The following is a 51501-nucleotide window of genomic DNA, read 5'->3' as shown; positions in this document are numbered from 1 at the left end:
TTTATGGCATGGGCAGTCTAGGGGAAAGGACTGAGATAATTTGGTTGTGGTCAATCAACATGAACATAAAGTAAAGTTCCAAAAAATTTCAATCCACTTGAGCCCATCATTATTAGTTCAAAGTACAGACAGGACTGGTATATCTATTACTTTATATTAGTAATTTCCAACAGATATGTTAATCATAATACTTACTAGCTGCGGAGAAGGAAAAGACTCTATTTTATACCTTTCACTCAAATAATTTTTCAATCGTGTTCTCCTTCACTACACTGTAAAAAATGGAAGGCAGATATTAGACATCAGAATTCATAAGAAACATGTATAATTAATTGCTTCGTTAAGGCCCCTAGGTGCCAGCGTATTTAATTTCCATATCCAATATGTTTCTCTCTGGAGAGGTTTCTGATCCACATTGCCTGATTTTAATACCACCTCCTCTAACACCATCCACCGCAATTGGGAAATCGTATGATTATACTCGGCCCAATGTCGACTTACAGATGTTGGTTTAGCTTTAACATTACGTATGGCACTTCTATGCTCGTTGAGTCTTACTCTAACCATCCTATTGGTTTTGCCCACATACGCTGAACCGCAGGGGCACTTCAACAGGTATATAACATTAGTTGACATGCATGTATGATACATCCTAATTTTAATCTGTGCCCCTGAAGTAGGATGCGAAACAGTGGCCCCTTTGATGATACCATTGCAATTTTGGCATGACAAACAAGGAAAAGTTCACATTAACGGTTTTCCTATAAATCTTTGGGTAGTCTTTGAATGACTGGGTTTCACGTCACTATGCACCAAGTGGTCCCCTAGGTTTTTGCCCCGTCTATAGGCAAACAAAGGGTATTCTTTGAATACCTTTGAGGTACCTGGGTCATTCATTACAATCGGCCAATATTTCCTAATGACCTTATGTACCTCCTTTGAATGGCAATCATAGGTTGTTACAAAATGAATTCTTTTAGTTGTATTTTCATTTCTATTACATTTCAATAATTCAGTTTGTGGGATCGTCAATTTGACTCTTGGCCCCTTGGCCCAATAATTGGGCACCAGTGGTTCTTTCACTTAACCATAGAACTGATTTATTAACACAAATCCACATGGGACAATATAGCAACAATACAAAGAATAATCATTGATCAGTATTCAGTGTATACTCAACAATAGTGACCTCTAGTAGTGCTTGAGAGGGGAATATCAGTCTACTCAGAGTTTCTCCTGTTTCCTCTGAGGAGACCTCTTATATGAAACCCAGGTGGGATCTATCTGAGTCCCTATTACCTATATCTGGATCCCTGAGTAGGCAACAATGCCTTGGGATCTAATCCCTTCAATCACTTCTCGGTGGAGCCTAGAGCTGCTCAATATAGGTAGCACTAAACCTGGCTGGCTCTCCTAGAGAGATTATTACAGGATCTAGCTACTCCTTACTAGTCTTGACTAATGAAGTTCCAAAAGTGACTGCAATTCACTTAGGAAAGTCACTGCCAGAAGCCCCTGGCAAAAAGCCCTAAGAGCGCATGTCTTTATATATTATTACACAGTGCCACCTAGTGGCCAAGGGATAGCTGGGGGTCATACTGTGACACAGAAAAAAGGAAATTACCCCCCGTTTTTGGACTAAGGGTCCCCTTTGTGCCCAATTCTTAGGGGAATGCAAGGTAAATAGGCACACATTTATCAGCCCCTACACACTCATGTAAGCATCCTACTATGTCTGTGATAACTGGATCCCTGCAGTTTTCATTAAGGTGACCAAGAAGTATTGTAGCTCCCACAATTTATGAAATACTCAGATATGCAGAGTTAAAATTAAATCTATGTACATGAAACACTTTTCTGGGCTATCCTGCCAATTAGGAGTTAAGGGTGACCAGCTAGGTAGTGAGCATGGGTTACATTGCGAATCTTCACCCAGGGCAGAGCCTTTGCCAAATGGAAGCTTCCCCTTTAAAATTTTGTAGAACTACAACTCACAGGCATATAAGTGTAAAAATAGATAAATGGACGCCAGGAGGTTCTTAGGTGGTAAAACAGGTGAACAGATTTATTATGCCAAAGGCAAATGACCACAGGTTTACTTACAGAATGTATAGGACACAGCAGATGGAATCACTTTGGACATAGTAAGTATCACAGTCAGACAGAAGCGACTCCCTTTAGGATATTGCAGATAGGTGTACATCAATTCCCAGTTAACCGACGTTGCCAGTGAGGGGAACGGGATCGATCAGGTAGGGTACAGGTAGTCCTTTGCTAACCTAGATGCTTATCAACTGAGTTCCCTGCTCTAAAGGCAAACAGGCCTTGTGGGAAGCTACTTCCTCCTACAATCCTCGTTGGAGCGACAACTGCTCTTTCTGCTACACCTCTCTGTCTTTCTCTCCTAGAGAGACTATAACAAGATCTTACTATATTAGCTGTTCCTCGTTCACGGGGTTACCTGGTCCCCGACTTAGCACCAAAGGTGTCAGGTCCCTCTGGGATAATTGATTTACTGGTGCCTATGGTGATCCCAGGCTCAATGGGGATTCACCTCTCAGCAGCACCAGGAGCCAAAGAGGAAGGGGCCACTCCCTGCACAAAACTATATAGCAGTGTGGCAGGGGAGTGTCATTACACTCTTTGTCCAATAGGTGTGGGTGTTACCTACATACATAAAAATCTTTTATGTGTATTATATGTGTGTATATACCTTCCATTATAGATGAGAGTTCCATCATTTGTGATTGATCCAGAGAGACCTGAGGTGTAATTCACACCTCATTTATTTGCTGCTCACCTGCATTCTTATCAGGTAGTTACCTAAAGCTGGGCAACTGAAAACACTAAATGGAGTATGGAATGGAGGACCCACGATGCTCTCCACCATTCACCACAAGGCCCCATTTATCTGACTTTTCCTAAGTAGGGATGTAGCGAACTGTTCGCCGGCGAACTTGTTCGCGCGAACTTCGACCGTTCGCGTCCGCCGAATGTTCGCGAATGTCGCGCGACGTTCGCATTTTGCGTTCGCGTTCGATTCGAATACAAATCGTTCGACCATTCGACCATTCGAATTCCTTCGACCGCTAAAAATCGAACGAACGATTGTAAGCATTCGATCGAATGAAAAGCATTTGATCGAATGCTTCGATCGTTCGATTCGAATGAAAATCGTTCGATCGAACGATTAAAATCCTTTGATCGTTCGAATCGAACGATTTTAGCGGGTGTTCGAAGTTCGCAAACTGTTCGCGAACGTTCGCATTTTTTGCCGGTGTTCGCGAACGGCGTTCGCGAACACCAAATCGGCAGTTCGCTACATCCCTATTCCTAAGTCGGCAAAAGCATTGCTTGCTGCAACAACAGACATTCTCCCTGGAGATAATTATGTACCAGGTTTTACACCGTTGAAAAATACACCTAACAATGATCATGTCCAGCTCATCTCTTACACTACATTTCCCCACAGAGCTGGAAATAATAACAAACAGCAAAACAAAACAGCAATACGACCTGCAACATTTGCCTACTAACCAACAACAATCAATTAAATGTTTAGAGCAATTCATTTGAATGAAAAACACCTTAAAGGGATTCTGTCATGATTTTTATGGTTTACTTTTTATTTCTAAATTACACTGTTTACAATGCAAATAATTCACTCTACCATTTAAAATGTTGTTCTTCAGCCAACAAATTAATTTTTTTAGCTGTAATATTGGTGTGGAGTCAACATCTCAGTGCATTGTACCTGATTCTGAGCTTTGAGAAGGAGCCAACACTTCAAGATGGACTTCAATATGACCCTAGTCGTGCTTCCTAGCAGGGGTTTTCCTCATGTCTACCACTAGGATTATAGCCCTTATAGCAATGCAAACTATTTCTGACTTCATTTCAATCTCTACAATGCTAAAATCTTCTCCATCCATAAGGCTATTAGCCAATTGAGGCACTTTCAGTTCAGGCAGATGAATCTTTCAGCAAAGTTGTCAGGATGCTACTATTTAGTTAGCAGCCCATTGTTCTGTTGATAGGCTGCTGATGGGCTGCCGGGGATGGAAGGGAGGGGGTGATATCACTCCAACTTGCAGTGTAGCAGTAAAGAGTAACTGAAGATTATCATAGCACAAGTCACATGGTTGGGGGCACCTGGGAATTGGATATCATGCCAAATTTCAAAATTAAACATAAAAAAATCAGTATGCTACGGATTTTAGTGCAGAATTCTGCTGGAGCAGCACTATTTTGATGCATTTTGAGAAAACCATGTTTTCCAGCAACAGTATCCCTTGCCTAAGGTTCTGCCCATTACATTACCTAATGACACTCACACCCATAGATGCAATAACTGTATGTAGCAGGTATGGGGTCCCTTATTTGGGATCTTGGATATTACAAAATTAGCCAACAGTGCTTACTGCACAAATCAAAGTAGTAGTTGCTCACGCACACCTGTCTGTGTAGATAATTCCAATTTCCTTGGTGCACAGTGATAGAGGTAACCGGCAACCTCAAATCTGATACTAAGAAAAGGCACACTGGCACACAAGCTGTGAATGCAGGTGAACACCTTGCAAAGTTTTATTACCGGAAGTGCAACGTTTCGGGGCAAGCCCCTTTGTCAAGCTTGACAAAGGGGCTTGCCCCGAAACGTTGCTCTTCCGGTTATAAAACTTTGCAAGGTGTTCACCTGCATTCACAGCTTGTGTGCCAGTGTGCCTTTTCTTACTGCACAAATCCCCATTGCCCATATTATATTGCATGTTCCTCACTGCCCAATAAACATTTCCTATTACCTTTCAAAGCCTTCTGTTGTACATGCTGCACTGTATATCTCATCTACAATATACAGTATACTGTGCTACATTGTGCAGCCCACTAGCGTCTATATATTGTTGTATAGATTCTAGAGGCACTGTTTATGTTATTGCTATTCTTTAATATATGTAAGGTTGCACTAATACTACTCTTTCTCTCTCTCTTTCGAAAACACAATTCAAGAAGACCCGGAATGACTCCTAGGTCGACCCCCACCAATCTCACAATATTGAGCCATATAATTCTAGTGTTGACAGCTGCCTCATGGACCCTCTTCCTCACCTACCACAAACTCTAATGGCCTTCCCTCATTTAGGTAAATATCTAATGTTGTAAGTGAAGGATACATTCAATTATGCAGAAAATTTCACTGGTTTCTGAAAAGATACCGGATTTAATATAAACCTTATCAAACTGAAAGGTTCCTCCTTTCAAAAATGAGCTGTGGTCCAAGCATAGTTCCATAACTTAGCATCTACCCACCCTAATTTTAACAAGCATTCTACCTTGTTTTTTATTTATTATTTTGACTATTCTCTTCTCCTAGTCTTTGCTTGAATACTCAGTGAGTCACCGTCTCCAATACAACCATTTCCTCCAATTGGAGAAACTCAGATAAAAGGAGAATTTCTTCCCTCTTTTATCAATATCTATTCACCTTTTCTTTGAATCCTTTGGCTTACTACCATCATCTTCCTCTTTTTTATCAAGCTGTTTTCTTTGCTTTTTTCTTCCTCCTCTGTCCCACCCAGCATTTCTTCCTCCTCAGTATTAACTTTGAGACAAACCTATTTATGGTTTCAATTTGTTTTACATGTGGTGCATTAATCCCCCTAACATCCCTTCCATTTTGCATTTTCTCTCTGTTCCCCTTTTACAACCATATTCAGCTTTACATGAACTCTCTAGCTACTTACCCAAAACCCCTCTTTGTCATTTATTTCCATTACTGGAGAGTGGAGACAAAACTTTCTGTGCCATCAAGAATTCTTCTTCTGGATAGAGCTTTCTTTCACTTTTTGTGAAAAGGAGGGTCCCTCTCCCTTTTTTTCTTTTCCTGTTAATACATTGGCTCACCACTATCCTCTTTCTTTTATAAAGTTTTTAATAAAAATGTATTTGATTGAACAACGGTCTTTCACACTTTCTCCTTCCATGCCAGTTTTTTTTTACATTCTTAGGTCCCAAAACCTCCTGCTCACTTTTTTAATAGCCATTCCCACCTTCTCTCTACAGGTAAATGTATCACTAACATGTTTCCTGGGGTCTGGTGTTGCTTCTCTAGCATGTATTCAGACATTTCCATGGCCAGTATGGTCTTTTGTTCCCAACCCCACCTGCAGCCAATTCCTCACCAGCCTGGGACAGACCTACTGCCTCCTCTGTACCTATCCATTGCTATAACCACCCTTTACAGAAACTTTATTTGTTCCTCTGATGCAAAATCAACTATTTGTGCTTGCCCTGTGTGCTTTGTTTTTAGGGAGATAAAATAGGTAACAGCAGCTACTGTAGAATTACAATCCAAGCATCCACTAGTAACTTAGCTGTAATGTAGGGTAGTGTAGGGTATTCAAAAGTGTGTGCTCTAGCCCAAACACAATGTTTGGGCTAGAGTTATGAAAACTTATGAAAATTGTTTTACTTTCCTTTTTAGTACCAGAAGCCTCCAGACTGCCAATGTGCAAATTAAGCTTTTCAGCAACAAAACACAAGTACGTTTTCGATTAAAGTTTAGTGTATTGACCCAGGTGATCAGTTATGTCAACTTCCCTTTAGGGAATGACTTAAACGATTAAGTTGAGAGATGCTCCCTTAAGCCTGTTCAGTAATTACACTGATTTAGCATTATCCCCCTAGGTCTGTTCACGTATATAATATATAAAGCTGATCCAGGAAGCCCATCTCAGTTCTTCTCATACAACTGTTACAGACACCTCACGTCAGTCAGTCGCACATTGGAGATGTATCTATGTAATTGGCAAATATGGCACAGAATCATCTGCTTTAGTTTCTCTATAGTGTGGACTTTCTGTATTTTAGATACTGGAATGGGCACAAGTCTTCCATCAAGAATCACCTGCAACCTTCCTGCTGAAAACATTACTGGCTATTTGAGCCGCCCAGGAGACATTATTATAGGTGGAACCTTTATGGTCCATTTGGACAGAGTCTTCATTGACCTTGATTTTACGAGGCAACCTCCTGAGATACAGTGTCAGATGTAAGTATCACTGTGATATTGCTCTGTATCTGTTTCATCGAAGAGTTGCTGATGCTAGGAAATGAATATAACACACAGGGCAATGTATTTCTTTAAAGCCGTAACTATTTTAGCACCATCATTTTCTTTTATGCTTTCATACCAGGTTTATTATTGAGTACTTCCAGAACATGCAGGCCTTAATATTTGCTGTTGAGGAGATTAACTCAGACCCTGAACTCCTTCCCAACATTACACTGGGTTATCAGGTTTTTGACACGTGTTTTACATTACGAGAAGCAGCAAAAGGAACTCTCTTAATGCTGTCAGGAGGAAAGGAAATGACCCCAAATTATAACTGTCATAAAGGGGCACCTCTTGCTGGGATTGTTGGTGACTCGTGGACTACAGCATCTATCATAATGGCCCAAATATTGGGACTGTACAGATACCCACAGGTAAGAGCAATTTCAAAAGTGGCTTACAAATTCCCCTTTCTTCACAAATTAGTTTTTTAATCACAAGGAAAGAAGTAGCAATGACCACTGAGGGCCTGTAAAGACCAGAAAACAAATACTGGAGATGCCCATGTTGTGACCCTAGGATGTGAATGCAACATTAATATGGATCTATCACTCTTATCACTCTTGGGAAACTCAGGCTCTATTTGAAAGAAGTCTTGTGAACCAGTCTGTAAAATTAAGAAGGGAGCAACACAAATTCAAAGTGCTATGATCGGCTTACTAATTTTATTGTTCTTGAGTTAAAAATAAGATGCCCAAGGCATCTACTAAAGGGGTTCTTTAAGGATGTTGTGATGTGTGTAATTAAATTAAGCTGAAAAAACATATACATAGTTACATAGTTACATAGTTAAATCAGGTTGAAAGTCCATCAAGTTCAACCCCTGTAAATAAAAACCCAGCATCCATACACACACCCCTCCCTACTTTCACATAAATTCTATATACCCATATCTATACTAACTATAGAGTTTAGTATCACAATAGCCTTTGATATTATGTCTGTCCAAGAAATAATCCAAGTCCCTCTTATAGTCACTGAGCTCACTGTAAAGAACCCCCAACGTTGCTTCAAATGAAAGTTCTTTTCTTCTAGTCTGAAGGGGAGGCCTCTGGTACGGTGATCCACTTTATGGGTAAAAAGGTCCCCTGCTATTTGTCTATAATGTCCTCTAATGTACTTGTAAAGTGTAATCATGTCCCCTCACAAGCGCCTTTTTTCCAGGGAAAACAACCCCAACCTTGTCAGTCTCCCCTCATAATTTAACTCTTCCCTCCCTCTAACCAGTTTAGTTGCACTTAGTCTCTGCACTCTCTCCAGCTCATTTATATCCCTCTTAAGGACTGGAGTCCAAAACTGCCCCCCATACTCCAGATGAGGCCTTACCAGGGACCTATAAAGAGACACAATTATGTTTCATCCCTTGAGTTAATGCCCTTTTTTTATACAAGACAGAACTTTATTTGCTTTAGTAGCCACAGAATGACACTGCCCAGAATGAGACAACTTGTTATCTACAAAAACCCAAAGATCCTTCTCATTTAAGGAAACTCCCAACACTCTGCCATTTAGTGTATAACTTGCATTTATATTATTTTTGCCAAAGTGCATAACCTGCATTTATCAACATTGAACCTCATTTTCCAGTTTGCTGCCCAGTTTTCCAATTTAGACAAATCACTCTGCAAAGTGGCAGCATCCTGCATGGAACCTATAGTTCTGCACAATTTAGTCTCATCTGCAAAAATAGAAACAGTACTTTCAATGGCCACCTCCAGGTCATTAATAAACAAGTTGAAAAGCAAGGGACCTAGTACAGAGCCCTGCGGTACTCCACTAACAACACTGGTCCAATTAGAAAATGTTCCATTTACCACCACTCTTTGTAGTCTATCTTTTAGCCAGTTCTCTATCCAGGTACAAATACTATGTTCCAGGCCAACATTCCTTCATTTAACCAGTAACCTTCTGTGTGCCATTGTATCAAATGCTTTACCAAAGTCTAAGTAAATCACATCCACTGCCATCCCAGAATCGAGGTCTCTACTTACCTTCTCATAAAAAGAAATTAAGTTAGTCTGACAAGATCTATTACACATAAAACCATGCTGGCACAAACTCATAGTATTATGATTTGCTATAAAGTCCAGTATCTTATCCTTTATTAACCCCTCGAAAAGCTTTCCTACCACTGACGTCAGACTAACTGGCCTATAGTTTTGAGGCTGAGAACGGGATCCTTTATTGAATAGAGGCACCACATTAGCAATTCGCCAGTCTCTCTGCACTATGCCAGATCTCAATGAATCCTGAAAAATTAAGTAAAGAGGTTTGGCAATCACAGAGCTAAGCTCGCTAAGTACACTGGGATGAATACCATCTGGCCCTGGACCTTTGTTAATCTTAACATGTTCTAGACAAGTATATTTATTAAGCAGCATTTTAAAGACTTTCTATTTTTGTTCCGTGTTTAACCCTGGGAAAAGCATTTCCCACTTAATATGTTGCAGAGATGCCCTTATACTGTCAAAATTTGCACATCTGAAATTTAGTGTTTTATTTCCTCCCTTATAGAATTACTTCTGCAACAGAATCTCAAAGGAGACCATGTTATGATCACTATTCCCTAAATAGTGATCTGTTTTAGCAACCCCATTACCCCAGACTAATCCCACTGCCCCATCTACCCTAGCTTCACTATAGGTTCACGTTCCCCAGTGTCCACCTTCCCAGACTTTTCCAAGACCTGATGTTTAGAACAGCACCATTAATTTATAGCTTAAAAAGCCTTACAACAATGTTTCAGGCCATTTGGTCTTTTATCAAGCTTTTATCATGCTTGATAAAAGGTCACATGACCTGAAACGTTGTTGTAGTGCCCTACTAAGTGCTGAATAAAAGCTTTTAAAGTGAGAAATTAATGGTGCTGTTCTAGATATCGGGTCTAGGATCCATTGCTTGAAACAGAACTCCTTTGTTTTGCTGATGTCTTGGTCTGCAGTATAAAATATTTTAGTTACTGAATTACTGTTTTTGAGATCATAGAGGATCATGCAATTATATTTAGCAATACTTTATTGTATTTGAGAACCATTTTGCCAATTGTATTGTGCATTTTAGGATTTGATAATTTTCAATTACTAAAGTTACAGTCTACATTATGGGCAAAACTTATCAGATACAAAATTACATCATTTGCAGTAGTTTTGTATTTGTGTATCTTATATGTGATAAACAGTATACAATACAAGCTTGTAATGCGAGAAGAAATTTATTTCATGAGAACTTTAAGGTTTAGGAACAGTAGCAATGCTCTTTCAGATCCATAAACTATGGTTAAAGTGCTGTGTGCTTGGTGACAACATTGCTAATCTCTCTGTATCTCGTTGAATCTGCTATAGGTAGAGCTAATCCTAATGGGAATATGGAGAAATTAAAATTAGGTTTATTTGGACAGTTATTAGAATCTTGAGTAAATAGAGAGCATGAACATCTGCTCTGTAGCATCTTGAGAAGGCATCTATAATTGTGTGGGTTTTACAAAGACAGGGGCAGAGCAAAATATGGGGAGCATTAAATACAGCCCCCTCTGAAAATTATGGATCAGCGACTTGATTTTACAGAGGGAATGGCAACCAATAAAGTTCTAGAACCTTCTTACTTGTGCTCCCTAAAAGATCTAATATTTTGGTGCTGACAAGAAGGAAGATGAGGAGCTTGTGGAAGAGCTTCAGGCAACAGAAGCAGCGTTTACAGCAATTTATCGAGTGGGCAAAGAAATAACTAGTATTGTATCATGCAGGACAAAGTCGGACAAAGAGTTGTGTGATTTAGAACTGTTTGGGAATTTCATGTAATTTGACTATTTGATTTTCTAGAACTAGGATCGAGGATCATTGATTACTCAGCAGGTCCAGTTTTCTAGAATTACTTATACTAGATATACCATGACCTGAATGAATGAAAATCTTCATAGTCATATTGGATCAAGGAAGGATCATGATATTCCCCCTCAGCAATCTGTAATAGTTTGTTGAGTTGAGAAGAAAGGACAAGGCATGTTGATGCAGAGTTGTCTATGTGTGTTCAGCAAACAGACAAATCAATGTACAGATCTTACCAAATATTCATGAAGACAAGATTTATTAATATTATTTATTAAATCACAGGGTTGTGGTTCTTTCTAGCAAATCTTCTCTTATTTAGTTTGCTTAAATTTTTTATTTGCCTGTTGGTAATAGAAGACTAAATTAATTTAGATAGACTACTATTTCTCTCTTATTATGTTTTCAGATCAGTTATTTTGCAACCAGTCCTATTCTCAACGACCGTGATCTGTTTCCTTCTTTTTTCCGTACCATACCCAGTGATGAATATCAAATGAAAGGTCTGGCACAATTGGTCTTGTATTTTGGTTGGACTTGGGTTGGGATTTTAGCAGATGATGACGATTATGGACAATATGGACTTCAGATGGTCAAGCAAGAAATAATTAATGGTGGAGCATGTGTGGCTTTTACTGAATATATCCTTACTGGTCAAGCCAACAGAGATGCACCGCGCCTTGTTCAAATACTTAGAGAGTCAACTGCAAAAGTTGTTATTGTGATATCTTCTAATTTTGTAATTGTGGTAGAAGAGCTTTTGAAGCAGAATGTGACTGGTAATATCTGGATAGCCAGTGAGGCTTGGGCAACGTCAGATTTACTTTCCAAGCAGCGATATCAAGGGATATTATTGGGGACCATCGGACTTGCCATACACAATGGGCAGATGCCAATGTTCACTAAATATCTAAGCAGCCTTCGTCCATCAAAACATCTTAACAATCAATTCATATTGGATTTTTGGGAGCAAGCCTTTTCATGTAAGTGGCTCGGTGATAAAAATGTAGCCTGGATCGATAATGTCACAGTAAATGCGTGTACAGGAGATGAAAACCTGGAAAGTCTTATAACTGAAGATTATCACCGAGTCTCTCTCAGTGTGTACACGGCTGTGTATGCCATTGTGTGGGCTGTACAAAGTATGTTGAATTGTACACCTGGGGCTGGGCCATTCCCTGGGGCCTCTTGTTCCAACATCTCTTCATTTCAAGCTTGGCAGGTGCGGAAAAACATTTTTTACTGAAGTTTACTTACCTGCTTATTATGATATTTTTTATCGATGGCATGTTTTTTTAAATTTCAGCTTCTACACTATATTAAAAGTGTGAATTTTAAGACAAAAGATGGGAGTCAGGTGTTTTTTGATAAAAAGGGGAACCCTCCAGCCATCTATGATGTGGTGAATTGGCATCTGCGTGACAGGGGCACAGTGGAGCAGGTGACAGTTGGAAGTTATGACCTTCGTGCCCCTGATGGGAAAATCTTAAATGTAGATAGTACAAAAATTCTATGGAGCAACAGCAACACCCAGGTATGGACGAGAAAGGAATCTCAAAATAAAAATCTCTTTTCCTTTGTGTTCTATCAAAATACAACTGATCTTTATGAATGGCAAGAGTGGGGGAAAGAAACTTTTATGTGGCACCCATAATAATAATATATTCTCTAAACTGCTGGAAAGAGTCAGAAGAAGAAGAAGAAGGCAAATCATTCAAAAACCATAAAAAATAAATAATGAAGGCCAAAAGATGCGTTGTAGTATGTTACTGAATGGCTAATTCTAAACAACTTTTCAATTGGTCTTTATTATTTATTTTTTGAATTATTTGCCTTCTTCTTCTTCCAAACTTTCAAACGGGGGTCACTGACCCCCTCTAAAAACAAATGCTCTGTACAACTACAGATTTGTTGTTATTGCTACTTTTTATTCCTCATCTTTCTATTCAGGCCTCTCCTATTCACATTCCAGTCTCTTATTCAAATCAATGCATGGTTGCTAAGGGAATTTGGACCCTAGCAACCAGATTACTGAAATTCCAAACTGAAGAGCTGCTGAATAGAAAGCTAAATGACTGCAAATAGTAAAATATTAAAACCAATTTCTAAATGCCTTAAAATATCACTCTCTACATCATACTAACAGTTAAAGGAACAGTAACAATAAAACATTAACATATATTAAAATAATGAAAATATAATTTACTGATGTACAACTGGTGTGTTTGCTTCAGAAACATAATTATAGTTTATATAAACAAGCTGCTGTGTAGCCATGGGGGCAGCCATTCAAGCACAGGATACACAGTAGATAACAGATAAGTACTACTATAGTTTATATAAACAAGCTGCTGTGTAGCCATGGGGGCAGCCATTCAAGCACAGGATACACAGTAGATAACAGATAAGTACTACTATAGTTTATATAAACAAGCTGCTGTGTAGTCATGGGGGCAGCCATTCAAGCACAGGATACACAGTAGATAACAGATAAGTACTACTATAGTTTATATAAACAAGCTGCTGTGTAGCCATGGGGGCAGCTATTCAAGCACAGGATACACAGTAGATAACAGATAAGTACTACTATAGTTTATATAAACAAGCTGCTGTGTAGCCATGGGGGCAGCCATTCAAGCACAGGATACACAGTAGATAACAGATAAGTACTACTATAGTTTATATAAACAAGCTGCTGTGTAGCCATGGGGGCAGCTATTCAAGCACAGGATACACAGTAGATAACAGATAAGTACTACTATAGTTTATATAAACAAGCTGCTGTGTAGCCATGGGGGCAGCCATTCAAGCACAGGATACACAGTAGATGACAGATAAGTACTACTATAGTTTATATAAACAAGCTGCTGTGTAGCCATGGGGGCAGCCATTCAAGCACAGGATACACAGTAGATAACAGATAAGTACTACTATAGTTTATATAAACAAGCTGCTGTGTAGCCATGGGGGCAGTCATAATAAATGTGTTTTTGTTTTTTGTTTTTAAATCAAATTCCTTTGTAAGCAAGCAAATACAAATATTTACAAGTTGGATTGCAGATAAATACTATGAAACCCCCATGTGCACACAATTTGTAGTTTTTATTACTGCATTTTCAAGGAGTCAAGTCAATGTGACCATGCAGGGATCAGTGGCAGCAAGTCCACTCATTCCATATCTGCTAATGCCCCATTCATATGCCAGGAAGGGGAATCATCAGATGATCTCTGCTCTTTGAAGTGCTGCCATAGGCATGTGGTAAGTACAGGGCATTCCTGCACCCTGTATGGATGGTACTATCTAGTTTGCAAGACTAAATGACTCAGAAGCTATGGAGGAATAAATGGGTATGTTCCAATGGGGCATTTGCTTGTGGGCTGAAGAGCACAAACTGCTTACAAATTATTCCTAGTCTAGTCAGTACTACTTACTGCACAGTGATTTGCTGCCCATTGCCCATCTCTTATAATGCAAGCAGTGTAACACACAGAGGAAGGCTTAGCTCTTTCAACTCCATTCTGAGAACACCAACAGCTTTGTCTTTGGGTTTTATCTACAGGGCAGGGTACAAAGTGCAAAAAACATGATATTTTGCACTTGGTATCCTGCCACCTGGTAATTGTCAACTGTACAGTGGTATGTAATGCTATAAGTCATGTATAGTAGCATTAGGGGGTTTTAAGGGGATTTTTAAAAAATCACGTATTTTTTAATTTATTTTCTCAGACCTGTCGAGGTTGCATATAAGTCAATCAGAGAATTCCAAATGATTTTTTGAAGTGCCCTAGGATTCATGCAATACCCCCCAAAGTTTTTGGAATTTTCAGGCAAAAAAGCGGGAGTTTTTGTGTGGAAAATCCCCAAAAATCGCGAAAATTTTTCCTGCAAAGCAAATTTTCGGGAAAATGAAATAATAAAGTGTAAAAAACCCGAGCGGATTTGATCATAGTTTGTAGCAGAAAATGTTGAGATAAAATCGACTTTCATAAATAACCCCCTAAGTGTAATGGTCATAATTTATTACTAATCAATTGAAATGTTTTTAGATTCCTATTTCAATGTGCAGTGCAAGTTGTTCCCCTGGATTTAGGAAGGTGATTGTACCAGGAAAACCCCTTTGCTGCTATGAATGTGGTCGTTGCCCCCAGGGACAGATTTCAAACCAAACAGGTAGTACAAAAATTATGTTTATGCTCTTCTACAAAAACATCACTTAAGTAAGGAAGCTAATTTCTTCATGTTCATTATTGTTCTCCAGATGCAGTGGAATGTCATCCATGTTCCTGGGACATGTGGCCCAATCTTCAACAAGAAAGATGCTTACCAAGAACTACAGAGTTCCTGTCTTATGGAGATCCTTTGGGTTTCTCTTTAACATGCACAACCATCTTCTCTTCTCTCATCCCACTTGTTATTTTAAGAGTTTTTATTTATTATAAAAATACACCAATTGTCAAAGCCAACAACTATTCCCTTAGTTGTCTTCTCCTGCTCTCCCTGTTCCTCTGTTTCCTTTGCTCTTTAGGGTTCATTGGTTACCCACAACCTACACAGTGTCTTCTACGCCAGGTGGCATTTGGGACAGTTTTTGCTCTCTGCATCTCCTGTGTTCTGGCCAAAACCGTGACTGTAGTTATTGCCTTTAATGCAACCAAACCAGGCAGCAGGTTAAGAAAGTGGACAGGGGTAAAACTGACTTACCCTCTAATACTTACATGTGTCTTTATTCAGCTATTTGTGTGTACAATATGGCTGGTCATCAACCCTCCCTTTCCTGAACTTGACACTGACATAAAACCTGGTGTTGTCATCATTAATTGCAATGAAGGATCCCCCACTGCTTTCTGGTGCATGCTGGGATATCTTGGCCTCTTGGCCTTCCTCAGTTTCATTGTTGCTTTCCTGGCCAGACGTCTCCCTGACAGTTTCAATGAAGCCAAATTTATCACATTCAGTATGTTGGCTTTCCTCAGTGTCTGGGTGTCCTTTATCCCAGCCTATCTCAGTGCACGGGGCATGTATACTGTGGCAATGGAGGTCTTTGCCATTCTGTCTTCCAGTTGGGCTTTGGTGGGCTGTATCTTTGTGCCAAAATGTTACATAGTATTATTCAGGCCAAACATGAACTCCAGAGAACATCTCATGGGGAAAGACAGAGGTCAAAAATAACAAAAATACAAAAAAAAGTACAAAGAATCTTGCATAATTTTTTTAATCATCAGTCATCATCACCGTCATTATCACAACCACAACTGTTATTATTATGCATTAATTGTTGTTGGTTTATTATTCTAATTTCTCTGTAAAGGGGTTACTCAACTTTAAGTTTAACAACTTAACAGACCCTTATTATGCTGTTTATGATGATATTAGATATTTATATAAGAGTAGTGATGGGCGTATTTATTCGCCAGGCGCAAATTTGCGTTGAATTTGCGAAAACGGCCGCGAAAATTTGCTGATAAAAATGAGCCGCGTCCAAAAAATCGGACGTCAAAAACGGATGCCAGCGTCCAAAAAACAAGACGCCAGCGCAAATTCGCCATCACTATATAAGAGGATTCTGATCATAAATCTTAAACTCATATCCCAGTAGTTTTCATTCTGTAATTTAATGTAATTTAATAATCTAAGGTACTTAAAGCAGCTGTCATGGTTGTCTCTATTATTGTAAAATTCTTCCACCAACTGTGGATTTTGAGTAGAATCATAATGAAGTGCCAAGAATTGGGTGATTCTATTTGCTTTCTTTCCACCCTACTTTTTCTTTGAGTGCCCTGCTGCCATATTGTTCTGCTAGTACCATACAGATATAGGCAAATAAGTTCTCTCTCACAGTGGATGTTTGGGACACCACAACAATATGGTGATGTGGCACTGAGAGGTGCACCCCAGTGATTTAAGCTTTTGAGATATATGGAATAAGCGCTGTAACATGGAATAGGGTTGGGCTTTCATGGCATGGGCCCACTGTGGGTATAATTGTTATAATCTGACTGTGGCCATTTGGGAGGTCGATAAGAATCTTTCATTCTACAAAAAAATAATAAAATAAATTCATAAAGAGATTATTGGCTGCAAAATGTTTGGTATGAACTAGAATACATGATACAAATGGAATGGTAAGGTAATTTAAAGTTTACATTTAAATTATACATTTAGATTAAATTAAAATTATTATGTAGTTCTAATTTATTTCTATTGATTGTCACTAATTCACATAGCGGTAACATGTTTTACACAACACTTTAAGCAGGTTACTTATCATATACATACATATCATACATTAGTCCCTATCACAGCGTTGTTACAAACTAAGGTCTCTTTTACATTCACACAGCAGAGAAGGTTCATTTTCATCAACTTGACTATATGTAAACAATAAAAGTACCATCTCAAAATCCATCATACAGAATGTTTGAAGTGTCTACAGATATAAAACTCATGCATTGATCCCCCATCTTTCACATATTCACCCACCAGCTCCATGCTCGGTGTCAGAGTAGAGCTTTTCTCAAGGATAAAAAGAATTTCTTCCTGGTTAAAGAGAAAGTGGATCAGTACCATAATCAGCATCTCCTGTAATAAAAATGCAGGAATTGGATCTGTTATCCACACTTGTTGGGACCTAGAGTTACTGTAATTTGAAGAACTGTGACTTAAAGGGATTCTGTCTGAATTTTTATGGTGCCGTTTTTATTCCTAAATTACACAGTTTAAACTGCAAATAATTCACTCTAACAAAAAATTTCATTTCTAACCCAACATGTGTATTTTTTTAGCTGTATTATTGGTGTGTAGGTGCATCTCAGGTCACTTTGCCTGGTCGTGTGATTTCAGAAAGAGCCAGCTCTTTAAGATGGAACTGCTTTCTGGCAGGCTGTTGTTTCTCCTACTCAATATAGCTGAATGTGTCTCAGTGGGACATGGATTTTTACTATTGAGTGTTGTTCTTATATGTACCAGGAAGCTGCTATCTGGTTACCTTCCTATTGTTCTGCCGATGGGCTGCTGGGGGGTAGAGATGTCGCGAACTGTTCGCCGGCGAACTTGTTCGCGCGAACATCGGGTGTTCGCGCTCGCCGGAAGTTCGCGAACGTCGCGCGACGTTCGCCATTTTGGGTTCGCCATTGTTGGCGCTTTTTTTTGCCCTCTCACCCCAGACCAGCAGGTACATGGCAGCCAATCAGGAAGCTCTCCCCTGGACCACTCCCCTTCCCTATAAAAACCGAAGCCCTGCAGCGTTTTTTCACTCTGCCTGTGTGTGCTGAAGAGATAGTGTAGGGAGAGAGCTGCTGCCTGTTAGTGATTTCAGGGACAGTTGAAAGTTTGCTGGCTAGTAATCGTTTTGATACTGCTCTGTTATTGGAGGGACAGAAGTCTGCAGGGGTTTGAGGGACATTTAAGCTTAGGTAGCTTTGCTGGCTAGTAATCTACCTTCTACTGCAGTGCTCTGTATGTAGCTGCAGTGGGCAGCTGTCCTGCTTCATCTGCTGACTGCTGCAATAACAGTAGTCCTTGTAAGGACTGCTTTTATTTATTTTTTTTGTTGTTTTACTACTACTACTACTACTACTATAAGAGCCCAGTGCTATTAGTCTAGCAGTGTTGGGAGTGGGACTGGTGTGCTAATCTGCTGCTCCTAGTAGTTCAGCAGCACCAATTTAATTTTTTTTTTTATATTCATTTTTTTTTAATTTTACTTTTTTTATTTTACTACCGCTGTAGTAGTGTATAAGTTGACCTTTTAGGCATTATTTGCCCTGTAGGCTTTTATTTGCACGTGTTTTCTTCACCCGCCATTAGCTGTGTGACCTTGTTCACATTCTGTCTAAAATATCCATAATATTACCCGTCTCCAGAAAAAACACCGGAGTGGACTTTTTTTCAAGCAGCCATAATATATTTTACGTAATCCGTATCCACCGCTGTAGTAGTGTATACGTTGACCTTGTAGGCATTATTTGCACATGGTTTTTCTTCAACCCGCCATCTAGCTGTGTGACCTTGTTCACATTCTGTCTAAATATCCATAATATTACCGTCCCCCAGAAAAAAACACCGGAGTGACTTTTTTTCAAGCAGCCATAAATATATTTACGTAATCCGTATCCACCGCTGTATAGTGTATACGTTGACCTTGTAGGCATTATTTGCACAGTGTTTTCTTCAACCCGCCATCTAGCTGTGTGACCTTGTTCACATTCTGTCTAAATATCCATAATATTACGTCTCCAGAAAAAACACCGGAGTGGACTTTTTTTCAAGCAGCCATAATATATTTTACGTAATCCGTATCCACCGCTGTAGTAGTGTATACGTTGACCTTGTAGGCTTATTTGCACAGTGTTTTCTTCAACCCGCCATCTAGCTGTGTGACCTTGTTCACATTCTGTCTAAATATCCATAATATTACCGTCTCCAGAAAAAACACCGGAGTGACTTTTTTCAAGCAGCCATAATATTTTACGTAATCCGTATCCACCGGCTGTAGTAGTGTATACGTTGACCTTGTAGGCATTATTTGCACAGTGTTTTCTTCAACCCGCCATCTAGCTGTATGACCTTGTTCACATTCTGTCTAAATATCCATAATATTACCGTCTCCAGAAAAAACACCGGAGTGACTTTTTTCAAGCAGCCATAATATATTTTACGTAATCCGTATCCACCGCTGTAGTAGTGTATACGTTGACCTTGTAGGCATTATTTGCACAGTGTTTTCTTCAACCCGCCATCTAGCTGTGTGACTTGTTCACATCTGTCTAAATATCCATAATATTACCGTCTCCAGAAAAAACACCGGAGTGACTTTTTTCAAGCAGCCAAAATATATTTTACGTAATCCGTATCCACCGCTGTAGTAGTGTATACGTTGACCTTGTAGGCATTATTTGCACAGTGTTTTTCTTCAACCCGCCATCTAGCTGTGTGACCTTGTTCACATTCTGTCTAAATATCCATAAAAATTACCGTCTCCAGAAAAAACACCGGAGTGACTTTTTTCAAGCAGCCATAATATATTTTACGTAATCCGTATCCACCGCTGTAGTAAGTGTATACGTTGACCTTGTAGGCATTATTTGCACAGTGTTTTCTTCAACCCGCCATCTAGCTGTGTGACCTTGTTCACATTCTGTCTAAATATCCATAATATTACCGTCTCCAGAAAAAACACCGGAGTGACTTTTTTCAAGCAGCCATAATATATTTTACGTAATCCGTACCACCGCTGTAGTAGTGTATACGTTAAACCTTGTAGGCATTATTTGCACACTGTTTTCTTCAACCCGCCATCTAGCTGTGTGTATTATCGTTTCCAAAAAACAAGAGTTTTTGTTGTTGTTGTTGTTTTTTAAAAATAAATGCCAGGCAAAGGCAGGCGCCACGCAGAGGCCTGCTAGGGGCCGTGCTGCTTGCAATCCTGTGGCCCTAGCAAATTGCCCCATTTTAAAAAGCCTGACACCTGAACTCCCAAATGCTGAGAGGTAGTTGACTGGCTTACACAGCACACCCCATCCTCTACCGTTTCTAACTTTACCACAACATCCTCCTCATCCTCCACTGCTATGGCCACCCACGTAACACTTCCTCCACCACCGGTGCCCCTTCTTCACTGGGGTCAGAGGAGTTATTTTCCCATGAGTTTTCTTGAACTGAGTAATTTCGCAACCATTATTGCCAGAAGAAGATGAAGGAGATGAGGACCTTACACCAGATTTAATTCTGGCAGAGAACACGAAAGAGATGGACATAATGAGTGATGAGGAGGAGGTCCCCGCTGCTGCTTCCTTTCTGTGATGTGTCAGAAGAAATTGATGCATCTGAGGAGAATGATGATGAGGAGATTGATGTTTTGTGGTGCCTTAGTAGAAGAGAGCAAGAGGAGGGTAGTTCAGATGGAGAGACGGAGAGTCAGAGGGCAGTAGGAGAATAAGACTTAGAAGAAGCAGGGAGGACAGCCCGCAGGGATTCAGTAGGCAACAACAATGTATCGGGCACCTTGTGTTCAGCCGGCCAACGCACCCGCCATTGCCCGGCCAATTGGCCAGCAACTTCTACTGTTACCTTGCCAGATCGCACACTTCCAAAAAGTCAGCAGGGGTGGGATTTTTTTAATGTGTGTGCCTCTGACAAAAGCATTGTAATTTGCAATGAGTGCAGTCAGAAACTGAGCCTTGGTAAGCCCAACAGCCACATAGGTACAACTTCTATGCGAAGGCACATGAGCGGCAAAGCACAAAGCACTTTGGGAGCAACACCTCAAAGGCAACAGGCAAACTAAAAGCCACACTCCTTCTGGTCCAGCATCTTACTGCTCTACCTCTGCTCTCCTTGACCCGTCTGAACCACCCTCCACTCCGCCTTCCACCTTGACCACCTGTTCCCATTCCCAGTCATCTGCCACCAGCCAAGTTTCTGTGAAGGCCATGTTTGAGCGTAAGAAGCCAATGTCTGACTGTCACCCCCTTGCCCGGCGTCTGACAGCTGGCTTGTCTGCACTCTTAGCCCGCCAGCTTTTACCATACCAGCTGGTGGACTCTGAGGCCTTCCGCAAATTTGTAGCAATTGGGACACCGCAGTGGAAGGTACCCAGCCGCAATTTTTTTTTCTAAAAAGGGAATACCACACCTGTACCAACATGTGGCAGAGCCAAGTTACCGCATCTCTGTCACTTAGTGTTGGGCCAAAGGTCCATATGACTACTGACGCATGGTCCTCCAAGCATGGTCAGGGCAGGTATGTCACCTACACTGCCCACTGGGTGAACTTGGTAATGGCTGGGAAGCAGGGAATGGGTAGCTCAACAACAACAGTGGAGTTGGTGTCACCGCCACGGATTGCACGCGGTTCTGCCACCACCTCTACTCCTCCATCGCTCTCTACCTCGTCTTCTTCTTCTTCTTACTCTGCTGCTGGGTCCTCCTTCTCCTCCTCCACACCTGTGCACCCCCAGCTCCCCCTAGGCTATTCGACGTGCCAGGTACGCCGTTGTCACGCTGTCTTGGGGATGACGTGCCTGGAAAGCAAAAACCATACCGGATCTGTACTCCTGTCATCTCTGCAGTCACAGGCCGATCGGTGGCTGACCCCACACCAACTGCAGATCGGAAAAGTGGTGTGTGACAATGGAAGCAATCTGTTGGCAGCGTTGAGACTAGGCAATTTAACACATGTGCCCTGCATGGCACATGTGTTAAATTTAATAGTCCAACGTTTTGTCTCCAAGTACCCAGGATTCCAGGACGTTCTCACCCAGTCCAGAAAGGTGTCGGCCCATTTCAGACGTTCCTACACAGCCATGGCACGCCTTGCTGACATTCAAGCAGCGCTACAACATGCCAGTCAGGCGTTTGATTTCTGACAGCCAGACTCGCTGGAATTCAACGCTCCTTATGTTGGAACGTCTGCTGCAACAACAAAGGGCCGTCAACGAGTACCTTTTTGAACTGGGTGGTAGGACTGGATCTGCACAGCTGGGGATTTTTTTCCCCCGTTACTGGGTGCTTATGCGCGATGCCTGCAGGCTCATGCGACCTTTTGAAGAGGGTGACAAATATGGTCAGTCGCACCGAAGGCACCATCAGCGACCTAATACCCTTCGCTTTATTCCTGGAGCGTGCCGTGCGACGAGTGACAGATGAGGCTGTAGACCAGCGTGACGAGGAGCTGGAAGCGCACGATTTCTGGTCGGAATCACCAGAACGAACCCAGGCACCTGCTGCAACGCAGGGAGAGGTGCCAGAAGTGGAGTCAGAGGAGGAAGGTGGCTTTGTGGAGGAGGAGGAGGAGGACCAACAGGAGCAGGCTTCCCAGGGGGCTAGTGGTGACCTTTTGGGGACCCCTGGTCTTGTACGTGGCTGGGGGAGGAGACCGTGGATGATGCAGTCCTTGATAATGAGGAAGCGGAGATGGATAGCTCTGCATCCAACCTTGTGAGAATGGGGTCTTTCATGCTGTCATGCCTGTTGAAGGACCCCCGTATCAAGAGGCTTAAGGAGAAGGACCTGTACTGGGTCGCAACGCTACTAGACCCTCGGTACAAGCATAAAGTGTCAGAAATGTTACCAACATACCACAAGTCCGAAAAGATGCGGCATTTACAAACCAGCCTGCAAAACATGTTGTACAATGCTTTTAAGGGTGATGTCACTTCAGGAACTCATCAACATTCCAGGGGCAGAGGTGCCAGTAATCCTGCCACGAGCACACCTGCAAGGACAAAGCCCTTTGGCCAGTCTGTAACGTCAGACATGCAAATTGTTTTTCTGTCCAAGGCAGCGCCACAACCCTTCTGGATCCACCCTCAAGAACGCCTCGACCGGCAGGTAGCGGACTACCTGGCATTAACTGCAGATATCGACACTCTGAGGAGCGATGAACCCCTGGACTACTGGGTGCGCAGGCTTGATCTGTGGCCAGAGCTGTCACAATTGCCATGAACCTCTTGTCTTGCCCAGCCTCAAGTGTGCTCTCAGAAAGGACCTTCAGTGCAGCAGGAGGGATTGTAACTGAGAAGAGAACTCGCCTAGGTCACAAAAGTGTCGATTACCTGACCTTTATTAAAATGAATGAGGGGTGGATCTCGGAGGGTTACTGCACGCCGGAAGACTTGTTCTGACTTCTATGCAGCTGTCCTTCTCTTCAAGCCTCATGACTCCACACACAGCTGTCCTTTAGCGTCCTCCTCCTCCCTCCGCCACCGTTACAAACTAGGGTGCAAACCCTACTGGTTTAATTTTTTCTGGCCTCTGTGCTTCAGTGGCTGCAACCAAAAAAACTGGGCAAACAATGTCTACAAGGTCAACGTATGGCAAAAAATGACTATTTTCAGCATTTATATGGCATATTTTTTCTGGCAACTGTGCTTCAGTGGCTGCGTCCAAAAAATGCATATTTTCTGCATTTATATGGCATAATTTTTTCTGGCCTCTGTGCTTCAGTGGCTGCAACCAAAAAAATGCATATTTTCAGCATTTATATGGCATAATTTTTCTGGCCTCTGTGCTTCAGTGGCTGCAACCAAAAAAATTTATATTTTCAGCATTTATATGGCATAATTTTTCTGGCCTCTGTGCTTCAGTGGCTGCAACCAAAAAAATGCATATTTTCAGCATTTATATGGCATAATTTTTCTGGCCTCTGTGCTTCAGTGGCTGCAACCAAAAAAAAATGCATATTTCAGCATTTATATGGCATAATTTTCTGGCAACTGTGCTTCAGTGGCTGCGACCAAAAAATGACTATTTTCAGCATTTATATGGCATATTTTTTCTGGCCTCTGTGCTTCAGTGGCTGCGGCCAAAAAAACTGGGCAAACAATGCCCTACAAGGTCAACGACGTTGACCTTGTAGGCATTGTTTGCCCAGTTTTTTGGCCGCAGCCACTGAAGCACAGAGGCCAGAAAAAATATGCCATATAAATGCTGAAAATAGTCATTTTTTGCCATATACGTTGAGTCAACGTATGGCAAAAAATGACTATTTTCAGCATTTATATGGCATATTTTTCTGGCCTCTTGTGCTTCAGTGGCCGCGGCCAAAAAAACTGGGCAAACAATGCCTACAAGGTCAACGACGTTGACCTTGTAGGCATTGTTTGCCCAGTTTTTTTGGCCGCAGCCACTGAAGCACAGAGGCCAGAAAAAATATGCCATATAAATGCTGAAAATAGTCATTTTTTGCCATGACGTTTGACTCAACGTATATGGCAAAAAATGACTATTTTCAGCATTTATATGGCATATTTTTTCTGGCAACTGTGCTTCAGTGGCTGCGACCAAAAAAACTGGGCAAACAATGCCTACAAGGTCAACGTATGGCAAAAAATGACTATTTTCAGCATTTATATGGCATATTTTTCTGGCAACTGTGCTTCAGTGGCTGCAACCAAAAAAAACTGGGCAAACAATGTCTACAAGGTCAACGTATGGCGAAAAATGACTATTTTCAGCATTTATATGGCATATTTTTTCTGGCAACTGTGCTTCAGTGGCTGCAACCAAAAAAACTGGGCAAACAATGTCTACAAGGTCAACGTATGGCGAAAAATGACTATTTTCAGCATTTATATGGCATATTTTTTCTGGCAACTGTGCTTCAGTGGCTGCGTCCAAAAAAACTGGGCAAACAATGCCTACAAGGTCAACGTATGGCAGTTGTTTAAAGAGAACAGTAGATTACTAGCCAGCAAAGCTACCTAAGCTAAAATGTCCCTCAAATCCCTGCAGACTTCTGTCCCTCCAATACAGAGCAGTATCAAGCAGATTACTAGCCAGCAAACTTACTATCATCTGTCCCTGAAATCACTAACAGCTCTCCCCCTACACTATCTCTTCCAAGCACACACAGGCAGATTTTTCAGATACATTTTTGCCCTTGATCCCCCCTCTGGCATGCCACTGTCCAGGTCGTTGCACCCTTTAAACAACTTTAAAATCATTTTTCTGGCCAGAAATTTTTTTTTTAGATGTTAAAGTTCGCCTTCCCATTGAAGTCTATGGGGTTCGCGAACCGTTCGCGAACCGCTCGCGTTTTTGCGCAAGTTCGCGAATATGTTCGCGAACTTTTTTTCCGACGTTCGCTACATCCCTACTGGGGGGAAAGAAGGGGTGATATCACTCCAACTTGAAGTGCAGCAGTAAAAAGTGACTGAAGTTTATCAGAGCACAAGTCACATGACTGGAGGCACCTAGGAAAGTGGTAATATGTCTAGCCCCATGTCAGATCTCAAAATTAAATATAAAAAGATCAGTTTGCTCTTTTGAAAAATGGATTTCAGTGCAGAAGTCTGCTGGAGCAGCCCAATAAAGTGATGTATTTTGAAAAAAACATGTTTTCCCATGACAGAATCCCTTTAAAGTAGAAATAGAGGCTCATTCATAGAGTGGTGCCAGTTATTATAATTGCTTACCTTAGACCCAAGCCAAAACTCTTTGCTGAAAATCATACCGACCTGGGGTACTATTGTAATGAGCACCAAACCACCACCTTGCCCTGCATGCACCCCAGCAATCCCTTTTGTTGTTCTGGATGGTGAAATTAAAACTTAGATGAAAAAGGCCAAACCTATTACTGTACTGTGCATGAGTACCTCCCAGGGTAGTTGCAAAGGTTTTGGTGTTGGCAATTTGGTGGCGCAATGCTCACTAAAATAGTATCCTGAGCTGGAGTGTTTTTTTGGAAAAAGGAATACCAATAGGTGTCTAGTCTAATTATTATAATCACAAACAAATCACCCCCCTCCATTAGTCAAGTATAAACTTGTTCTTAAATCTATTGAAAATTATTCTAAACAGTTGTTTCCCCGTTACTAAGCACAATATCTAAATAAAATTAAAGATATTGAACATCGTAGCATGAACTTTAGGCTTCCTGCAGACAATTTGCAGTTGCTCTTTATTTTTAAAGATTTTGTTCTGCACCAAATTGAGCTTAAATGTTTGTTTTGTGAGTATCAGAAATATATCACTCTGAGGAACATTCTCTTCTGGCAGCTTATTGGGTAATTAAGCAGCCTTAATCGTCATGTTCCCATGAGCCCCTTTATATTTGTTTAACTGTGCTGTATAAAGGCAGGTCAGGAATCCCCTTTCAGTCTTTCTCATAATGACAGTGACAGTGTGTAACAATGACCCACTGACGGAGAGAATTTATTCCACTTTAGAGATGATTATTTGTAACAGATGGATATACCAAAGACTCGGTTGGTTTCTCTTCTCTACAGCATGGATTTTCTCTATATTAGCTATAGGAGTATGTGAATGCTTACTCTCCAGTTGCAGCCTACCCGGCCAGAACATTACTGGCTGCATGAGCCACCCAGGAGATATTGTTATAGGTGGAACCTTCATGATTCATTTGGAAAGAGTCTTTAATGACCTAGATTTCACAACTAAGCCCTCAGAGCTGCAATGCCAATTGTGAGTAATATTGTAGTGTGTGCATACATCACCTTTTAAATTAAATGTCATCTAAGTCCCCAATAAATACAAATCTGGGTGTGAGAATTAGTGAATAAGGTAAACCCTTTGGTAGAATGATTTTCAAGTCTCCAATGAGCAGTAGTGAAATCAGTGCCCTAAGTTGATATAGTTATGGATAAGAGTGAGAATCTTCCTTAGGTGTCAGAGAGAAAAAGTTGAGGATAAGTGTCCAGCTTAATACAAAGGGCCAGATTCAGTTTGGTGGAAAAATGGTTTATCATGTGAAAACTCATGGACGAGATTTAACTTTTCTCCAAATTCAGTTCCAGTTTTTCCCCTAGACGTCAATAGGGTTTTTACATGATACACCTTGAGATACGTTTTTCTGAATTGAATTGCATCTCAAATTGAATCTCGTCCATAAGTTTTCAGGTGATAAACCTTTTTCTTACTGTATTGTATCTGGCCCAAAGTGCATACACTGAGAGGTATAGTACTAGTAGTAGTAAGTGACCAAACACTTCTAATATTATGGATATCACCTATGGCAGATGTTCTGATATAGTCGGGCTGGTCCCATAAAGGGGTCAGGATGGGGAGCAGATTGAAAATAAAAGTTTGGATTTCCGCTTATTTGCTTAACTGTACAGTCATGGCAGTCTATCCTAGAGGGCACTCAGGAGAGTAATCGAGGTGTAAATTTTTATGTTGTATATGTTGTTGGAACTGTGGTTGATATCAGCCAGGGGGCTTAACCAAACTGATGGACCATAGCTTGGACTTACACTACATCCAATGTTATTACTTGTCCAGGCTGTTAAATAACATTACTTTGATTGTTTGAGAACTTGTGGCCTCCAGTTAGAGAGAAGTAGAACCTCGCTTCTCCCAGTTATGTGAAGGAAACTCCAGAAAATGTTCAAAAAGTGTTAACCATGTTTCTAAATATTGAAATACAGAGCAGAGGCTGCTGTACAGATTTTCAATCTAGTTTCATAAACAGAGCCCCAGTGCACCTTCCAGACTTTCAATTTAGGCCTTAGTGCAAGCATGTTGCATGGAAATGAAAAATGCTATGGAATATTTTTATCAAATGTTATCATTAATTCTGTGGTTCCTCTGTAGATTTGCCACAGAGTATTATCAGAGCATGCAGGCCCTGATATTTGCTGTGGAAGAAATTAATGCAAATCCGGAACTCCTACCTAACACTACACTGGGCTACCAGGTTTTTGACACTTGTTTTACGTTGCGGAAAGCAGCAGAAGGGACTCTTTCGTTACTGTCGGGGGGTAATGTTATAACCCCAAATTATCACTGCCTCAAAGGGGCACCTCTTGCTGGTATCATTGGTGACTCTTGGACAACAACATCAATTCTTATGGCCCAAATCTTGGGACTGCAACGATACCCACAGGTAAATGTAATATGACAAAATTAAAAAAAAAAACCCAGATATTGGTTTTAAAGGTCCCTCTTCTACATGACTTTTTCTAACATTTGAAAATGTAAATGTCCAACTGTGTGTTGACTTGACACGTGACTTGAAACCTCTGCATGTCATTGAAATATTATTTGATGTTTGAAATGGTAAAACAAATGTGGATCTTAAAGTTTTGTCTGTTTATTATCTTTAACAGATCAGTTATTTTGCAACTAACCCAATTCTCAGTGAAAGGAACCTATTCCCTTCCTTTTTTCGGACAATTCCTAGTGACGAGTTTCAAATGAGAGGCCTGGCCCAGCTAATCTCGCATTTTGGATGGACTTATGTAGGACTTCTGGCCAATGATAATGACTATGGTCAGTTTGGACTTCAGACGGTTAAGCAGGAGATAATCAATGGTGGAGGCTGTGTGGCATATGCTGAAAATATATTGACTGGTCAACCCAATAGGAATGCTCCTCATCTTGTCAATGTCGTTAAAAAGTCCTCTGCAAAGGTGGTGGTTATGATAACTTCTGATTTTGATTTTGTGGCTGTTATGGAAGAGATGTTGAGACAGAATGTGACAGGAATAACCTGGATAGCCAGTGAAGCCATGTCAACGTCAAATTTACTCTCAAATGAAGGCTTAAAGGGCATAGTTTTGGGCACCATTGGCTTTGCGATTCATCGTGGGAAGATGCCAAAATTTACTGAATATCTCAACAGCCTCAGTCCTTCAAAAAACCTCAACGATGCATTTATTGGTGAATACTGGGAGCAGATCTTCTCTTGTAAATGGCCCGACAAGGAGAATTTAAATATTGGAACAGAAAACATAACAATGAAAGCATGTACAGGAAGGGAGAAGCTTGGGAGCCTTCTTACTGAAGAGTATCATAGAGTATCTCTTAATGTATACACAGCTGTATATGCATTGGCTTGGGCCTTACACAGTTTGCAAAACTGTTCTCCTGGCAATGGACCATTCCAGCATGGGAGCTGCGCCAATATCTCATCATTTCACCCTTGGCAGGTAAGAGAGTAACATTATAATCACTTAGGGGCCGATTCACTAAGGGTCGAATATCGAGGGTTAATTAACCCTCGATATTCGACTAGGAACTAAAATCCTTCGACTTCGAATATCGAAGTCGAAGGATTTAGGGCAGATAGTACGATCGAACGATTATTCCTTCGATCGAACGATTAAATCCTTCGAATCTAACGATTCAAAGGATTTTAATCCAACGATCGAAGGAATATCCTTCGTTCAGAAAAAGTTAGCCAAGCCTATGGGGACCTTCCCCATAGGCTAACATTGACTTCGGTAGCTTTTAGATGCCGAACTAGGGGGTCAAAGTTTTTTTATAATATCTCATCATTTCACCCTTGGCAGGTAAGAGAGTAACATTATAATCACTTAGGGGCCGATTCACTAAGGGTCGAATATCGAGGGTTAATTAACCCTCGATATTCGACTAGGAACTAAAATCCTTCGACTTCGAATATCGAAGTCGAAGGATTTAGGGCAGATAGTACGATCGAACGATTATTCCTTCGATCGAACGATTAAATCCTTCGAATCTAACGATTCAAAGGATTTTAATCCAACGATCGAAGGAATATCCTTCGTTCAGAAAAAGTTAGCCAAGCCTATGGGGACCTTCCCCATAGGCTAACATTGACTTCGGTAGCTTTTAGATGCCGAACTAGGGGGTCAAAGTTTTTTTTAAAGAGACAGTACTTCGACTATCGAATGGTCGAATAGTCAACGATTTTTACTTCAAATCCTTCGATAGTCGTAGTCGAAGGTCGAAGTAGCCCATTCGATGGTCGAAGTAGCCCAAAAAAACATCGAAATTCGAAGTTTTTTAACTTCGAATCCTTCACTCGAAGTTAGTGAATCGGCCCCTGTATGTAATTTATTTCACTGCTTAAACTGACAATACTGTATGTGGTTAAACATTTCAGCTTCTACACTATGTTAACAATGTAAGATTCAAGGCCCAAGATGGGAGCCAAGTATTTTTTGATGCAAAAGGAAACCCCCCTCCAATATATGACATTGTCAATTGGTGTGCAAAAGACAAGGACATCCTGGAGCCAGTTACAGTTGGAAGTTATGATTTAAATGCTCCAGATGGAAAAACCTTGAATATAGACACTGTTGGTATTACATGGAATAACAATGACACACAGGTGAGTGGAGAGTGAATCCAGTTTCTATGCCTCTAAATATTTTTTAGTTCTGTCTGTTCTTAACATATCTGGTGTAGTTTAATTTAATTGGCCTACTTTTTAACATTCTCTTATAGAAATTCAAGTTTTGTCAATTCTTGTGTCAGTGATACAGTATATACCTACCAAGTGAACAGACTATCTTTGTATGACAATACATAGTGGTCAGAATAAATAAACTAATAGCTTTTCCTTGGAGCTTTTCACATGGAGGTTGGGGGCTCAATTTTGTCTGGATCAAAGAAACAAGAAGGAACCTGAAATCTTGGGTTGACCAACCAGTGGTACTCGTCATAATTAAATCTGGCCCTTAGCCTCTTAACAATGACAGACACAGCTCAGACACAAACAAATACAAGCAAGGGGGCACTTAAAAAAGCTGGTATTTATTTAAAGAGTCTTTAAGGGACAGATTTATCAAGGGTCGAATTTTGAATTTGAATTTCAAAATTCAAATTTTTGATTTTTTTTTTCATGGCCAAAACTGCCAAATTTGACTAAGGAGTTATCCAAATTTGATTTGAGTTTTTGAAAAAATTTGAATTACATTTTTGAGATTTATAATGCTCTGGTTGTTTAAGAATTCAAGTTTGACTATTCACCACCTAAAACCTGCTGAATTGCTGTATAAGTCAATAGGAGAGGTCCAGGGATCAATTTGGTGATGTTTGCAGCTTTCCTGACATTCAAGGTTTTTTCAGAGAAAAAACTCAAATCGAGCTTTCGGATTTATCCTATTCACCTGTGTTTAGAAAAATGTATTTTTATAATAAATTTCAATTGGTTACATTTTGAATTCATGGGAGTTTATGGGAGTTTTAGAAAACTCACAATTTCTTTTCACAATTCACATTCTAATTTCTATAGGAACCTATGTAATTTGCAACTGTGTAATGATAATATATCTGGGGCCATATTGAAATAGTAATATTATATTTAATGTATTATTGTTTTCTCCAATATTGCATTGTGATGGTAGTAATATTGTGTTATTTCATTATAAACCCATCCAAACTTCTATAGGTTCCTGTTTCCAAATGCAGCCCAAGTTGTACTCCTGGATCTAGGAAGGTGATAGAACCAGGGAAACCTCTTTGTTGCTATGCATGTGCCCGGTGTCCCCAGGGATATATTTCAAATCAAACAGGTATACTATTATTTCCTGTTATTTTGTAACATACATCACTTTATATGATTTTCAGAAGTTTATAAGAATGTACCTCTCCAGATGCTGTTGAATGTCTACCATGTTCCTGGGACTCATGGCCCAATCTACAAAGAACTAAATGTATACCAAGAACGACAGAGTTTCTTTCCTATGAAACTCCCTTAGGTTTTAGCTTGGCAGCTATCACCATCTTCTCATCACTGGTGCCTCTTATTATTTTGGGAATTTTTATGTATTATAAAGAAACAGCAATTGTCCGAGCCAACAACTATTCTGTTAGTTGTCTTCTCCTGCTTTCCCTGTTCCTCTGTTTCCTTTGCTCTTTAGGGTTCATTGGTTACCCACAACCTGAAAAGTGTCTTCTGCGCCAGGTGGCATTTGGGATGGTTTTTGATCTTTGTATCTCCTGTGTTCTGGCCAAAACCATCACTGTTGTCATAGCCTTTAATGCAACCAAACCAGGCAGCAGGTTAAGAAAGTGGACAGGGGTGAAAGTGCCTTATGTCCTCATTTTGTGTTGTGCTTTAATTCAGCTCTCTATTTGTTTGATTTGGTTGATTTTTTTCCAACCCTTTCATGAACTTGACATTGAAACCAAACCTGGAATCATTATAGTAAACTGTAATGAAGGATCATCAACAGCTTTCTGGTGCATGCTGGGATACCTTGGCCTCCTGGCCACCATAAGTTTCATTATTGCTTTCCTGGCCAGACGCCTCCCTGACAGTTTCAATGAAGCCAAATTTATCACATTCAGTATGTTGGCTTTCCTCAGTGTCTGGGTGTCCTTTATCCCAGCCTATCTCAGTGCACAGGGGATGTATACTGTGGCAATGGAGGTCTTTGCCATTCTATCCTCCAGTTGGGCCTTGATAGTCTGTATTTTTCTGTCCAAATGCTTCATTATATTGTTCAGACCCAACATGAACTCCAGAGAAAATCTAATGGGGAAAGGGAGACACTATAGATAAAACATAAAAAAATAACACATCTATCTTCAAATACAAAATATTTCTTATGATTTTAAACACTTTTGCTAGAAGATCATGGCAAAATTAACCTAATAATGCAAGCCATAAAGGCTGTATTTTGGTAAACCCATGTATACAAGTAATGTTGTATTATTAGGTGATGCATTGGAGAATAATCTGTAGAAACTACTGAATTATTCAGTTGAGAATGAGATATACAAATTTCACAAACATTCAGAAATAAAAAAAAACCTTTTCAGAAGTTCTCCCGACTGATCAATAAATGACAAGGTATTATCATTTATGATAAATAAATTCTGCTTTCATTGTTATTTTTATGTGTAAGTGATGTTTTTAATAGCAAGAACATACCCATTTCTAGAGTAAATGTGGAACTACAAATAACTTGAGTATTTTGAGGCCACCTGAGAACTTAAGATTCAGAGCCTACCAATAATTGAAGTATCTTGTGGCCACCAAAGACCCAGATATTCAAGGCTTTCAATAACTGGAGTATATAGATGTTCAATGCCTTTGGAAAACTGGAGTATATCAGGGTCACCAAAGCACTTGATATTCAGGGCCTACCAGAAAATCTCAGGGCACCGTGCAACAATATTTTCTGTGCCCCCTGGGCTCCCTAGAGTACAGCAAAGCAATTCCAATGGCACACAGGACTGTGAGAAATCTTCAAAAATTTATTATAATGCGGAGTGCATCGCCGTTGGAATTCCTTTGCTGTACTCTGTTGTGGGGCTTGCCGAGCCTCTGCCAGTGAGCACCAGGCATATTGTTGTTACCTGTTGGGTGTGCGGGATCCTACTTTGTTCCTAGCTCCACCCACCCTAGGCCAGCCCCAGGCTCTGCCACAGACCTCGCCCACCCCATTGGTGACCAGGGCCCCTACTACAAGTAAAAAAAATCATTGGTGATCAGGCCCCCCACAAGTTAAAAAAAAATAATTGGTGGCCTAAAAGTTAAGCAAAATCATTGGTCATTGAAGTTTATTGCCTGGAACAACGGCACAGGGATTGGATGGGTCAAGTTTGAACTTCCCCTCCATCCTAACCAACCCCCATGCAGCTTTACCGGGATTTAAATTTCATCGACCAATGAAAAGTAGAGAAAGCTTTTAGAGTAAAAATGATGCTCCAGAGCTCCCACCCTCCCTTCTGAAGTCTTTGGCTCTCTGACAGCAGGAGTAAGTGCAGCACAGCTGGGCCCCTCTAAGACGCAAAAGTCCACGGAGCACGGGACAGCTCTTTCCCCCATACCCCCCTTCATGGCGACCCTGGGGCCTAATAATATCTGCAGTATATTGGTGCTGTTAGAGAATCTGATGTTCAGAACCTACCAATAACCTGAGTATCTCACACCCTTCACAGAACCTGATGGCCAAAGCCTATGACTAACTAAAGTATCTTGGGCTATCAAAGAACCTATCAGGTTCAATGTCCCAATGGTCACTGCAAAAATCCTTATTTCCCATGTTATATTGCACCTACCCTAGTGGCTTCCATTTTCCTGTTCTTAATAGCCATGTTTTTTGAAATGATGATTTTAAAACCCCATCTGTATAACCCATCTGTGTATATACTACATGGCTCTTATAGTCCTTGCTAAGTTGTGCAGTGCTGAGTAGCTCCATTCTTGGCTTTTTCATAAAATATATAACCCTCCCCCCATGTATCCTAGTTGATTCAAGCTTCTACAAAGCCTTGCTATAGCTACAAGCATTTTCACATCTAGAAATAAAACATTCACACAGGTTTAGACTGCAAAATGTACTCTAGTGAAACAACATGTCTCAATGCCTTTCTCGGTCTCCCAGTAGAGCAGATTAGGGTGTAGGAAAACACATCTGCAAAATACAAATAAAGGAGATTTTATCATTCACTTGTCTGTCTTTAATATCATTTGTGTTGTTACTGGTATATATAACTGATGATTCAGGACAGCTGCCATTTACCAATTAACCGTCTAGTCACAGTAATAGCCCCTGACACTCCCAAAAGACTTACAATTTTGATGTGACCAGTGATAACTGTTGCTGCTGAAGGCACTCACTCAGCCCCACTTTCTGTGTGGGCCATGCGTGCTATTTTTTTGGTGGCCCAGCTGCAGCTGGTGACTTTTTATGGAGGCCCAGCCAGGCCCGGGTCAAAGACACAAATCAATGGGACACACACCAATTGACTCCTGGAGCCACACACTTACTGTAGGGGGTTATTTATCAAAGCTCGAATTTTAGAGTCTTTTTTATACCTAAAATTCACAACTCAATTGGTTTCTAATTTAAGAAAAAACTCTATTGGAAAAAAACTTGAATCAGCGAGTTTGAGGTTAACAACATGAAAACGAATTAATCGAGTTTTTGTTGGGAAAAAACATGAATCGCTCGAATTGATCAAGTTTTCAGGCAAAACCCTCTGAGGGCTATAAACATCTTCAAATGATTAAGGGGAAACCTGCCATTGACTGCTACATGACCTCAACAGATTTTGTAAGGTTTATTTTCGGATTAGTGCTTAATTTAGCAGAAACAGCTCTTTCCTTCTACTCCCACATCTGGGAATTCTGGTGCACGTACCATTAATGGCCACTGTCCATTCTTATAGTGTAGGATATTTGAAGTCCAGCACCACAAATGTTATAAGATAAAAATGCCTTTATTTGGAACACTTGGCAGGGCCTAAATAAGCAAGATAAGATTCAATTTGAGGCAAAAAAAACTTATTTCTAAATTCAGTTCCAGATTTTTCCCATAGGCTTCACTAGAGTTTTCACATGATAAACAGTGAGATAAGTTTTTAAGAATTGAATTACATGTCAAATTTAATCTCGTCCATGACATTTTTGGCCACAGTCAATTCAGTGAGAAACAGATTCATGTGAAAAGTCATGAACTAGATTCAATTTGAGATGCAATTCAATTCAGAAAAACTTATCTCAAGGTTTATCATGTGAAAACTGGTACTGAATTTGGAGAACAGTTCATGTGATAAACCTTATTGTCACTGAACTGAATCTGGCCTTTAGTTACCTATAAAGACAAGGCTGTCTTGGAACATCTTGGAACATCTTGGGTTTTGTAAGCAGTTGTTCTATGCATAGCCAGTATTGAAGACTGGGTGGTTAAAAATTGGCTATTGTAGTTGGGACAGACAAACCCCATCCAACAACAAGGAACAAGACCATCAAATAACCAAAGCTAAGTACAAATCTACTATACAGTATATATATATATTATTTGTACTGTGTGCATTATCATATTATTGTAATAAAAACATATTGGACAAGATTCAATTCAGTGAGAAAAAGGTTTATCATGTGAAAATGCAATTCAATTCAAAAAAACTTATGTCACGGTTTATCGCGAGAACACACTGTTGAAGTCTACTTTAAAAAACGGAAACTGAATTTGGAGAAAAGTTTTTTCTCCTTGAATTTAATCCCATCCATGAATTGGAGATAATCTTTTCTGACTGAATTGAATATGGCCCATTATTTTCTAAAAGCATTTGAGTGTGTTTCATTTCACGCTGCCGCTATAATTTAATAACGTTAAAGATTACCCAATATGTACTGTACACCCACTCTGTCTCTTCTCAGTGAAGTAGATATTGCTCCATCTCCATTGCCCACACCTTACATCTTACACTCCTAGAACATGCAACTAGAGCTAATCTCACACCTTGTTCTACCTAACTTTTAACTGATCTTGAGGAAGGTAAAAAATTGATACATCTGAATCGGTATTCAAAGTAATGTACAGTATCTGTACACATGGAGAATACCATCTGGTAATGAACACTTAACATTCAGTGAGTAACTATAGTTAGTTGGGTCTATGTTGTTTAAACTAAAAAGCAGGGGGTGCAGCAAGGGGGGGGGGGCACATATTTCATATAGTACAGACAGAAAAATAGATCTGCTACCCATCTAATGGCTTATGTAATAAAAGAAACTAAAGAGGCCAATTTACTGTATGTAGGGAATTAGTGCGAAACCCTATCCCTATAAGCAGAGATCAAGCATAGAGCCTGAGTGGCTGGCAGGAAGAGGAAGTCACAGAGACTGGCAAAAGAAGAAAGCCTGGCATAGAGAGCCACATGGTGGACAGAGAAAGAGCTGCCGGTGGGCCCAGAGAGCTGAGAGGCTCCACCACAAGTATTCATTTGGATCAAGCTGGCACAGGGAAGCCAGATACTGCACCTGGAAAGACAGAGAGTGTGAAAAGAATACAGACTGGTTGAACAACAGGCAGGAGATTCCTATCTGAGCATCCAAAGGGGCTAGTAGTCATACTGTATGCCTGAATGTGCTGGACTCGCCTGAAGAGAGCTCTAAAGTATTTGAAGAGGATTTGGAGTGAGTATCCTGTTTAAAGGGATAGTACCCTAAAGAAGCATTTGAAGATACTGTTTATTGAAAGGATATTAAAGGACTTTGTCTTTTAGCTAGATTAACAGATTGCGCTAGCAGGTTAGTTAGTGTGGCCCTATTGCCACCGGTTAGATAGACAGTTATTCAGTTAAATCAATACTGTTTGTGTTATTACTGTATTCCTAGTGGGGCTACCAGTAGGTGCATTCTTGGATCCCACTAGGTGTAGGCACTGCGCTAGTAAGTACCAGGTACCCAGTCTCTGCCAATACCACTGCGGAGTAGCTCAGGTTTATCCCGTGTCATCAGGTAAGTGCCACAGGTGGAGTGTAACACAGACAAAAGGGTGTTGAAAGGGTTAGATTTTGTAGGCACTGCTGAGATTACAGGTGGGACCTGGTCACAGAGAAAGTGAGCCAAAATGGCGTCATCTGCTAAGAGTCCCCAGAGTGTTCTGGAGTGGTGCAAGAGTTTGGGCCTGAACTCAAACAAAAACTGCTGTAGTAGGTCCAATGATACCCAGAACAAAAGAGGAAGTTATTTACAAGATCCTAGATGCTAATGGATCTATTTAGTGGTAGCTTCACGACGAGACGCAGATGGTGTCCTGCTAAACGTGCTTGTGGATAGACCTGCCGAGATTAACTAAGAGTCCTGTGCACGTGGTGTTGAAGCAGAAGAGGACTGTTACTGGCGAATTGTCTTGCCATCTGTTCCAGAGGAGAAGAAACTTAGTGACAGTGAGGATGAAGTGGGAGCTGATTTGGAGGATCCAAATCCCCCTTACACTGGTGCGCCACAGCTACCTGCCGCTGGTCACAGCCCAGTGACTAAAATACAGTTTGAAGTGATGCCTGAGACAAAGCTAAAATACACTGCATCATGTGAGAGTTTGAATTCTGCGGGGAGGAACCCACCCCTATGTGATGTATTTGAAGCAGCCCAGCTTGTGGAAGTATTGGCACAAGTGGGTGAGAATTTGAGACAGCTGGCATACAATGGCAATTACAAGAGACTGAAAACATTTTCAGGTGTGGAACCCACTCCCAAGAGAGTTTGTGAGGGCCTACATTGGACCTCCTTGAGCTACACAGAAAGGTGTGCCTGCAAGATGGTCCTGAGAAGTTAATAGAACTGTTGGAAGATACCTATGGACCAGTGGAAGATGAAATTGAGATGCTGTACAAGTTTCAGTCTTGTATTTGAAGAGACTGCAGTAGATGTTACTTGTAGGCAGAAGGATCATTGCTACTGATATTGTTGATTCCATGAGGCTGCAACAGTTATTCCGAGGGGCTTTGTCTATGGACCCCACTGTGCATAGACAAGTGCATAACTTCGGTTTCCGAAATCGTCCGAAGTTGCCTCACGAGGAAACTTCGGGCGACTTCAGAAAGCCAAAGCGAACTGAGAGCCATCCCTTCCGGTGATTTACATTCTAGCTGGCGGGAAGGCAGTATGGGGAGATTAGTCACCCGAAGAAGAAGCAATTTGTCGATGGGCGACTAATCTCCCAAAATAGCAGCGTGTGTCTCTGCCCTTATGCTTATGATAGGTATATTGGCAACAGGAGGATCCGTACTCAGAATAATCACTTCAGCCTGTATTTGGAAAACTGTGATATGTAGAATTAATTGCACGAGGCAGCCTAGTCTCTTCAAGTATGCCATACTTTGGCCCTGTAACGCACATGGTAATTACAGTCCTCTTATCTGCCAGGGTGCATGATCTAGCTGGGGGTGCACAAAGTAAAATTTAGGATTAACTGTAAGTGTAGGGCCACTAATCCATCTGATAGAATAGTTGTGATAGAAACTAGGGTGAGATATTTGTTGCAAAGGCCAGTTAATTAATAAACACTAGTTCTAATTAACCTTGGGGTTGGAAATATATATCATGCTTTGCATGCGCGTGAATACATGGGCTGCTTTGATACTTTTGCCAGGGCTGTTTTTTCCTCCCAGTCCGTCCCTGGGACCTAGACTACTCTTACTTTTTGTCTTAGAGTTTTTCATTGTTTTTACAGTTAGTAAATCATTTCCATAGTTTGCCCAGATGCAGTAACCTAACCAATCAATAGGTACCATTTACTGGTCATCTGTTTAAAAGAAAATTAAAAGAAAACAGATTGGTAACCGCAGCTGGAAAAATGTCATGCCTTTTATTATAGTTATTGTAGTTCCATTATAATTAAGATGCCAAATACATCTGTAAATGACCCCTAGTTTGGCCAGTCCTACATTCACATTCATCTGATTTATTTATAATTCTAGCTATTCACTGTGCTGCATTTTGCTTAATCAATGTTCAGACTCCCATCTGGTTGTTTGAAATATTGGACACCACTGTGATCACTCAGTAGAAGATTGGAATGATGGAAGCTACAGCATTGAGGTGGCCACTGTTCCTGGATAACCAACAACCGAGGGGAACGTTGTGTTCTCTCAAACCTTGTTCAAGTTATAAACCAGGGTTCTTCATGTTTTCTCTTTAGTAAATCAAGTTCTTTAGTAAACAAGTGAGCACAAATATTACTGACTTGAGTACTTGCTGGTGTTTTTGCAGAAAATAACTAGAAAACCCCCCACATTTACATCATTTCTAGGGATAATTGCTACATTTTCTTTATACCGATGTATTTGATGAGCTGATTGATATATTGGGGTAGACGTTTCATTGACACACAGACCCCTGTACCACTAGCATTAGTTTTTAAGCTTTAAGACATAAGGAGTCATTTATGAATCCCAAAAGGTGCAAAAGATTTTGGGCTCAAACCATAAGGGCACAAAATTCCAGCCTTTAGGATCCATTCATGTACTTGTGCCAGTAAGATGTATAGTGCAGGATGGGCTTTACACCTTAATAATCCAGTGCAGGTGCTGTCAGTTGTAATGAAGCCCAGTACTTAAATCTTGGCCAAGACAATGGGACATCCAAATTTTTTGGGGAATGTCTCTCTGTATCTACAGAGAGGTCCAGCTCTTTCTGCCTTGTTCTGAGAGCACAATGAACCGCGCCTTTGGGCACTACTCATTAATTACTTGGGGAATAGGATTGTAAATAATAAGAGTTTGCTGATGACACAAAACTATGCAGCCCTATTAATTCCATCCAGGATATCTGGACGAGATGAGATGAGGAGGCCCATTTTAGTGGTATTATGGCTTTTTAAAACCATGATTAAACTCTATTTCTCTAAAATCACGAATAAGAAGTACAAACAAAAAAAGGGCAGAAAAAAATACAAATATCTCTAAAACCTCTAAAATTTGAGGGGTTTTTTTCAGATAATTACTAGCGAAAAAAAAATCAGAAAACTTCTAAAAGTCTGAATGGCTAAAAAGAAAGTCCAATAGGATCAGCACAGTTCCCATTGACTTCTATGGGACCTTAACTGCTTTAACTTGGAGATGTTTTGTATTAGCGTTTTTCATGGTTTTACACTAAGGGTCAAAGTGAATTCGAGGGAATTTTTGAAGTAAAAAAGTTCGAAATTCAAAGTAATTTTTTGTATACTTCGACCATCGAATAGTATACTATGACTTTGAATTTACTTCGACTTCGATTCAAAGTAAAAATCGTTAGAATATTCGACCATTCGATAATCGAAGTACTGTCTCTTTAAAAAAATTTTGACTTCAATACTTCGCCAAGCTAAACCTGCCGAAGTGCTATGTTAGCCTATGGGGACATTCTACAACCATTCTACAGTCTTTACACATCGAATAAAAATCGTTCGATTGATCGCTGAAATCTTTCGATTTTTATTTAAACTTCAAATTCTATATTCGAATTCGACGTTTCTTAATTCGATGGTCGAATTTAGACGTTTTTTGTACTTTGAAATTCGACCCTTGATAAATCTGCCCCTAAATAGATATCAATATTTTTGAGTTTAAGAGATTTTTTTTTCAAAATAATTTTTTAGAGGAAAAAAATACTATTCGTGAAAAGAAAAGGAAATCTTGATGTTAGTAAATAGGACCCTCAATATGAATTTTTAGACTGAATAATATGTAGCCACTTCTACTCTAAATGGGAATAATTTAGGCAAATCCTTGATGGAGGAGGTCCTGGGGGTCCTTGTAGGTGGCTGTAGCAAGTTACCAGAAAGTGTAAACAAGGTGTCAAGCTGTATTATATGGGGTACAGAGAGATGGGGGGAGAATCATTTTCCCCCCTTTATAAAGCACTGGTAAGGCCCCATCTGGAATATGCAGTGCAGTTTTTGTTTCCAGTTCTTAATAGAGATACATTATATAGATTCATGAAGGGATTGAATGCCTTTTTAGCAAGAGACAAAATACAGGCATGGGACCTGTTATCCAGAATGCTCAGGACCTGGGGTTTTCCAGACAGATCTTTCCATAATTTGGATCTTCATACCTTGAGTCTACTAAAAAATCATTTAAATTTCAAATAAACTCAATAGTCTGGTTTTGCCTCCAATAAGGATTAATTATATCTTAGTTGGGATCAAGTACAAGCTACTGTTTTATTATTACAGAGAAAAAGGAAATAATTTTTAAAAATTTGGATTATTTGGATAAAAATTCACTAAACTGCGGAGTTGCACTAGCGCAGGCCTGGCCACACTTCGTCAGACGAAGTTTCGCCAGGGCGCCGCTAATTCACTAAAATCCGAAGTTCTGCTCAGGAAGGCAAAAGGTAGTGAAGTTGCGCTAGTGTTAATTCGTCAAGCAAAGCGAAGTTACGCTAGCGATGCCTAATTTGCATACGGCGCCAAGTTAAAGTACAATGGACGTATATGTAGCAGCAAATACATTACACTACATAAGCCTGGGAAAATATTCATTAAATAAAATAAAGTTGTTATTTTGCCCTATACATGTGCCCACTGTATAGTTTAGGTGCCATATGTTAGGAAATGTAGGGGAGAAGGAGGGTACCCCCAAAAAATTTACGATCTTTTTAAGCCTATCACCCTTATAAAAGGAAAAGACGCCAGCGTTTTTGGGGACTTCGAAAAAATTTCAACTTTATGTTAAGTAATCCATATCTACTCTATTGTACTTCGCTTGGTCTGAGGTGGTGAAGGCAAGTCTGGCGCTGGAGGTAACGTTCAGTAAAATGCGCAAGTTAGTGAATTAGCGTAGTTACGTCCCTTCTCCATAGCGCAACTTTGGCTGGCGTAAGGGTGAGAAGTAGCGCTAGAGTAGGTCCACTTCGCTAGCGAATTTATGCCAGTGCGCATTAGTAAATTGGAGAAGTAAGAAAATTACGTCATGCTGGCGAATTTGCGTTATCGTTAGCCGCTTCGCACTTTAGTATATTTGCCCCTATGGGAGATGGCCTTTCCGTTATTTGGTGCTTTCTGGATAACGGGTTTCTGGATAACGGTTCCCATACCTGTACAGGTTTTCTTAAGTTGACTCAAGTACAAGTTCGTCCAGGGACTGTTCCAGTTGTTCTCCTGGAGTCAAGAATGTTGTTTTTGTTTAAACTGTGTAAATGGGCACTTAGATCTTATAATTCAATACAAACCCATTAAAATGTCCATGGATTATACTATTTCCATGTGCAGCCCAATATGCTGCCTAAACTTTGGTAAGATGATGGTACCAGGAAAGTCCCCTTGCTGCTTCGAGTGTGCCCAGTGTCCCCAGGGTTAGGGTTGGCCGTTCACTGGGGTCTGTGAATGTTGATTTTTACCCCAACACGCCAAGAAGTAATGGCGCTCCCACACATAAAGAAATGTACATGTGATTTAATTCTGTTGTTTTCCCACGTAATTCTTCCATGTGTTTTGTTCTGTGTTATCTACATATGACCTTCTGGGAGCCGCTGAGCCTGTCAAATAAAGACGCTGAGCAATTAAGAAGCCTCATTCTGTGTACTCCCATAAGACTATTGATATGCTTTAAAAGGCAGCTCTGAAATCCCCTTCCAATGACAATGACATTGTTGCCATTTAACAATAACTCACTGAGTGAGAGATTTTGTTGCACGTTAGGGATGTTTCTCTATAACAAGCAAATATACCGCAGGCTCAGCTGGTTTCTCCTCTATACAGCATGGATTTTCTCTACATTAGCTGTTGGAGTATGTGAATGCTCACTCTCCAGTTGCAGCCTGCCCAGCAGCACCATTACTGGCTATATGAGCCACCCAGGAGATATTGTCATAGGTGGAACATTCATGATTCACTTGGAAAGAGTCTTTAATGACCCTGATTTCAGAACTAAACCCCCAGAGCTACAGTGTAAATTGTAAGTTGAAGCTGTTCCTGATAATCATAACTATTTAAGACATTAGCACATGGACACATATATCATCTATCAGAGATAAGCAAAAATATTTTGGTTCGTGCCAGGTAGTTTGCTAAAAATTCACCCTATAAATTCTGCACCATCTGAAGCCCCATTGAAGAGGTTAGTGAATAAGGAGCACCCACTTGTAAGACTTATGATCCTGAAATAAGGTGCTGAAGCATCACATGATAGGGGATCTGTGAAGAGTAACCAGAAAAGTCTTCAAGAAGTGGTGGTGATAGGTTGTGTTACCCACCAGGACAGGGAACCTAAACAGTGTCCAGCTTGATATGACACAAAGCAAGCTCCCAGAAATTGTAGTAGAATTACTGAGAAGGTAGAGAACTTTAGTGACTGAACAGTTGCGGGGCTCGTTCTGTAAAGGGGGCCCAAAGCAGAAGATGAGTTAGAACTGGATTTGAGTTATAGGCTTATTTGCTTTGATATATCATCATGACACCCCAGCTTTCAGCGCAATTGGGTGGAGGTTGAATTGGAATGTGCACTTATTTGCTACCCTAGATCATATGTTTACATAGTTGCTAAGCTGGTACCACCTGCCCTGGTTTATCTTGAGTATGATGGCCTAGCCGTCTGAGTACAGTTTTATAACAATTTTATTTGTTGGTATATTATTTCATAAAGACATTCTATATCAAATTCTGTCCATTTTTTCTTTCATCTTGTGGTTCCTCTGTAGATTTGCCACTGATTATTACCAGAACATGCGGGCCCTGATATTCGCCGTGGAAGAAATTAATTCAGATCCTGAACTCCTTCCGAACATCACACTGGGCTATCAGGTTTTTGACACTTGTTTTACATTACGGAAAGCAGCTCAAGGGACTCTTTCAGTTCTCTCAGGGGGGGAGGAAATTACACCAAATTATCACTGTCTCAAAGGGGCACCTCTTGCTGGTATCATTGGAGACTCTTGGACAACAACATCGATTCTTATGGCCCAAATCTTGGGATTGTACAGATACCCACAGGCAAGTGTAATAAGTGAAATTATTAAAAAAAAACATATTCCAAATTTCATGGCCCCCTTTCATCCAAATATAAATGTCTTTCTATATGTTGACTTGACATGTGCCATGAAACATCCAAATTTCATAGCTGTCTTTTTGATGTTTGAAATAGACATGTTTGTTAATGTTTAGTCTGATTATTTTCCTTTACAGATCAGTTATTTTGCAACTAACCCGATTCTCAGTGATCGGAACCTGTTTCCTTCCTTTTTCCGTACCATCCCCAGTGATGAGTTTCAAATGAAAGGCCTGGCCCAGCTTATCTCATATTTTGGATGGACTTGGGTTGGCCTCCTGGCCAATGATAATGATTATGGTCAATATGGACTTCAGATTCTTACGCAGGAGATAATTAATGCTGGAGCCTGTGTGGCATTTGCAGAGAATATATTGACTGGTCAACCCAATAGGAATGCTCCTCATCTTGCCCAAGTTGTTAAAATGTCCGGTGCGAAGGTGGTGGTTATGATAACTTCAGATTTTTATTTTGTGACTATTATGGAAGAGATGTTGAGGCAGAATGTGACAGGAATAACCTGGATAGTCAGTGAAGCTTTGTCAACTTCAAACTTACTGTCTAAGGAAAGCTTAAAGACTATAGTATCAGGCATCATTGGCTTTGCAATTCATCGTGGGAAGATGCCAACATTTACTGAACATCTCAACAGCCTCAGTCCTTCAAAAAACCTTAATGATTTATTTGTTAGTGAATACTGGGAGCAGATCTATTCCTGTAAGTGGGTCAACAAGGATAATGGAACAGAAAACATTACAATGGGAGCATGTACTGGAAATGAAAATCTTGGGAGCCTGCTACTTGAGGAGTATCATAGATTATCTCTCAATGTATACACAGCTGTATATGCATTGGCTTGGGCCTTACACAATTTGCAAAACTGTTCACCTGGCAATGGACCATTCCAGCATGGGAACTGCGCCAATATCTCATCATTTCACCCATGGCAGGTAAGAGAGAAATGTTTTAATCAGTTATTTATTTAACTGCTTATACTCATAATACTTTAACTGTATGTGATTAAACATTCCAGCTTCTCCACTATGTTAACAATGTAAACTTCATGACTAAAGATGGAAGCCAAGTATTTTTTGATGCAAGAGGAAACCCTCCTCCAATATATGACATTGTCAGTTGGCGTGTGAGTTCCAAGGGCATCCTGGAGCCGGCTACAGTTGGAATTTATGATCTAAACTCTCCTGATGGAAAAACATTAAATATAGACATTGCTGGAATTACATGGAATAACAATGACACACAGGTATGAGAAGAGAAAACTAAAAAAAACCCCACAAAATGTATTAGGTACATATAGGATTAGGCTTCTACATAATTAGATACCTGACCCAGAGCACTGAATGCTGTGTAAAAAACAATAGTAGGACTCAAAACTTTAATGAGGTGCAAATCCACTGCCAATAAATACAATATGACACTTGACTAAAGTGGTTGTCTCTTTAGTGCACTCTTCCCACTGGGGCCTTGTTGTCCCAGGCATCCACCCTGGTCAGCAGATGGAGGCCAAAGAGGAAGAACCTAGGGTTTTGATTTCCTCTATTAAAGTCTAACAGGAAATAATAATAGCCGTCCTGGGCTACACAGCCATCAGGGTCAGTACAAATTTTCACTATACAGTATATTATAGTTTATGTGACATTTATAAGAATATTAGAGCAAAAAAAGGTATATTTCACATAAGGAAAGTCATGATATTTAATTCCTAGCAAGGGAATTGATGATACCAGATTTATTGCATATAGTATTTGAATTCAATGCAGGTTGTGGTTACTGTGCAGTCTGTGCTGTTTTTTTACTATTGTATTTTGTCTCCCCCTTCCCTTTAAAAGGCACCTGTTACGATAAAATATTTTCTCCCTAATAGAGTCCACACTCTGGTTGGGACTATCAGTAGTTTTTCTTTAAAAAAATGCCCACCAACAGCGATAGGACACTTGAAAATAGTTTAGACCAGTAGGTGCCCTTTATTGGTACCCTGTTCATTTAGTGGCTTTATCTCCTCTAATTTTTGGATATGAATATATTTTGTATTCTGTGTTTTCATTGCATAGGGCCACTAGAGATCTTGATCTTTTAATGTAATTTTCAATAAACATGTTTTTATACTGGCTTTTGTTTGAGTGCCCGGATGCCCTCTGTTTTTGTTGCTCTTTTATAACACACCATACGAAGTGGTATTACTATATGATTCATTAGGTGCAAGTCAGATATGTGTGTATGTTTATTATGCAAGGAAGCCCTCGAAGTAACACCACTTCAATGCAGGGTTAAACAATTCAAATTCAAATTAGAATCCAAGATTTATCATCCCCCTACCCTGGAAGTAACTCAAATTCTATAGGTTGCCACCTAAAACCTGCCGATTTCATGTAGAAGTCAATGACAGAGGTCTGCTGAACTATTTGAAGAAGTTTATACTTAAGCCTTCCGGACATTCAAGTTTTTTTCGTAGAAAAACTCAATACGAATTGCATTCACAATAGATTTGAGTTCGATTTGAGTTTTCGGGACAGTAACATTAGTTCGAATTTTAGACGTTCGAGTTTTTTTTTAATGAGATACCATTAGAGTTATTATTAACATGTATTTATATAGCGCCAACATATTGCGCAGCACTGTAAAGTAAATGTGATTATACAACTACATCACATGAATTACATATATAGAATATATGGAGTAACAAACATCACGATCAATACAGGTACAAAGAGGTGAGGAAGGCCCTATGCATAGGCATACAGTCTAAAGGGAAGGGAGTAATACACAAGGTGTGGGAGTGGGCAAAATCGAAGTAAGTGGGTGAGAAATGTGGTACTGTATGTGGTGTTGCGTTTGGTAGTTAAGCAGAGTGAGGGTAGGCTTCTCGAAAGAAGTGCGTTTTCAGAGATTTTTTGAAAGCAGAAAGGTTGGGAGAAAGTCGGACAGACCGTGGAAGAGCGTTCCAGAGGAGGGGTGCAGCCCTTCCAAAGTCTTGAATGCGAGCATGTGAGGAGGTAATGAGAGAAGAGTTGAGTAGCAGGTCAGTAGAGGAGCATAGTAAGCGAGTGGGTAAGTATATAGAGATGAGTTCAGAGATGTAGGGTGGAGCAGAGTTGTGAAGTGCTTTGAAAGTTAGTGTCATTAATTTGAATTTGATTCTGAAAGGTAACGGAAGCCAGTGCAGGGATTGACAGAATGGTGAGGCAGAGGAGGAGCGGTTGCTGAGGTGTATGAGCCTCGCAGCAGTGTTCATTATGGACTGGAGAGGTGACAGTCTCTGGAGGGGGAGGCCAATTAAAAGAGAGTTGCAGTAGTCTAGACGCGATATGATGAGAGAGTGAATAAGAATTTTGGCAGCGTCTTGGGTGATAAATGATCTTATTTTGGATATGTTCCTTAGGTGGAAGTGACATGATTTAATAAGTGACTGGATATGAGGAGTGAATGACAGGGCAGAATCTAGGATAACCCCAAGGCACCGGGCCTGGGGAGAGGGGGTGATAGTGGAATTGTTAACTATGATGGATACTTCGGGGATGCTACTGGTGTTAATTGGAGGAAAGAGAACCATTTCAGTTTTAGAGAGGTTTAATTTAAGGTAGCGTTGCGACATCCAGGTAGAGATAGCGGACAGGCAGGAGGAGACGCGAGTTAAGAGTTCTGGGTTGAGATCAGGAGATGAGAGATAGATCTGAGTATCATCAGCATAGAGGTGGTAGTGGAAACCATAAGAATTTATTAATTTGCCAAGGGAGGAAGTATAGAGGGAGAATAGTAATGGTCGCAGGACAGAGCCTTGAGGAACTCCAACAGAAAGAGGTAGGGGAGAAGATGATACTCCATTGTAGGAGACACTGAAGGAACGATTGGTGATGTAAGAAGAGAACCAGGACAGGGCTGTGTCACGAAGGCCAAGCGACTGGAGGGACTGGAGGAGGAGAGGGTGATCTACAGTGTCAAATGCGGCTGAGAGGTCAAGCAGTATTAGTAGTGAGAAATGATTGTTGGCTTTAGCGGTTAAAAGGTCATTAGTTAGTCGAGTCAGGGCAGTTTCCGTGGAGTGTTGTGGCTTAAAACCAGATTGTAGGGGGTCCAGCCGGTTATTATCAGAGAGGAATGAGGTAAGTCAGTTGTAGACTAGGCGCTCAAGTAGTTTAGAGATGAAAGGTAGCAGAGAGATAGGTCGGAGGTTGTCAAGATTGGAGGGATCAAGAGAGGGTTTTTTCAGAATGGGGGTGACAAGAGCATGTTTTAGTTGAGAAGGAAACAGTCCAGTTGAGAGCAAAAGATTAAATAGGTGAGTTAAGGCTTTGATTAGACAAGGATTGGTATTGCGGAGAAGTTTTGAGGGAATTGGATCAAGCGGGCAGGTGGTAAGGTGAGAAGAGGCCAGAAGCTTTGAGACTTCCTCATCAGTGACAGGGGTGAAGGAGCACAGGAGAGACTGGGCAGTGTGGAGGGAGGGTGGTGGAAGTCTAGGGGGGTTGAGTAGTGTAATGTCCCTTCTGATAGTGTCAATTTTGTTTTTGAAGTGCTCAGCAATATCTTGAGCAGAGACAGATGTGCATGGAGGGGGTGGAGAAGGGGAAAGGAGAGTGTTAAAGGTGGAGAAAAGTTGTGCTGGTTTTTTAGAAAGGGAGTTAATGAGTGAAGTAAAGTATGTTTGTTTGGCTTGGAAGAGGCTGGTGTTAAAGGAGTGCAGGGCAGATTTGTAGCTCCAAAAGTCTGATTCTGAACGGGATTTGCGCCAGCGACGCTCAAGTGCACGTGAGTGTCTTTGGAGCGCTTTTGTATGAGCAGTATGCCAAGGTTGAAGTGGTTTGGGTCGAGAACGTTTAGTTTTTATAGGAGCAAGCTCATTTAGGGCAGTGGTGAGAGTACTATAGTAGACAGAGGTAGCCACATTAGGACATGAGATGGCTGAGATATTAGAGTGAAGAGAGTTTAAAGGAAGAAGAGAGATGAGTTTTGAGGTCATTCGACTTTAATCGAGGTAAAAAAACCCTCTAATATTCAACCTTTGATAAATCTGCCCCATAATGTACTTAATGCTTCATTTTAGACTTCCATGGGTACCTTTATAATCTGTAACTGTACAGTGGTATACAATGTCACAAATTATAGACAATGCTAATATTGTAGTAATTTATTGGATACTTCCTTATAAACCCTCAAAATCTTTCTTAGGTTCCTGTTTCCAAGTGCAGTCCAAGTTGTACCCCTGGATCTAGGAAGGTGATAGTACCAGGAAAACCCCCTTGTTGCTATGAGTGTGCCCGGTGTCCCCAAGGTCAGATTTCAAACCAAACAGGTATACTATTATTTCACATTTCACATTCTTGGTTAATGCACATTACTTTATACTGCATACAGATGTTGATAAGAATGTACCTTTCCAGATGCTGTGGAATGCCATCCATGTTCCTGGGACACATGGCCCAATCTACAAAGAACTAAATGTATAACAAGAACAACAGAGTTCCTTTCTTATGAGTCTATGCTGGGTTCTAGCTTAGCAGCTATTGCCATTCTCTCTTCTATGGTTCCTCTTATTATTGCAGGAGTATTTAAATATTATAAACAAACACCAATAGTCCGAGCCAACAACTATTCCCTTAGCTGCCTTCTTCTGCTCTCCTTGTTGCTCTGTTTTCTTTGCTCTTTAGGGTTCATTGGTTACCCACAATCTGAAATGTGTCTTCTACGCCAGGTGGCATTTGGGATGGTTTTTGCTCTTTGTATCTCCTGTGTTCTGTCCAAAACCGTAATTGTTGTCATTGCCTTTAATGCAACCAAACCAGGCAGCAGGTTAAGAACTTGGACAGGGGTGAAAGTGCCTTATTTTCTCATTTTGTGTTGTGCTTTAATTCAGCTCTCTATTTGTGTGATGTGGTTGATCTTCTTTAAACCCTCCCATGAACTTGACACTGATACCAAACCTGGAGTCATCATAGTTAATTGTAATGAAGGATCTCCAACTGCTTTCTGGTGCATGCTGGGATATCTTGGACTCTTGGCCAAAATCAGTTTCATTGTTGCTTTCCTGGCCAGACGACTCCCTGACAGTTTCAATGAAGCCAAATTTATCACATTCAGTATGTTGGCTTTCCTCAGTGTCTGGGTGTCCTTTATCCCAGCCTATCTCAGTGCACGGGGCATGTATACTGTGGCAATGGAGGTCTTTGCCATTCTGTCTTCCAGCTGGGCTTTGGTGGTCTGTATCTTTGTCCCAAAATGCTTCATAATATTGTTCAGACCCAACGTGAACTCCAGAGAAAATCTTATGGCAAAAAGAAGGACTACAAATTAAAAAATCCTGATTTGTCCTGACAAAAATTTTTTTTTTTTCCAAACAACTTTTCATGAAGATCAAAGCAGTATTCACCTTATTGATGAGAATTTCCAGTTGCAAATTTTCAGAACATTAAAACAGAAACTTTTCTTCTACTCATCTGCCAAATGATGCTTTTTTCTAGTAGTACATTATATAAATTCTTCTCTATATTATGTTTCATATGTAAGTGACTATCTCACACCATGTTCTATTATGCAGCTGTTTCTATAATAATCTGTGTGGAGCTGAAATATCAAGCCCTACCAATAACCAGATTATCTTGGGGTCAAATAATGTGATACTCAGAGCCTTCTAATAACTGGAGTATCTTGCGGCAATCAGAGAACATGATATTTGAGCCCCAGGTACAGGGAATGTGATATTTAGGGCCTGATGGGCGGATTTGTCCCATTTTGCATCGCCATGAATTTCGCGAATTTCCCGCAAAACTCGCAGTGAATTAGCGCCTGGCAAATAAATTCTCCCATCACTACCTATTAATAACTGGAGTATCAAGAAGCCGTAAGGGAATTTGATATTCAGGGCCTACCAATAACTGCAGAATATTGGGGCCATCAGAGAATGATATTTGGGCCCCACCAAAAACTGGAGAATTAAAGTGGTGGTTCACCTTTAAGGTAACTTTCAGTATGTTTTAGAATGGCTAATTCTAAGCAACTTTTCAGCTGGTCTTTTTTTATAGTTTTTTAATTATTTGCCTTCTTCTGACTTGTTCTAGATTTTAAATGGGCGTCACTGACCCCATCTAAAAACAAATGCTCTGTAAGGCTACATAT

At 40.4% G+C, this 51501-nt stretch overlaps 4 protein-coding genes across 4 annotated transcripts; all 4 read left to right on the top strand.

Moving 5' to 3' along the window:
- The first annotated feature begins 6872 nt into the window (after positions 1–6872).
- On the top strand, positions 6873–12178 carry LOC121401296 (extracellular calcium-sensing receptor-like). The gene is made up of 3 exons (XM_041585668.1): positions 6873–7045; positions 7191–7482; positions 11342–12178. Exons 1-3 carry the CDS (start codon positions 6873–6875, stop codon positions 12176–12178), a joined length of 1302 nt encoding a protein of 433 aa, XP_041441602.1.
- A 36-nt stretch (positions 12179–12214) lies between these two features.
- On the top strand, positions 12215–16102 carry LOC108710425 (vomeronasal type-2 receptor 26). The gene is made up of 3 exons (XM_018251564.1): positions 12215–12466; positions 14980–15103; positions 15192–16102. The coding sequence occupies exons 1-3, from the start codon at positions 12215–12217 to the stop codon at positions 16100–16102; spliced, it is 1287 nt and encodes a 428-aa protein (XP_018107053.1).
- A 10644-nt stretch (positions 16103–26746) lies between these two features.
- LOC108710424 (extracellular calcium-sensing receptor) lies at positions 26747–32665 on the top strand. Its single transcript, XM_018251563.1, has 6 exons — positions 26747–26856; positions 27985–28276; positions 28500–29321; positions 30260–30487; positions 31550–31673; positions 31755–32665. The coding sequence occupies exons 1-6, from the start codon at positions 26747–26749 to the stop codon at positions 32663–32665; spliced, it is 2487 nt and encodes an 828-aa protein (XP_018107052.1).
- A 4807-nt stretch (positions 32666–37472) lies between these two features.
- LOC108710422 (extracellular calcium-sensing receptor) lies at positions 37473–50680 on the top strand. The gene is made up of 7 exons (XM_041585667.1): positions 37473–37554; positions 37771–38149; positions 44027–44318; positions 44511–45323; positions 45407–45634; positions 49558–49681; positions 49770–50680. Exons 1-7 carry the CDS (start codon positions 37473–37475, stop codon positions 50678–50680), a joined length of 2829 nt encoding a protein of 942 aa, XP_041441601.1.
- Positions 50681–51501: the final 821 nt, after the last annotated feature.

This window comes from Xenopus laevis, chromosome 3L (assembly GCF_017654675.1).
Source record: "Xenopus laevis strain J_2021 chromosome 3L, Xenopus_laevis_v10.1, whole genome shotgun sequence".
NCBI lineage: Eukaryota > Metazoa > Chordata > Amphibia > Anura > Pipidae > Xenopus > Xenopus laevis.
This window is presented reverse-complemented; position numbering and strand designations above follow the sequence as displayed.

What these genes read in the sequence shown, in the direction of transcription:
- LOC108710422 (XM_041585667.1), top strand. Translation starts at nt 37,473, where the DNA reads ATGGCGTCATCTGCTAAGAGTCCCCAGAGTGTTCTGGAGTGGTGCAAG. An exon ending in TCCTTGAGCTACACAGAAAG is followed by an intron (nt 38,150 to 44,026) that starts GTGTGCCTGCAA and finishes GTTCCTCTGTAG; the next exon opens with ATTTGCCACTGATTATTACC. An exon ending in TCAGATTTCAAACCAAACAG is followed by an intron (nt 49,682 to 49,769) that starts GTATACTATTAT and finishes GTACCTTTCCAG; the next exon opens with ATGCTGTGGAATGCCATCCA.
- LOC121401296 (XM_041585668.1), top strand. Translation starts at nt 6,873, where the DNA reads ATGGGCACAAGTCTTCCATCAAGAATCACCTGCAACCTTCCTGCTGAA. An exon ending in CCTGAGATACAGTGTCAGAT is followed by an intron (nt 7,046 to 7,190) that starts GTAAGTATCACT and finishes CTTTCATACCAG; the next exon opens with GTTTATTATTGAGTACTTCC. An exon ending in GACTGTACAGATACCCACAG is followed by an intron (nt 7,483 to 11,341) that starts GTAAGAGCAATT and finishes TTATGTTTTCAG; the next exon opens with ATCAGTTATTTTGCAACCAG.
- LOC108710424 (XM_018251563.1), top strand. Translation starts at nt 26,747, where the DNA reads ATGAGCCACCCAGGAGATATTGTTATAGGTGGAACCTTCATGATTCAT. An exon ending in GGAATAACAATGACACACAG is followed by an intron (nt 30,488 to 31,549) that starts GTGAGTGGAGAG and finishes AAACTTCTATAG; the next exon opens with GTTCCTGTTTCCAAATGCAG. An exon ending in ATATATTTCAAATCAAACAG is followed by an intron (nt 31,674 to 31,754) that starts GTATACTATTAT and finishes GTACCTCTCCAG; the next exon opens with ATGCTGTTGAATGTCTACCA.
- LOC108710425 (XM_018251564.1), top strand. Translation starts at nt 12,215, where the DNA reads ATGGCATGTTTTTTTAAATTTCAGCTTCTACACTATATTAAAAGTGTG. An exon ending in GGAGCAACAGCAACACCCAG is followed by an intron (nt 12,467 to 14,979) that starts GTATGGACGAGA and finishes AAATGTTTTTAG; the next exon opens with ATTCCTATTTCAATGTGCAG. An exon ending in ACAGATTTCAAACCAAACAG is followed by an intron (nt 15,104 to 15,191) that starts GTAGTACAAAAA and finishes ATTGTTCTCCAG; the next exon opens with ATGCAGTGGAATGTCATCCA.